The sequence below is a fragment of the Gossypium hirsutum genome, chromosome A11 (assembly GCF_007990345.1).
Source record: "Gossypium hirsutum isolate 1008001.06 chromosome A11, Gossypium_hirsutum_v2.1, whole genome shotgun sequence".
Taxonomy (NCBI): Eukaryota; Viridiplantae; Streptophyta; class Magnoliopsida; order Malvales; family Malvaceae; genus Gossypium; species Gossypium hirsutum.
This window is the reverse complement of record NC_053434.1, coordinates 3,324,765-3,385,025: the sequence shown is the minus strand read 5'-3', so window position 1 is coordinate 3,385,025 and position 60,261 is coordinate 3,324,765. Positions and strand designations below refer to the sequence as shown.

The 60,261-nt window shown below is 33.5% G+C and overlaps 7 protein-coding genes across 21 annotated transcripts; 3 read left to right on the top strand and 4 right to left on the bottom strand.

Annotated features, from left to right (window-relative positions):
* The first annotated feature begins 1,213 nt into the window (after window positions 1-1,213).
* LOC107943381 (uncharacterized ATP-dependent helicase YprA) lies at window positions 1,214-11,511 on the top strand. 8 transcript variants are annotated; one of them, XM_016877128.2, is made up of 27 exons: window positions 1,214-1,435; window positions 1,508-2,212; window positions 3,049-3,160; window positions 3,263-3,360; window positions 4,017-4,175; window positions 4,596-4,664; window positions 4,900-5,022; window positions 5,100-5,249; window positions 5,331-5,462; window positions 5,577-5,656; window positions 5,776-5,870; window positions 5,950-6,017; window positions 6,190-6,291; window positions 6,388-6,446; window positions 6,551-6,658; window positions 6,762-6,837; window positions 7,179-7,315; window positions 7,401-7,560; window positions 7,650-7,829; window positions 7,914-8,030; window positions 8,581-8,736; window positions 9,123-9,290; window positions 9,393-9,502; window positions 9,664-9,787; window positions 10,283-10,378; window positions 10,640-10,702; window positions 10,779-11,511. In XM_016877128.2, the coding sequence occupies exons 1-27, from the start codon at window positions 1,283-1,285 to the stop codon at window positions 10,839-10,841; spliced, it is 3,663 nt and encodes a 1,220-aa protein (XP_016732617.1). In that variant the 5' UTR covers window positions 1,214-1,282; the 3' UTR covers window positions 10,842-11,511. The 8 variants fall into 8 exon arrangements, 7 of the variants coding, with proteins under 7 accessions (XP_016732617.1, XP_016732619.1, XP_016732618.1 ...); XM_016877130.2 differs by lacking the exon at window positions 7,650-7,829; XM_016877129.2 differs by lacking the exon at window positions 7,914-8,030.
* Window positions 11,512-15,034: 3,523 nt separating this feature from the next.
* On the top strand, window positions 15,035-17,261 carry LOC107943377 (isoaspartyl peptidase/L-asparaginase 1). Its single transcript, XM_016877122.2, has 4 exons — window positions 15,035-15,292; window positions 15,660-15,893; window positions 15,980-16,066; window positions 16,599-17,261. Exons 1-4 carry the CDS (start codon window positions 15,131-15,133, stop codon window positions 17,079-17,081), a joined length of 966 nt encoding a protein of 321 aa, XP_016732611.1. The 5' UTR covers window positions 15,035-15,130; the 3' UTR covers window positions 17,082-17,261.
* A 751-nt stretch (window positions 17,262-18,012) lies between these two features.
* Window positions 18,013-22,125, bottom strand: LOC107943380 (hexosyltransferase GAUT11). Its single transcript, XM_016877127.2, has 2 exons — window positions 21,544-22,125; window positions 18,013-19,919 (listed from the first exon to the last, which is right to left on the bottom strand). The coding sequence occupies exons 1-2, from the start codon at window positions 21,694-21,696 to the stop codon at window positions 18,471-18,473; spliced, it is 1,602 nt and encodes a 533-aa protein (XP_016732616.1). The 5' UTR covers window positions 21,697-22,125; the 3' UTR covers window positions 18,013-18,470.
* A 2,167-nt stretch (window positions 22,126-24,292) lies between these two features.
* Window positions 24,293-25,676, bottom strand: LOC107912107 (uncharacterized). Its single transcript, XM_016840164.2, has 3 exons — window positions 25,216-25,676; window positions 24,942-25,024; window positions 24,293-24,728 (listed from the first exon to the last, which is right to left on the bottom strand). The coding sequence occupies exons 1-3, from the start codon at window positions 25,526-25,528 to the stop codon at window positions 24,432-24,434; spliced, it is 693 nt and encodes a 230-aa protein (XP_016695653.2). The 5' UTR covers window positions 25,529-25,676; the 3' UTR covers window positions 24,293-24,431.
* A 7,018-nt stretch (window positions 25,677-32,694) lies between these two features.
* Window positions 32,695-34,812, bottom strand: LOC107912108 (probable UDP-arabinopyranose mutase 2). Its single transcript, XM_016840165.2, has 4 exons — window positions 34,325-34,812; window positions 33,561-33,811; window positions 33,310-33,478; window positions 32,695-33,224 (listed from the first exon to the last, which is right to left on the bottom strand). The coding sequence occupies exons 1-4, from the start codon at window positions 34,649-34,651 to the stop codon at window positions 32,880-32,882; spliced, it is 1,092 nt and encodes a 363-aa protein (XP_016695654.2). The 5' UTR covers window positions 34,652-34,812; the 3' UTR covers window positions 32,695-32,879.
* A 1,965-nt stretch (window positions 34,813-36,777) lies between these two features.
* Window positions 36,778-45,899, bottom strand: LOC121209637 (uncharacterized). Of its 5 annotated transcripts, none has more exons than XM_041080605.1 (10): window positions 45,581-45,870; window positions 43,604-43,853; window positions 40,917-43,456; window positions 40,691-40,800; window positions 38,543-40,447; window positions 38,321-38,369; window positions 37,986-38,233; window positions 37,788-37,886; window positions 37,151-37,355; window positions 36,778-36,979 (listed from the first exon to the last, which is right to left on the bottom strand). In XM_041080605.1, exons 2-10 carry the CDS (start codon window positions 43,794-43,796, stop codon window positions 36,947-36,949), a joined length of 5,382 nt encoding a protein of 1,793 aa, XP_040936539.1. In that variant the 5' UTR covers window positions 43,797-43,853; window positions 45,581-45,870; the 3' UTR covers window positions 36,778-36,946. The 5 variants fall into 5 exon arrangements, with proteins under 5 accessions (XP_040936539.1, XP_040936542.1, XP_040936540.1 ...); XM_041080608.1 differs by having other exon boundaries at window positions 40,691-40,788; XM_041080606.1 differs by having other exon boundaries at window positions 43,604-43,849; window positions 45,581-45,866.
* Window positions 45,900-51,443: 5,544 nt separating this feature from the next.
* On the top strand, window positions 51,444-56,594 carry LOC107943565 (nuclear transport factor 2). Of its 4 annotated transcripts, none has more exons than XM_041080603.1 (10): window positions 51,444-51,662; window positions 52,308-52,499; window positions 52,946-53,243; window positions 53,331-53,557; window positions 53,646-53,823; window positions 54,253-54,374; window positions 54,473-54,535; window positions 55,474-55,537; window positions 56,198-56,416; window positions 56,492-56,594. In XM_041080603.1, exons 2-10 carry the CDS (start codon window positions 52,308-52,310, stop codon window positions 56,494-56,496), a joined length of 1,368 nt encoding a protein of 455 aa, XP_040936537.1. In that variant the 5' UTR covers window positions 51,444-51,662; the 3' UTR covers window positions 56,497-56,594. The 4 variants fall into 4 exon arrangements, with proteins under 4 accessions (XP_040936537.1, XP_040936535.1, XP_040936536.1 ...); XM_041080604.1 differs by having other exon boundaries at window positions 51,468-51,662; window positions 54,476-54,535; XM_041080601.1 differs by having other exon boundaries at window positions 56,198-56,594.
* Window positions 56,595-60,261: the final 3,667 nt, after the last annotated feature.

Here is a 60,261-nt window from a genome sequence, read left to right as displayed (position 1 = left end):
ATTGTTCTCACTATGGTCAAATTTTAAGTTGGTAAATACCAACTATTTAGTTTTTATGTAATATAAATTAATAAAATAAAATTTAATAACTTTAAGTATGGTTTGAATTTGAGTTGTATTAATTGTATTGTTATTAAAGGTTTGCCTTAATTAAAGTCAATATTAATCTATTTAATCGAGATTTTATCTTAATTCTTATTTTTAAAACAATCAAATTTATCAAAATAATACAATTTGATGGCCACACAAACAAAATAAGCAAGCATATGACTAGATAAATAAGTAGTAATGGTAGAAACAATAGAAAATAAAATAAATTTAATTAATTAAAAAACAAGATTGATCATTGTTGTAAGAAATATAGTTAGTTCATGTTAAGTTGTGTGAAAACACATGAGAAGAGATTCAAAATAAATTTCCATTAATAAGGACTAAAATAATAATAATTTAGAGAGAAAAAAGTTATAAAATAAATTCCAAGTTAATTTCATACAATTTTCCTTCTTTTTTTTTTCCCATAAATCATGTATTCCCTTGCTTAGATGCAGAAATTACAAAGGACCAGACCATTTACTGTAAGAATTTTTGAATTAAAGATCTTGCTCTATTGCACAGTACAAAGAGAAAAATAGCAAGTAAATTTAATTTAACTCTAAAAATGATCAAAACTATATAAAATATAATTAATCCAAAAATTATAAAATACAATAAAAACTAACATAATTACCAAAATTATTTTCTAAAATACTATAAAAATTATACTAAAATAACTCTAAATAAAAAAAAGTTATCAATCCTCATATGTATTAGTTTTATAATTTAATGTGAAATATTCATATTACTGTCTATTAATAAATTGATTTCAATTTATATTTAATTCTTAGTCTGATAGTTAATTTTTTTTGTCAATAATAATACACAAACTATTAAATAATAATTTAAGTTTATTTAACCAAAAAAAAAGATTTATTTGAAGAAGAAAACATTACCTTTTTTTCCCTTTAAAAACTTTCTCTATATTTACTTTTTCTTTGAAGAAAACATTACCTCTTAACCCAACTCAATCTAGACCGAGGAGAAAATGTTGTTTTGGAACCGACTAAAGTCAGACCTAGTCCGAACCGGGCCCAACCGGGGGATATTTGTGAAAAAGGAAACTAAAACTCCCCGCCAAATTCCCTAAGCTACCCTTTGTACCTGCCGGGCTTATATCTAAATGTTTCAAATTGATAAAATTGAAAGCGTGCTGAAAAAAACATCGTAGAAATTAATGTAAAAGTCCATGGCGGTGAAGGAAATCGAAGTCCGAACACTGAGTGGTGAATCCACCACCATTACCGTATCTCCAGAAACAACAATTAACGATCTCAAACATCTCTTGAAACTTTCTTTTGCTCCCGCCACTTCGTCTCCCAATTTCCACCTCTTTTTCAAGGTATGAAGTACGAACAAATCAACATTTCTTATTCTCACTGTATTAAGTTCAATCGTTTTTTTTTGTTTGCAGGGCACTAAATTGAACTTGCAATGCAAAGTGAGTAGCCTCGCCTTTCAGTCTGGTGAATTTTTTGTTTTGATTCCATTTACTAAGAAAAACAAGCCTCAAGTCGAAAACCCTAGTTTTTCTAACGACGCAAGCGCTGCCACAAGCTTTTCGGATTCTACTTATTCTCATATGATGCAAGAATTCTCATATTTACGCGACAATTCGAGAAAGTTCAGTGAAGGTAATAATAACAATAGTAATGGTCATGGTGATGATGATGATGATGATGATGATTCCTTTAAGAGTAGAAGAAAACAAGGAGGAAATATTGATAAGGATGAGAGAAATGAGGGGCATCCTTATGATTTATTGTGGAATGTATTGCGGTCTTCAGATAGGGATTTGTTTGAGGAGAAGAATTGTGAGAAGTTTGTCGAGGTTTTACAGTCCATGAATTGTTTGTCCAGTCCATATTCTGGGAAATGTATGCTGTTAAGTGAGGCCATATTCCGGACTAGTGATGATCATGCTTCTTGTTTGTGTCCTACTTGGTTGAGGGGACTTGTGGAGGCTTTTGCTTTATTAAGCATTTTGTGGGCGTTTCTTCAGCTGCAAGCAGAGAGAATGACTACAAGTCGTTTGAAGCAAGTTCTGGGGCATTTAGAACAATTTGGAGTTGGGATTTGTATGGAGGACATAGAGCATCTTTCTGTTCTCTGTCCTAAGGTTTGTTTCTCTCGTAGGTTATATAGACCATCTCTTAGTCAAGTTTCTAGCCGATACAAAGCCCATCCATCAATGTTCCATGTTGGTGACTTAAGATTGAGATACTTTCATGCTAACTTTAGACATGTGTACTGGTTTCCACATGCTTTTCCATTTGGATTAAGCGGATAGGGTGGCTTAAAAAGATGAAGTAGAAGAATTGTGCATGATAATTACTGTATAACTATTGGAAACTTTTATCTAACTGTACATGTTGCATTTTGGGAGGGAATTTTCCCTCTGGCTAAAGTACCTGTGCTGTTAGCTACCAAACCTGGTAGTGCATGGATAGCTAAAGAATACATACTCACATGTATGCAACTGTGTAACCATGGATAAAATTGTTTATTGCATATTATCTTTGAGGGGTCTTTGTATATGGATCCACTTTTGTGTTGTTAGGTATTCTTCCCTAGTATGCTTTTGATGATGCCGTGCATAATTTGTGTAGTTTAACTTTATGTTTGACTTCATTGTTCTTTTTGAAAAGTAAACAAGAAACAGGGGCAAGTACTCATGAAATCTAATGTTAAGTCTCGGAAATTTTATCCTTGTTCTTCTTGTGTGCTTTATGTCACAATTCCTTTTCAACTTAGCTTTCTTTGGATGTTTGTGTGGCTGTACAATTTGTAGTCATATTTCACAATATTGAATTTCTTTAATTCTATTGTCATCCCTTAACTTGTCGTGACAATGCTCTTGAAGCACTTTCGATTTTTATCTGTCAAATAGTGCACGTTTCGAGCTTCTATTTCTTTCATATGCTGGAGTAAAGCATTTCATTGTGCCTATCTCAGGTGGTGTATTTTGTAAATAATGATATGGAGCCTAAAAATTTTAGCGATGCACTTGTTATCACCCATTCTTCAACAAAGGAGGCAGACAAATTTGCCAGCAAGCTTGGAGCTGGTATTACTGAACATAAATACATCTTCCTTTTCTTTTGGTTAATTTTAGATAAGCTTCCAAGCTAGTAAAACATCTTGGACTGTTCAACCTGCTTGTTCACAGGTAAAACATGCAGGTCTCTTTCAAAGATTTTTAACTTAATGAAGAAATGGGAGAGTTCATTCAAAACTAGCTTGTGGGAGACTATCAAGTTGTTAATGGTAGTATTAACTGCTTCCAATCCTGATTTTGTTTCTGTTTATCCAAAGCATAAATAAATATTTCCTTTGTCGATATTCTAGTGGTTCTTAGGAAGCTTGAAATCTACGAGGTAATGTTTATTAAATTGATTTGATGAGCTCTTTTTTCCCTCTCCTTAACTTTCCTGTGTGGCAAGTATTAAATTTGTCAAGCCTTTCCACAATGTCTTTTGTTTCTATTGTAACTCCACCTAACATTAAAGGATGAGTCTGATCCATCATCCATCTATTCTCACAGTTGTTTCTGTAGCTTTCAAATGACAGATAATATGAATGACATGATTTTCTGTTTTGAGGCAAGTTGATTTTACATGTATGTATCCGTTGATTTTTTTTTTTCTTTTTCAACCATAGCATTTTGTGATTGAAAAGTTCACTGTTACCAAATAACATGCGCTTCAGGTTCATTACTAGCAAGGGACAATTTTTACTTTCAATATCCAATGGGGAAAGTATCATTTCTTTCCTCCGGATAATCTTGTAGCACTTTCATATTATTGATTCACCACTTCCAGTTTCTTGACTACCCCTGCATTATGTTTTCAGCTGTAGGCATTTAATACACTTTTTCTTTTTCCTATTATGAATAACTGAATAATTATCTTTGTTTCGTGCAGTCTAAAAAGAATTATGAGAATCTGCTATCATTTTCCTTAGAGGATTTGCTTTTATTTGTAAAGAAAGGTGATTATGTTTTGGAAAGAAATGAAGCAAAACGGGCAAGGAGAAGCAGTTCCTCTGCTTCGAATTCTCATTCAGTCAAACGACGATGTCATGTATGTGCCAGTTCACACTCAGTACATGGTTATGGTGCTTTTTCAAGATATAAATTTTATCTTTGCATAACAAAAAAATGTGAAAAAGGAAAAAAAAAAAGAAAATATAGATAATTTACCCTTGAGCTGAGTGAAATAGTATTTTCATGCCATATTGGGGTTAAATTGTGTCAAATACTTAATTTACATATTAATAACCTTTATTCATGCTGTTTGGCTATCATAGTTTCTCTAGCTCATATGTTATGTAAGCATTTGAAGTTATTATTTGTTGTAGATCATGAATTCTTTACGATAGGCTTAGAACAACATTTGAAGGTCAGTTTTGGGCTGTCTTTGACCTTTCTGTTATTAATATTTTAAAACTGTTTTTGAAGTCTAAGGGACTTGTATCATCATAACACCCTCTTGATTTAGCAGGATACAAGTCAATTGCTACCATCAGAAATGGTTGAGCACCTCAGAAAGAGCATTGGATCAGGTGGACAGGTTATCTCCTACACTCTGTTTGGGTTCTCGGAAAGAAATATTTCTCCAATTGAATTTCATAGCAGCTGGTAGGAAGGCTGCTGTGCAAATATAATGGGTTTATTTTCTCAAAAACAGCTTTGGGATCTTGTACATGCTTATGCCTCAGTGTCAAATCGCCCTAAAATGCTAGCATTTTTATTGTCTCTTATTTGGAAGAATTCTTCTAATTGTCTTTTATATATGACTGATGCAGATGGTGCATGTTGAAAAAATTGGTGCTAGGAAAGGTTCCTATGTGGAGATACCTAATGAACTCTCAGACAAGTCAAAATCTGCCCTTAAAAGCATTGGAATCAATAAGCTTTACAGCCACCAGGTATGGATTGTTTCTACTACTGCTATCCTATTAAAGGTAAGATCTTGCATATGTCTGAACCCTTGCTGCCTTTACAGGCAGAGTCAATATTGGCATCTCTTTCAGGGAAGAATGTTGTTGTAGCAACAATGACATCTAGTGGAAAATCTGTTTGTTATAATCTGCCGGTTTTGGAGGCATTGTCTCATAATTTTTCGTCATGTGCACTTTACTTGTTTCCCACAAAGGTTTGTTGCTACAAGGCTTTTCAATTTTATGAACACGGTCCATGGGCATTATCTCTATTGACAATGTTTTCTCTGATGCAGGCCTTAGCTCAAGATCAACTAAGAGCTTTGTTAACTTTGACAAATGGGTTTGATTGTGGCATAAATATTGGGGTATATGATGGTGATACTTCTCAGAAAGAAAGGACATGGCTTCGAGAAAATGCTAGATTGGTATATTAGCTAAAGTATCAGCTGTCTCAAATGTAGAGTTAGTCTTTTCCATCCCTTGCCCCCAGTTGTCATTTAGCTGTCTTTTATCTAAAGTCCTTGCCATTTTGCATGCAGTTGATCACAAATCCCGATATGTTACACATGGCAATCCTGCCATTACATAGACAATTTAGTCGAATATTATCAAATCTTAGGTGAGATTCATCAGAAAACATTCTTTACACTATATCTTGAGTCAAATTGTGGCCTGTTTAGATGTGATGTTCCTATTTATTACTTTTTCATCACCAAATTCTATCTTCTTGTCGTAAAGTTTTGTAGTGATTGATGAAGCTCATGCTTATAAGGGGGCATTTGGGTGCCATACTGCCCTTATACTAAGAAGACTTCGCAGGCTTTGCTCTCATGGTAATAAAAAAGAAATTTACAGATTCCTATTTATATATATCCTCTTTTTTCCCTTGACTTGGTGAGGTCGATCTTGTAGCGTATGGAAGTGATCCGTCTTTTGTTTTCTGTACGGCAACTTCTTCAAATCCTATTGAGCACTGTATGGTAAGATTCTTAAAGACTAGTCTCTTCATTTGCTTTTATTTCTATTACTGTATGTTCCCGTTATGATGGTTCTTCTTTTGTATTTTGGTGCTTCTGATTAGGTTGGGCCAGCATGATATACAACCTTTATATTTATTCACTGAATTGGAATTTTTTTTTTCTGATGCTTCAGGAACTTGCAAATTTGTCAACGTTGGAGCTGATTGAAAAAGATGGAAGTCCTTCTTCAGAAAAGTTTTTTGTTCTCTGGAATCCTACTTTACCTTTGAGAACCGTGGGTCTTTTTGCTAATATTGTTGTCCTTTCTATTTTGCCATCGCTTTGCTTGGGTAGGTTATGATATATACCTACTAATACTGTTAAATTGCAGGAGCTAGATAAAAGTGAGTTTGGCATAGATGGTAGAAACGCTTCTGATAAGAGTTTGAGGTTTGATGATATAGTCTTCTCTCTTCCTTGAAAAGGATGATGTTTAAGGGTCGTAAGTTGTTATTCATTTGCATATCATAATGATGTTTCACTTTCTTGCTCAGCCCAATCTCAGAAGTTTCACATCTTTTTGCGGAAATGGTTCAGCATGGACTTCGATGTATTGCTTTTTGTAAATCCCGTAAACTTTGTGAGCTAGTTTTATGTTATACGTATGTCTCACTTCATGATTTGATCATATACTAGTTGTTCTTCAAGCTGTTATCCTATGCAAGAAAATGGTGTATAACTGTATTCATATCATATACTATCCAGGCGTGAAATTCTTGAAGAGGTGGCTCCCCACCTTGTCAATTCCATATGTGCCTATCGTGCTGGTTATATTTCTGAGGTCAGTTTAATATTTGTGGTAATTATTGTCAATAAATTTTGACAATGATGTTGATGGCATGCCTAAGTTACACCCTTACTTCTTTGAATTCAGTTTTTGTTTGCTATAAAATTTTCTCAACATGGATTCTTGTCTTAGGGCTAATATTGTTATCCTACTTAAGTCTTGACTTTTCTTTTTGGTTCATTAAATTTCGGTGAGAGTCAATAATTTATTATGAAATAGTTTTCTAGTTTTCATAATTATCTTGTTTAGTGCAAATTTGCATTTTTTGGAAAACAGGAGTTAAAAACTGTGACCTATGATTCTCTTTATTTTAATATCTATTGACTATGGAGCAGGATAGGAGGAGGATAGAGAGTGAATTTTTTGGTGGAAAGCTTTGTGGTATTGCTGCAACAAATGCGCTTGAATTGGGAATTGATGTTGGACATATTGATGTGACTCTGCATCTGGGGTTTCCTGGTAGTATTGCAAGGTATGGTGCAAATTCATCATCATTTGGTTTGTACGAGTATTATTTTCATAATTTTTAATTGGGGGTGTTTCTCTTCTGAATTTAGCCTATGGCAACAGGCTGGTAGGTCTGGCAGAAGAGAAAGGTCGTCTCTTGCTGTGTATGTTGCATTTGAGGGGCCTCTTGATCAATATTTTATGAAATTCCCTCAGAAATTATTCTGTGGTCCAATTGAGTGTTGTCATATTGATGCTCAAAACCAGCAGGTATTTTATTTTCAGCAATTGAGATATCAATTTATGTTAGAGGTTCCAACAAATGTGCAAATCAATGCTGAGATGCTCTATTCATTCAGGTGCTTGAGCAGCATCTGGTTTGTGCAGCTATTGAACATCCATTGAGTTTGCTTTATGATGAAAAATATTTTGGCTCTGGTCTGAGCAAAGCCATAACTGCTCTTAAAAATAGAGGATACTTGACTTCTAATCCTTCAAATGATTCTTTGTCTAAAATATGGAGTTATATGGGCCATGAGGTAAGACACTTATATTTAGGTTTGATAGCTTGTTTACTTCTTACTTTTGATGACTAAATATTTTCTTACATCCTTTCCTTTCAGAAAAGGCCTTCACGTTCAATCAGTATACGAGCAATAGAGGCAGAGAGATATATAGTAATAGATAAACAATTGAATGAAACCCTAGAAGAGATTGAGGAAAGCAGGGCTTTCTTTCAGGTGTAATTTTTTGATGCATGACAAGTTCACACTTATTTATGGACTAAAATATTGAGAGATTTTATTTAAAATACTATATAAAAGAAAATATTCGTAGATTTGTTTTATTTATCCAATGCTTGGTAAAGTAGTAGCTTATGCATACGGAACTTATTCTGATTCTTCAGTAGCTTATGTTGATGATGAATGCAGCTATTCAGAATTGTTGTTAAAGAAGTTGGCCCCTCTTATTTCTCATTTCTTTCCTATCCCTAGGGTTCCTCTATTTTCGGCCTTGTCCTTTGATTTGCTTTTCAAATCTCTGTTTTCCTCTATTTCTCTGTCAAAATTTATTTTCCTACCCTTTTCCATATCACTTCTGGCGTGCTTTTTATCTTTTTTAGAACTTAATTAAAAAATAAAAAAAAGTCTTATTCATCAGACTCTTGTGTATTCTCTTTCGTCATAGTTTATTGGTTGTTCCTAATTACTTCTACATATATATACAGTGAATTTGTTCTTTCTTCACTCCTTTTGTTGAGTTTCTTTTATAATTGTTACTATGACACAGGTATATGAAGGTGCTGTTTACTTGCACCAAGGGAGGACCTATCTGGTGAAGAATTTGGATTTATCGAGAAAAATTGCTTATTGTGAAAAAGCTGTGGTGGACTATTACACAAAGACTCGGGATTATACAGACATACATATTGTTGGTGGTAAAATTGTAAGTCAGACTTCTTTTTCTCAAATTTGTTGAGGTGCTTACCCTTAAACTTTGTGTTTTTGATAAGATGTTTGAAGTTGGTATTGGCACCTCCTTAGTCCTTTCCTAGCCTCATAGTTTTTAAATTTAAAAAATGGCTGTAGGACTAGGTGTACGAGAGAACTTTATTACCTGATTTGACTAACATTGAAATACACTAAAAACTAAATAGCAAAGAAAGGCAATCTTTAATGATTGAAGATAAGTTTCATATCTGACATAAAACTGAAATGAACTGAAACTATATATTTTGCTATCAGATGTCCTCTTTTTCACCTTCTCAACATAACTTTTGTTGGAACTGGTATGCAAAAGCTTCACCTGCCATTCATCTTGGTTTTCCTTAGGCCTATCCAGCCCGGGTCTCAAAAGATCAACTCCCAAAAACAACAGCTCAAGCAAATCCTTGCAGTGTAACAACGACTTGGTTTGGTTTCCGCCGAATACGTAGGGGGAGCAACCAAGTCTTGGACACTGTTGATCTTTCTCTGCCTAGATATTCATATGAATCACAGGTTCTTTTAGGATCAGTATTAACCATTTTTTATTTCAATTTGATTTTTGATAATCGTTTGGTAACTAGTATGCCTTATTTATATCAATTCGCATGCTTGCAGGCAGTTTGGATTAGTGTTCCACAATCCTTAAAAATAATAGTAGAGAAGAAGTACTCATTCCGTGCAGGTCTGCATGCTGCTTGTCATGCGGTTTTACATGTTGTACCATTGTAGGTATTTTATATGTAAGATCTATTCAATATCTCAGCCTTCCATATAAAAATGTTGAGCTCTATTTAACCTTTTTGAGGCTTTCTTACCAATGAACATTAGACATTGGTGCTCTTTTTGATCTTTTTTTACTTTTTCTTTTAATAATTCCCTGTCGTAGATATATGAGATGCAATTTATCCGACTTGGCTCCAGAGTGTCCAAATCCTTATGATAGCCGTTTCTTTCCTGAGAGAATTCTATTGTATGATCAGCATCCTGGAGGGACTGGTGTCTCGAAACAGGTAATGTAATGCTGGAGTCTTACTTGACAGTACTACTGGAAAGCTACGGATCTATATTTTTGCTTGAAGACTTTGAAGGTTGTGAGTGAGTGTTACTTTGAAATGAAATTTGAAATAATTTCATTTTGTTCAAAATCTGCTAAAGTGTTGAGTTATTAGAACGTGACGAAAGATAAATCCTTTAATTTTATCTAAGGTACAGTGGCTTACAGTAAAGCAAGGGCCTCTTCACCTTCTGTCAATAGATTTTAGATCTGGTAGCCATTATAAAATATCACCTTATGGTATATATGCTCCTTGCTGTTTGATGCAATTTTGAACTTAATCATCATAGATTAGTAAATAAGTGGAATAAGGCAATTGCATGTTTTCCATGGAATTGGCAGTTTTTATGCAAGTTTATGGATGCTTGGTTAGTTGAATCATTATCAAGAAAAATTCTATTTTGAGTCAATTTTTTAATATGAAAAGTAAAAACATTCAAATATGCAACAGATCCAACCATATTTCACAGAGCTTTTGCATTCTGCTTTGGAACTTCTCACATGTTGCCACTGCTCCTCAGACACAGGTTGCCCAAATTGTGTTCAGGTTTGCCTTAATTCTCAAGTAGTTTATTTATTTATTTATTCGTGGTTCTCACCACCTATGTTATCCTGATTCTTTATTTTTCCTAAAGCACCTATGTCCGGCACTTGTGTCTGACATATATTCTAATATAGGTATGGAGGTTAAATCTACCAAATATATGGAAAACTTAAGTTAATCATATCCATATCTGGCACTCATCTTGAGTCTGGTAACATAGCAAACACACACACTCTAATAACTTATAGGTCTTGTTGATTTCAGAAACTGGCTTGTCAAGAGTATAATGAGCTAATAAACAAGGATGCAGCCATCATAATTATAAAGGTTATACTCTCTAAACCAATGGAGTTAAACCTGCTGCTTTTAGATAAGACTGACTACTGAACTCTTGTTCGTTCAGGGAGTTTTGGATGCAGAGAAAACATATTTTGAAGGGCACTCCGATTCAACACCCAGTTGTTGAGAACAGAAAACAAAAGATTCAACATTATAAGTAAGCAACATTGGCTGATTTTACATGTTGACTTGCATTGCTTGTTCATACGCTCTGCTAGATTTATGTTGCTCCAGCTTTTCTTTTAGTAAAAACCTATGCTTGACACGCATGGATGTGGGTACTGTGTTATGGTCTTCCAATTACCTTCTAAACACATGAAAATCTTGAAAAATTTTGAAGATAACTGTGCTGGACACATACTTTATCTAGCACGCGTACTCCGAGTCTGAGTAACGATATGGCTAGATCTCCTTCACCTACGTATCCCATAGACTTCCAGTTAATTTTCTTTTGTACACCAGACATTTTTTTTGCTGACGTCATCTAATTACAGTAACACATGTTTTTTGGGTTAATTAAATTTCATAATTCAAAGGAGTGCCGAAACTTTGTTTCGGGTTCAAGCTAGGACCTTGCAGTAGATCTGACAATCCGGGTATTTGCGTCATTCTCATATAACGTTGAATTTATATAAATTGACATGTTAAAATAATTTTTTTGTATGAAGTTTGATATGTTCATCTTATTCGTGTTTGATTTTTTGTTATTTTTCTTTTTTAGTGTTAGTATCGTAAAATAGTGTCATGTTTAAATGGGTGCCATCAACCTTGCTATCCCATCAGTTGAGTTGGTTTCATAGGCGATTTAGCAGGGAGTGTAACTAAACTGGAGCTAGCTCTGATTCATGCTTGGATTTGCTTGCTGAACCAACCGTGTTTAAGTTTAAACCAAAGTTCCCTTTAATTTATCAATATCACCTCTATTTTCAAAGCTCCAATATAAAATAATAGAATAATGCAAAGTTTTTCTTTATACAATATAATTTCGAAGTCACGCAAGTAAATTTGTGGATCGAATTTTGGCCTCAGGTTTTGGTGAACTTTCTTTCTGCCCATGGCTCGAGTTAAACAGTGCAAAGTCTATGGCAGTTTGTATTCTGTTTATTATTATTATTATTATTAAAGCTTCTAAACAATATTAAAATAATAGTTTTTATATTTTATTATTAAACTTATTTTTAATAAACAATAATTTGGACGACTCCAGCGAGAAAATTTACAGGATCAGCATTGGAACGGTCATTTTTGTAGCCTAAATCTATAACATATATATTAAAGTATTTTTTTCACAAAAAAGTATTAATGGTTATTTTATAAATTACTATTGCAAATTTCAAAGATTGAGTTTTATTTTAAACTTTAAAGAATCAACGTGTATTGAAATTTGAGCTCTTTAATTTGATCCTCGGAGTTTAGTGAGGTGTCATGCAAATTTCAGTTACTGTGATAAATTTTTAAACTTTTATTGATTAAGAAAAACAGTATCAAATATAAAATTTAAAAATAGAAACAGGCATGAACTGATTATGTCAGATAAAAAAACTAACCATAGTGTCTTACTCATCACATGTTTAGAAAATGAGAAAACATCATCCATATGCTTTTATATTTACTACTATTTTCTATTAGATTTCAGAGAATGTAATTAATATATTGATAATGAAAATATTTTAATACCGAAAACTTCTGCAGGATTGAACCAAGTGCAGGCTTGGAATTTGGAATTATGTTTAATATATATATATCATAGAAGAAAAATATATGATATGAAGAGATAATACAAATAGGATATTGTGTCATAAATTATTATAGCATCAAATATTGAAATATTACATATAAATATAAAATGTTAAAATGTTAATAAAAAAAACAAAATGCAAACATAATAGAAATATATGAACAAGGCAATTTGTTTATGGTCGACAAATAGTTTGACTCATACAAGTAGATCTGACCATTTGTATATTTATATTGTTTAAAGTGTTATATATTTAGATAAAATTTTGATGTATTAATACTTCATTTTTTTAAGACTTTGGTACAATTATGTATCAACAAGTTGTGTTCAACTTTCCTTTTCCATACTATATTTTAATTGTTTTTATATTATTTAATTACATTGCGTTTAAATTTATTATCTCTATATTCTGATTTCTAACTTGTTGTAAGGTGATTGTTAATTGCACAAGATTAATTAAGTTAATAGAGCACGTAGCGCATTTAAAGAATTTATGATTCCTAGGAAGCTCTTGTTGTAAATAACAAAAAATGACGGGTTCTGATTGGCGTTTAAAACAATATAGAATCTTGATTTGCTGAATTTTTAAGAATTATCTAATTTTAAAAAAAAAATTCTATTTAATTAGAATGCTATATTTTGCTACATAATTATTAAATAATTTTTTTAATTTCAAAAACTTACCAGCAAATTTAATAGAATTCTTTTTAATAATGTTAATAATTAAATTTAAATTTTTAAATTAAAAAGCATTCATCTGATGCTAATTTCTTGAGCTAAAAAGATACAAGAGAGGGAGAGGGCATTTCGTGAAAGAATATTTGTGCTAATTTCTTTTGTTACTTTGACTAGCCTACCCATTGATCTAAGCTGTTTGTACTGGTTTGGGTATGAGTTTATATCTACTTTTTTGAATGTCAGAATGTCAGGTATTAATAAATTTATATAAAAATATAAATAATAAAACAAAAAAATATCCCTAATTGATGCTGTATAGTTTGTGATACCAACTCAATTAGAGATTAATATAATATAGATAATAAATGGATTTCAGTTTAAATTCAAGGCTTATCATAATCCCCGAATTTGATTATGCCTTCGACTCTTAACACACAAAGCATGGAAAAAACTTGTCTTTTTATCACCAGCTTGAAGCCACTGAACCCGAGATTGACATCTCCAGAATTCCTCTTCTCTCTTAAGGTCCTGCTTCAATGATTTCGCCTTTGCATGGTCATACACGGGCTGTCTAGCTAGCTTCTCCATTTCAGCAGCTCAACCCGGCAATTTGTCATTTTTTGCTGCACTTTAAACAAGTCTGAACCACGCACATTAAGCTGCCAAGCTTGTTTGACAACCTCAGCACACTCTTCATCTTTATCCCATCGTGAATCATAAGGGAAAAATGGACGTTTCATACTATCCAAAATAATTTAATAATCAATTGAGCCATTAATTAAATTTAAGCAATCAATTAAGCCATCATCCTTTTAACACTATAAACTTGGTCATGTGGCATGTTAAGATTGTACCATGCGCCAAGATTGTGTCATGTGGTAAAATAAAATAATTTTTGTTATATTTATTTAAAAATTTCTAAAATATTAAAAATAAAAAAAAATTTAAATAGATTTTTTTAAAATTATTAAAAGTGGTCGTCGATATCTTTGAGCTCATTAATAAAGCATTCTGATTGTATACACCGTTCTTTGACGGCTCTATTATCTTAACATTTGATTTAATCCCAGATTCAGACTCTTTCCCACTAGAATATTGCATAACATTATCATCATCCACTGTATTCTCAACTTTTAAACTTAGATTCTTTACTTTGAAACCCTATTGCCTAAAAACCTACCATCAAAAAATGGAGGAAATCAAAAGGCCATACCCTTGAAAGCATGCAAATAGAATTGGGTTTTTTTAAAAAAGAACACACACACACCATTTTTATTCCAACATAAAGCAGATAAAATATCCAAAACTGGACTTCAAGTAGCTTTCGTGACCCTTATTTCTTAGCGGCAGCAACCGACAGACCTTAATAACAATCTTTAAGCTTGGAGATCAAGCATATAGAGAGAGAGGAGAGTAGGTCCGAAATTTTTTATAAAAAGCTTTTTAAAATTTTAAAAATTCTAATTTTTATTTTTAAATAATTTTTCTATTATTTTTTATAATTTTTAAAAAATCTATTTAAAAATAAAAAAATCTATTTTTTATATTTTAAAAACTTTTTAAAAAAATTAAATAAATATAACAAAATTATTTGATTTCATCACGTGACGCAACCTTAACGTGTCACGTGGTAAAGTTACCGACATATTAATATACAAAAATTTAATTAATTACTTAAATTCGAGTGAAAGTTCAATTGACTGAATAACAACTTAATTAATTATCATATTATTTCTAAAAGAATTTTTATATAATAAATCTAAACTCAATCATATGAATATGAATTCATATGTTGTAGAGAATTCTAAAATCTGACCGACCCGCTATTCTTAATATACGATATAATCATACTTTTAATTATTTCTCTTTAAAAAGTTAATTAAATTACGTAAACTCGATAAATAAATACTACCAAAAGGAAGAGAGGAAAAACCTATAAGAGTTGAAAGGGGAGGGGGAGAGTTTTATAGATTTGAAGACAGAGGAGAGGTGGGAAGAAAATGGGGTGGGCTATAGCACTCCATGGAGGCGCCGGTGACATCCCACATTCTCTGCCACCAGATCGCCGCCTCCCTCGTGAAGTTGGTCTCCGCCACTGCCTTGACGTTGGCATCGCCGCTCTCAAAGCCCATAAGCACCCTTTGGATGTTGTTGAACTTGTGGTATTTGCTTATATTACTGTATTAAACTTTTCTCTTTTTCGCTTTACTTGTGTCTTCTTTGAGTGCTTCTACGATCTGGGTTCATGCCAAATAACTACAGCTTCACTTGTTTCTTTCTCATAAATAATTGGTGACAATGGAGTCGCCAAAATGACCAAATGGTTGGTGTTTAGATTATAAGTAAATATGGGGGCATTTTTAATTCTAAAACTCTGCAACTCTGATACAAGGATGTACATAAAAGTAAATGTAAAATGATGTTATTTTGATAACAGTGTTAGTGATGCATGAAAACCGAATAAATCTAAATTTCATATTGTTTTTTTATTTATCCCTTTGTTAATATTGGGCACATGTATATATATAGGTTCGTGAACTGGAAAACTACCCACATTTCAATGCTGGGAAAGGATCAGTGTTAACTTCATCAGGCACGGTTGAGATGGAAGCTTCGATAATGGATGGAAAGAGCAAGAAATGTGGGGCTGTTTCAGGTCTCAGCACCGTTGTTAATGCCGTATCACTGGCAAGGTTAGTCATGGAGAAAACTCCTCATATATATCTGGGATTTCATGGTGCTGAGGCCTTTGCTAGGGAACAGGTAAGTCACATTCATCATTTTTGCTTCTAACTTTTTCGTTTTGACACTCTTTTATGGGTTATTTATTTTTGTATCAAATTGCTCAGGGTGTTGAGACTGCTGACCCCAGCTATTTTATCACTCCAGAAAACATTGAAAGGCTTAAGCAGGCACAAGATGCCAACAGAGTTCAGGTATTTTCATTTTTGATAGATTTGGTATGCTTCAAGATATGCTTATCGGATATAGACCTGTGAAAAACTTCCATTAAATTTAATATACTCATATGATGGTCATATTTAAACCCAAATAAAATAGGTCAAATTCCTGTTAGTTTACTCATCTTTGTAGCCTAGCTTCAATATTGGATTCCTATCTTTTACAAAGTATTGTGTTTAGTATTCCTATCAAGTATGCTTTTGGATATGAATATAAAGATATTATCCTTTAGTGATATTTCAAGTTATGTCAGTTTAATATTTCAAGTTCAAATTTTCAGACTCGGGTTTGAATTTTGAAGTTTATATTATTGGATTTATGAACTAAAAAATATATATATACATATAAATGATACTTTGATCATAAAAATATGAAGATATGAGCATATATATGCTAAAGGAAGACTTTTTTTAAAAAAATTCAACAGACTGGTGCTGAAAACATAGCACTAGTCAACACTTAAATTCTTTGGTTTTTAAGCCTTTTTTACTTTGTTTAAATCTGCAGATTGATTACACCCAACCAGTTCAAAAAGAGGCGAAGGATGCTGCTGCTGCAATTCCTAATGGCGATAGCCAAATTGGCACAGTTGGATGTGTGGCAGTGGACAGCGAAGGAAATCTGGCTTCGGCAACATCCACCGGTGGACTAGTGAACAAAATGGCGGGTCGAATTGGCGATTCTCCAATAATTGGTGCAGGGACTTACGCCAACCATCTCTGTGCAGTTTCAGCAACCGGAAAAGGCGAAGCCATGATCCGTGGCACTGTCGCAAGGGATGTCGCTGCTGTTATGGAGTTCAAAGGTCTTTCGCTCAAAGAAGCAGCGGCTTATGTTATAGACCAAGTTCCACCGGGCAATGCTGGGTTGGTCGCTGTGTCATCGACTGGAGAAATCGCCACGGTGTTCAATACTACCGGAATGTTTCGTGCTTGTGCCAGTGAAGATGGATATTCAGAGGTTGCCATATGGGATTCTCCATTGAAGTAAGCAATTAATAAGCCTTTTAATTGTTTGCGTTTATGTCCCTCAGAAAAACTGGGAAATTGCTCTTAAACAACATTGATGGGTTCATGTAGTTTATAGACAAGATTCGGACATCATTTGGTTGCAAGTGTTGCTAATATTTTTTAGGGTAAATTCCATAAATAGTCACTCATCTTTGGTGAATTTTCTTTTTTATTTTTTTTCACTAAACTATGAAAAGTTACGATTTAGTCATTAATGTTATTGAATTATAACGTTTTGGTCATGCATGTGTTAACAGTAATTGAAAAGTAACGTGACATATTAACTCAATGATTAATATCTAATTTGATCCTTGAACAATAATTAAAACATCTAATTTGGTTCTTTTACAACGTTCAATTATAGTGCCAGATTTTGTGGGGATTTTTGTCACGTAATCATGTGTCTTGAAATGAAAACAATTGTAGTGATGATTAAATTAATAGTGGCCCAAATAACAAAATTTCCTTAATTTTGTAACTTTATCGAAAATTATTATTTTTATATATTTTAATTATTTTAATTTGTATGTAAATATAAAATCGATAATTATACTCATCAAATTACCTATGCTTAATTCAAGGATAATTAAAGAAAAAATAAAAATATAAAAACATATTAAAAAATCATATTTAGTAGAATTGCAAACTTCTATTGTCAGGTTTTTCGGTTTTTTACTAGTTTTTTTCAATTATACCCCATCAATTGAACATTATCAATCGGTCAGTCAAACCATAATGGATGCCAACAAGCCTCGTAAAAAGTTAGTAGTAACCTCGGTCCCATACAGATGGGTTACAAGTTTAAATTTGGAGAAATGCACTTGTTTTGGTACTCCTAATCTGATAAGAATTAATGTGTCGAGGACAATCAAAATATACAACAGAAAAAAGAAATCTTTATACTTTGGACGTCTACTGAACCTTAGCTTCACATTAATAATAAGGAATTGTCTACATCCTTCAGCCGGAACTTATAGGGCTGCTTCACGTTTACAGGGAATAATTCAGCTTACAATAAATATATATATGTAGTCCAAAAGATCAAACAGATTATTACAATAATATGTAAAAAAAGAAAAAAATTTCTTAAGTTTCTTTTTCTTGCTTGAGGGGATCAACAAAACCCCATCAACCAAAAATGAATTTCCCACAAATCTTTCACCTTTTTCAAACTTTCTTGTGCATAAGAAAATCATTCCTTTTCCTTTTCAAGATACTATGATGAACCAAAAAAAAAAAACTAACAAAAAAGATATGTCAAATCTCCTAACAATGTCAAAAAAGAATTTTTGCGATCGGCCTTTTCATGGGTTTATATCATTGGAGGTCGAGCAATTGGAACCAAAAATAGAGCACAGAGCACATTTGTCTAACTTGTGACACATTCGTGGAGATATGGGTGGCTAAGATTTATGTACCTTTCCCATAGAGGCTTATACCTTCCGATGGCCAGTTTTAGCCATGGCTTCATGTTTCCATTGAAGTGAATGACTGCTGCACTCTCGATCAGGCGGTTGTCGATGTTAAGATCGTAACCTAAACCTAACACATGCCATCTCCGATCAAGTGGTTCTGTCAGCCCATAAAATGCTAAAAGGCCAACAGGAAGAGTTCCAAGTTTCCAAAGTGTCTTATCAGAGTTTTGCTCCTGCCAGTAATGGTATCTTGCAGTAACATTCGCTTTCCTCCAGGCAATTAGATCAAAAACATTCATGCCAAATGCCCATCCACATGCTTGCGGATCGAATTTCGAGCTGATGATTGGATTTGAGAAATTCAGATACTTGTAGTAACGATGATATGCCTCGAGACAAGTCTCCACTGCCCCATTTACATTTCCATGCAAATCCAATGAGAAAAGTGGTGTTAGATCTTTCTGCACAACAACATCATCATCAAGGAATACTATCTTCTCAAGTTGCGGATAGATCTCTGGTATGTAAAACCGAAGGTGATTCAACAAGGAAATATATTTAGGGTTCCGCAATTTTGGCTCAATATTAGGATTTTCCCCGAAATAATAGGTCCTTGAACCTACATCCAGTAGCTGCTTTACGATGGGAGCATATGAAACATTCAACCATGAAAATTCCTCGATGTTCTGCACCTCTATCGTGGCCCCCTTGAAGTCATTGCTAAGGAACCAAGCTTGCATAGCACCATAGCTAACCCCATTCGTGATAATGTGGAAAACTATTTGTTTAGAATGATCAGCATTGGAAATTGTAGAATTAACGACAACTGAGGTAGCCAGAACATTGTCTGAAAATATGCAAAAATGATAGAGATTGTTGTCCACGAGTCGAGGAGAGTTTCTCCGCTCGTTTGCAATGTCTTGAAGGGGCGGCCTTTTAAGCCAATCAGCTGAAAGCTTGAGAATGAGGCAGTGAAGACTCTTAGGAAATGCCTCAGCTACCAATTGTCCAAACACTGTACTCTGAACAGTTGCAGCATTGGCTCGCTCTTCAAGAGCTTGGATATGAGATTTCATCGTCACTATCGTAGTTGCAATGTCATAATGAGCATCTTCTGCCTTGTATATTAGAGACGATAGGCGGCTAATTATTGACTCTGCTTCCTCCAGTGTGATAGGCTTCCCTCTCATTGCAGCTTTTGAAAGCAAAAGCTGGCAACTGCGAATCATTGAGCTTAGCTCCCACGCAAGGTGAAAGTTATTGTGCTCTTTTGCAATTACAACATAAGCTTTGGCAAGTGTCATTTGTTCTGCCAACTGCCGGGACCATGATGTAGCACTCAATATTTCTTCAGTCAAGTTTAACTTCTCATGAACAACCCGCTCCATTCTTGAATCGTCCTCCTGGCAAAGCAAATGTCATTAATGAGTAACTCATGCATCAATCAGATCAAAAGATAAAATCAGTTAACCTTCAAATATTTAAAACCCATATTGATTGATGGAGATGAAAGATAAAATCAGACACGCTGAAGACTACATAAAAGCATAACAGATTGCACCCCAAAAGCACAAAGAAAAAATAGAAGACACAGACATTCCATCTCTTTCTTCCTTCTGATCTTAAAAGAGAAATAGAGTCAATTTCAGGCACAAATTTATTTGCCATTACACCAAGTAATTATCATTTTCCATTTTCAGCTCTGTTCCTGAAATAGTATTCCTACCGATCAATCAAATGAAGATACAACCCAGGTACGCCTATTCATGAAAACCAGAATGAAAAAGCAACATAAGTTGTTCAATTTGGGTTGGAGAGTTGCAATAGTCTGACGGTTTATGAAGACACTGGAAAACACAAGTTTCAGTATAAACTGTAGTATTAGCATTACTATTTTTGTTGCCAGCAAAATAACACGAGTAGTGTGATGCTAGATAATTATTATATGGTTACAAACTCAAAAGGTTTCTCTCCACTCAGGTTACAACAAGAATCCTATTTTAAGTTATCATAGAACTTTCATAAACCAAGGTTACAACATCCATGCGTCTATCATCTTATAAATTTTATAACAATACTAGATTTCAGTGAAAAAGCCTTATCATCATAAGATGATTACTTTTTATATTGTTCCAACATTTATTTGTATATTTCCCTCCATAATACAAACATCTAATTATAATTTATTCAACATTGAAAGTATTTGACACAAAATATTTTCGCATCAAAGCTTTTACTTCCTTTTTTTTTTAAATCAAAGATGAGGAATACAAGACAGTTTCTGAACTTTTGCCAGTTGCGAAAATGCGTTCACTACCGACACTGGTAAAATCTGGTCTTAAACCTGAATAGCTCTAAATAAAGGTTGGTTAAGCTGCATATCATAATGTCATTTCAGAACAACAGTCATACTAAAAGTGGGAGGCTTATGCAAGTAACGGTAGTGACTCTCTCGTGCAGAAATATGATGGTGGCAATGAGACAATACTGCAACTGACTAGGGAGGGTTATGCAAGCAGCAATACCTCGTTTCGGATTACAGATTACAAGGACGGAAACACCAAGGTGAAGCTTGAAAAATCAAGGTCATTTACTTCATCAGTGGAGCTAAGGGTCACTGAGAGCATTGCTCTTACAAGCAATGCAGAAGGGCTTTAGGCTGGTTTCCTAGTGACACTTGGTTTACGTTTTAGTTTCATTTCGAGATGTGAATTGATTTATGGGTTTTAACAGATTAGATCATCCATTATTATTGGGATTGTGCTATTCATTATATATATACATACATAACTGAGATTACAGCTAAAGTAACACTAAAATAAAGAACTTCATATTCATCCTTATGCTTTAAATCCTATAACCAAGAATTGAATAATACAATAACAATATAAACCCACATAAACAGAACCAGATAAATAAATAAAAAAAACATATAATTAAAAGATCAAAATTAAAACAAACCAGATAAATAGAAAACATATAATAAAATATCAAAATTAGAGAGATATGGGTTGTTTATGTTCTTACATGAACAGGATGCTCGACCCGATCTTCATTATGATTATGATGAACTACAAATAAAACCAATACAGCAACAACAAACAGCCCAAGCAACGCACAGATCCAATGCGAAAACCTCCTTCGGACCGGGCGCCGGTAATCGGTGGCCCGCCGCCGCATCTTATAAACCAAATACCCTCCACAATTTGACCACCAAATCAAGGTTTTCTCAAATACCCTTTTTCTTCAGATTCGATCATAAAAAAACAATTTCAAAGAAAAAAATTATATACAACCACTCCACTCTTCTTTTCCCACTCTATCTAGCAATAAAAAGAAACAAAAACAACACTGTTAGGATTCTTTTTAGATGCGAATCAAAGGCCTATATGAATAAGAACTGACAGTAATGGGGTCTGGGTTTTCTTTGTTCTGCATGAACAGTTAAAGAACACAAAGGGTAAAGATTTTAACCAGAGAAGAAGGGTTTGTTTTTTTCCCTTTTTTTTCTATTATTTTCGGGTTTGGTTTAATATTTTGGTTTACAGATGTAAAGAGAGGGAAACGACAAGGAAAAGAGAGGGGGAAAGGGATCAAGCACATGAGACCATGTGATAAGCTTATGGTTTTTTTTTTTAAATCCAAATAATCCATATAATTATTATAAAAAATAATTTATATATTTATATCATATTTGTACTAGATATTTAAAAGTTTAAATTATTATTTAATAATATATTTTATTTTATTTATAAAATTTAAGTTTAATGTAATTTACCTTTAATTTATCAATTAGATCTATTTTATTCTTATTTCAAAAAATATATATATTTTAATCTTTGAACTTGAAATTCACCTATTTATAACATTTTAAAACTATACCACATCATCGTTTAATGAAATTTAAGTTAAAAAATCAAAATAAACCTAATTATAAAATTTAAGTATAAAAATAAATTTTATATAAATTTACATTAAAAAAATGTACACTGTCATTTACATATTTTACATATATACTAACCCATTTACATATTTTATATAAATTTTAATTTATATTTCATAAATATTAATATATTTATGCTATATTCTTTTTTTTCTTTTTTTTGCCTGAGATGATAATGAATGCCCATATATACTCACAAATTTTTTTAAAAATTATTTGCTATTTATAAGCCAATGAAAATGGCAGGTAAAATTGGTATTGTATTTATATAATTTCATTTAACGTTTATTTATGTAAATTCTGAAAAAAAATTATTGGACAGATTTTTTATGTTGTATTTATTTATATTTGAATTTTGCATTTATTGTTACTTTTACGTTTAAAATGATGTGCTCCAATTTGGCAATTATATTATTTTACCCCCACAACAGACAAATCCAATCTATCATTAACAGAAAGTTTGGATTCTACTATTTCCGGGTTAATTATATATGGACTATGGAGTAGAAATAAAATTAGCTTTTTTATTTTATTATTTTGGTCTAATTTTTTTATTATTTTAAATTTTAATCAAATTACTTTATTTTGTATGAAAATTGACTATTCTATTTAAAAACATATTATTTCATTGTCAATGTAGATTTAAAAAAATTATAAAAATTTTTAAACGAATTTTTAAAATATTTTTTTTTGCCGTTTAATGAATTACACATTAACTTCTATACAACTTGACATGTCAGTTCTGTTGAAGTGAATTTTGAATTTAAAAAATTTAATTTGAATAGATTTTAAATTTTGAGAATTAAATAATTTAAAAAAGTGACTAAAATAATAAAAAGGACAAACATTAAAAATTAAATTTATTATTATTCCATTATATATAGTAATAACATTTTTCGCATGGTAATCGTTAAATGGGTCGGATCATAATTTCAGCATTAAAAAAAATGTCAAAATCAATGTTTTTATAATTAAATTTAAATAAACTGAGATTTTTATTAGCTCTTGTTGTTGAAACTCATAAAATTATTGAGCGGATATCGGGTTTAATGAAACCATAAATAGCACGGCCATAGGCCATTTGATAAATCTAGTATTAAATACTACGACAAAGACAGTACAATAAAATTATGGCAATTTAATAATTAAAAAAACAGAATCAAAAAATAATTAAAAGAACAAAATTTAAGTTATATTATTCTTAAAATATTTATTACTGAATAAAGAATAAAGAGGGGTTATCATATTTGCAGTCATTTGATATTTGGCAAGATTTTGCTATTAGATTTCGTATTTATATATTTAGTAATTATATTTTAATTTGATCATTTTTAGTTCTTATATTTTTAAATTTTAAAAATTTTAGTTCTGAATAATTGATAACTATTAAATTCATTAAGTTAAGCTTTATCATTTTCAAAAATTGATATAAATATATTATCGCATATATAATGCTATGTCAATTTGTTATTTTCATATATTACTCATAAAAAATTAATTAATAAATTTAATGAAGATTATTTATGCTAAGATTAAAATTTCAAAATTAAAAAAATATAGCGACTAAATTCATAATTTTATACATAATACAAAACTAATAACATAATTTAATCCAACAATTTTAATTGCTACCATTTGGCCTGGACATTTGATATTTTATGTTTATTGCTTATTCATTTTGTAATATAATTTGTAGATGATTTAGCATATTTTTGTTTCCTTTTAATATTATTCTTTAATATGTTTAAAAATTGAAATGGTAGGTGGCCTAGTTGTTCTTTTTTTTTTCAATTTATTTTATCTTTGCATTATTTTTTTTAGAAACTTTTAATTAAATACTAATATGCAACTTAATAATTTATTATTTTTTTAAAAAAATGCTAAAATTAATAAAGCTTCATCCATGGTGGTGAGTAATAATTAAATTTAAAAAAAAAAAAAACAATGACAAAATTGAGACGTTTGAATTAATTCAAGCCAAAAGCCAGAAATTCTTGTGAAGCTTCGTGGTAATCAAGTAGCCACCAAGCTGGCTGCTTTTCCTCCTCACGGCCACCGTCTTGCACGACGAAGGAGCGTTTTCAATGCAGTAATCAACAACTCCGCCGCCACTGCCTCTTCTCTTTCCACCCCATCTCCTTAATAAACGCCAAATCACGCATCTCTTCCTTTGCCCTAACACCAAAATGGACACTTTACCTTGCTCTGCTGCCTCCACAATTACTGGACCCTTCTCCTTTCCTTCAACCTTCGCCACCTCAACGTCAACCTGCAGACAAATGTGTACATGCGCATATCCATTACTTCCTATACAAAATGCATTTCTAATGTAAACTTGGCTTAATAAATTAGGGATAATAATTTAGTAATTTTTTTAAAAGTTTTTTGAGCCAAACTAATTATCAGATCAATCAAGATACCTCAACCTGTTCTTTCTTTTACGTTTTTACCCTTAAAAGTGAAGTGAAATTAAAGTACTTACCCCTGGCTTGTTCATCTGACAAATATTTTTCATGGAGTGAAGCAATTGATGTGCCCTTGCATTACGCTTCTTATTAGACCACTCTGCATAATATCAAAATGAACTCGTCAATTATTTGAAATCCAACACCAACAAACTTAGAAATAAATCAATCAACAAAACTCTAAAATGAAGTAACGAATATGCACAGAGAGATCAGTTTATTCAAAGAAACTAATCATTTTAGAGTTATAGTATCATTTATATATATGTAAACATAATATTTAGGAAAAACCTCTTCTTCTGGGCTTGGCTACATGAAGAAGAACAATGGAATCATGATCTTGAATAGCGTAAGATAATGCCCACTCAAGCGCTGCCTTAGATTCCAGGCTCGAATCAACCACCACCATAACCTTATTCCCGCGCTCATTGCAGATAAGATTATCAGTATCGCCGCGCTCACCTAAGAACTCCGCTGCTTGCTGATCGTTTTCGAAGCAATTCGCGGCTGATTTTTTCCGCCGGAGAGACGGTGAGTGGACGCGAACTCGAGGCAGGGATCGGCCGAGGCTCAATTTTGGTGACCCAGAATGTGATCGACCCATGGTTTTTCACTTTTTTGAGTGGAAATTTAGGTGGGAAAATTGGTATATGCAAGGGCAGCCGACAAGTGGATATATGATTATAATGTGATCGTCCTCGGCACTTGTGTTGACTTTGCAACCGAATCTCCGTTACTCATTTTCTTGTTTGTTTCTTTCGTTTTCTTCGTGGTGGGGCATTTTTAAGGACGTGCCTGCCATCAAGATTGATGGTTATTAGTTGCAAGTCGGACAAGTCATATAAAATCCCTGACTTTATGTTAAAAATCAATCATATATCAATTTCATTAGAAAAATTATAAAAATTTATTTCCATATTAAAAAATAAATTATGTTATTCTAAGATATTTTATTTTATTTATTTAAAATAAATAAATTGATTTGATATTTATACTATTATTTACCTTATGTTTAGATTGAACAAAAATAATAATAATAAATAAATAAAAGAAAGCAATACCATTTCCCTTTTTTGAATAACATTTTTTATTTAAGAGGGTTTGAATATATTTATTTTCCCTTGAATTACTTAATTTTTAATTATCCTAAAAAAAAGCTAGTGAAAAAAAGTGATATTTCATATCAAATATCGATATTGTCCTATTAACCTTTTACGTAAATTATTTTATAGAAAGGGTAAAATATATTATAAAAAATCATTTCCTTATCTTTCTCCAATTTAACCAAACAAAAATAATAAAAAGTCTTTCGCTTTCCTTTTCTTTATTAAACAAAATAAACATAGATTTTTCCTTTTCCTTAACCTTCTCTTCTTTCCTTTCTTTTCCTTTACAAATTATTTATTCACATAGTGTTTCACGAATTAATTAAATATCAATTTAATTAAAAAATATATGAAATATTATTTTATATTTAAAATAAGTTATATCATTTTAAATTATTTTAGCCTTTTATTTTTTAAAATTAATAAATAATTTACCATACAAATTGCATTAATAAAATTTTAACTATATCAATTAATTGACATTTTTTTTGTAATAATTTTTTTTTATTATAAATAATTGGGGAAGAGAAATAAAATTATTTAGGACTGAACCTAAATTTTCATGCCTAAACTATAATAAGAAAATAAGAAAAAGAAACTCAACATACATAACTATGATACCAACAAATATTAGATGTAATAATAAAATACATGACCCTCTGGAAAAAAAAAACCAATTTTAACTTTGGTTTATTTTGCTCGAATTTAAATGTCATGACTTGAAACACTTTTAACAATTTATTACTTTTTGTTTCTACTTGCATCCAAGACCAGTTTCTAAAAACTTCTGTTTGATAATTTTAACAAATTGATTTATTTTATTTAGTAAAATTTACGATTTTTTGGGGGTTGAAAGTAAGCCAAAATATGAAATTTTATTAATTTTTTCTTTGAGAGCTAAGCATTTAACTAATAATTTTATTTACTATTTATTAGTGCTTTGTTCTTGGATGAAATGTACCTATTTGATTTGTACTTGGGTGGTAAGTTAAAAGAATATTTAAATAATCATTAGATTATTGCACAGTTATAATGTGAGTAAAAATATAATTATATAATAAATATATTTATAAATAAATAAATAAATAAAATTTTGATTGAGATGATAAAAATGTCTAAAATTATAATATTTTAGGTTTAAATTTATTTCCCTTATATAAAAGAGTTAAAAGAAATAAAAATACATTCAAATTATCATATTTAGATCAATTGTTAAAATAGTCACTTTTATTTTCTTTAAGTTACATTTTAGTCATTTACGTTAACGTGTTGTAACATTTTAGTCACTGAACCGTTAATTATTATTAATGATGTAACGGTAACTGATATGGCACATTAAATTATCATTTCAAACAAAAATTTTAAGTTAAATTTTACAATTGATTCCTATATTTTTTTTTCGTTTTGATCAATTTATTTTTCTTTATTTCCATTCTCTTCTACTTCTTCCTCTATTTTTCTTCATTCTTCATCTCTTTTAGCGTAAAAAAAATTTAATTGCTCAAAAAAAAAAAGGATTAATTATATAATTTAACCTAAAATTTTTTGTTTGAAATGATAATTTAACATGTCACGTCAGCTCATTATTACACCGTTAACAAAAATTAATGCTCAATAATTAAAATGTTGCAATACAATAACGTAAGTGACTAAAACTTAACATTTTAAATATAAGTGACTAAAGTGTAATTTGAAAAAAATAAAAATGACTATTTTGATAATTTATATGCAAATTGGAATATATATTATACATATATATTAAATGCTAGTACTTTCAAATAAAATAGTAGCTTTACGAAGGAAATAATCTCTCAAATCATACCAAGTAATATAGTAAATGAATAGATCTAATAATCTCTCCATCTAAGTAGATGTAATAGCCCTAATTTGACCCTGGTCGGAAAGAGGTTTCGGGACCACAAAATCAAGTCACAAAATTATATAAATTTTCTTTTCTATGTTTATTATATGTAAAGTTTCATGTGTGAAAATATCGTGTCTTAATTTTGTCATTTGAATGTGGAATTATTAAAAAGGACTTATGTGAGAAACTTGAAAATGTGATAGGTTAATTTGTAGTGGCCAAATATTGTATGGTTTAAAATATGGGGACTTGCATGTTAAATATTCCTTCCTTAAGTTAGTGGACGGCAAGGTTAGTGGATGATGGACATTTTATGCCTTTTATATTAATAAATTAAATGTTAAATGAATAAATAATATGAAATATGAACTTATATTAAAAGAAATGGGTGATAAAAACAAAGTTGGTTCATCTTTTTCTTCCTCCATTGCCATACCTAAAGAAAGAAAAGAAGAAATTGAAGTTAAGGCATTTGGTCACCTTTAAGTGGATTAAGGTATGTTAATGCTCTTTCATTGAAAATCTTTGTATATTTGGAGTGGTCATCAAGTATAGAAGCTAGCTCATGGCAAATGTTTTTGTAAAGTTATGAAGATGACATTCGGTCATGGATGTTTGTATTTCTTTGATGTTGTTTTTGATGTTTAGTGTATTGAGGGTTGATTATAGATGAGTTGAGCTTGGTAAAATTAAATGTTTGTGGCTTAATTGCTTAATGACAATCGGCTATGTTGAAATGCTAAATTAGTGCTAAATTGTAAGTATTTAATTGAGTGTTAGTCGAAATTGAGCTTATGATAGTAATTAGAATTTGTGAAATTTATGCATTTTGTGGTCCAAGTGTGATAAGAACCATACGGTTATGGCATGTAAGCATGAAGATTTGTGGATGTTTTAGAATTGGCCTAAGTGTTTTAGTCATTAATATATATATTGCCGAATGTATGCTTAAGGAATTCGTTAAGTACATTGTTGTTAAATGCTTGTTGTTTTTGTATAATTGTTGCCTAGCTACTAAATGAACTTAGGGTATTATGGATAAGTTTAAGAGTGGCATAATTGAAATGAAGTTTGCTTGTGCCGAATGTGATTTTAGTGCATGAATTAGGAGTTTAATTTCATTCGGTAACTCATACCAAATTGGGAGATAGTATTAAACATTAGTTTTATTTGTTAAATAATTGAAGTGAGCTTTGAATGGTTGTTTTGCTTATAATGGCCGAATGTGAACTTAAGTTTTGAATTACAATTGAAGCTTGTTAGTTAGATGATGTCCTTTGATAGCCCTTTTGATATTCGGTCGTTGTTAAGGAATTTTGAATTTGTTATAAATTTCTATGTTTTAATTAGCAAATTGAATTATTGAAGGTTGAGCTAATTATATATGTATACGTTTTATATGTACATTAATTTCTTAGTCTATGTTATTCGGCTATAATCGTCATGGTAGAATTTTTTTAATTTGTAAATTTGTTAATCATTAGCTCAAGAGCATCAAGGACAAAAGTCGGAAAAAGGGAAGACAAAACTAAGCGAATAGCCGTAGAATTATAGTCGTCGACAACTCTTAAGGTAAGTTTCTAGCATATAAGTTTAGTTATAATGAAGAATGATATGGAATACGGGTAAAGATGGGACTATGAATTGGTGTAATTACCTATAGTAAAATGATAAGGAATAAGTTACTTCTATGAGCCTTAGCCGATTGGTTATTAGAAAAGTGATATTTAAATTATGATTTGTATGTGATAATAAGAAGTACTTATATATGATGATATGTTTTAAACTCAATGGTAAGTTCTTAAGTAATTGAGTTTGATTCCTTTGTAAGTTTTAAGGTTTAAAACGGGATGAATATGAGTTATGTATATACGTTAAGGTCAATGACTTTTCTAAATGACGGCATATATGATATTATGTTTTAAATATGTGAATGAGAACTTTACAGAGTAAATTGTATAAATCTGCTAGGGACAGCAGCAGTAGCGTGTTTTGGAAAAATTACCATAAATTGTGGGAGTTGAGTTAAAGGCTGAATAAATTATGTAATTAAAGCTTGATACGTCTAGTTTCGTATAAAAGAAATCGTGTAAGCAAAGGGGTTGACGGTAATGAAATTTTCAAGGTTGTGTGAGACAGAGTCAGAATGGCTCTGAAATCCCCTGTTCAGTATTTGGAAAATCATCATAAATCGTACAAAAATGATTATAAGATAAAATTATATGATTAGACTCCTTAATGAGTCTAGTTTCAAACAAAATAAACGAAAACATATTTTGAATTCGGTACAATGAGAAATTAAACTCTTAGTGAAGAGTAGTCGAAGTAGTCAAGCAGTAAAATAGGGAAAACTTTAAGAAAAATCTGGTATTGATTGGCCAAACCGAAAATTCTAAAAATTTTGAGGATAGAGGATATACGAGTCTATTTTCATGGAAAATTAACGGCACATAATTTGGAATTTCGTAGCCCCAGTTACAAATAATTTAACGACTGTTGCTCAGGAAAAACAGCTTGTAGAGAATTTGTGGTTATGTTGTAAACATGGATAAAACTTGTTTTAGTTGCTCATAAGCTATTGATTAAACCCATACGTGAATTCTAAATTGTGATATTGTAAAATGATATATGAGTATTAGATGGATCTTTGATATTAAAATTTGTGAAATTGTAAGTTTATAAGTATTCGAATATGAAATAATAGTATGGCATGAAATTGAATTATTCATTGGAAAATGATAGATGTAGATTCAGCCAAGACAAAGTGTATACGTGAAAGTATATGTGGTATGTGAAGTATATTTGGATAATTGTGATGTGAATACATGAAAATTTATATTTTGATTTAGGATTTTATAAGATGAATGTGAACATGCATATATGTGATAAGGCCAAATGGCCAATATGATGAATGTGAACATACATATATGTGATAAGGTAGAATGACCAATGTGATGAACGTGGAAGTGTATATATGTGGCGAAGTCGAATGGCTAATGCGAAATGTGTATGAGATGGATATGAGGTAAAGCCGAATGGCTAATGCGAAACGTGTATGAGATGGATATGAGGTAAAGCCGAATGGCTAATGCGAAACGTGTATGAGATGGATATGAAGTAAAGCCGAATGGCTAATGTGAGATATGTATGAGATGTATATATATATTGTGGCCAAATGACAGACGGCGGAATGTGTGTTTTATTAGATATTTGATGAGGTAAATGAATTACAAAGATGATAGTCGATGTGAATGTTGTAACATGTGAATAAATTTGCATGAAACTCTATGATGTAAACCTGGGATTAAAGACCAGATGACCATATGTGGTGACTATGTCTAGGTTAAGACCTGCTGACTTTGTGTGGAGATTTCATCTGAGCTAAAGGTCTCGCCGATAATCCGAGTAGAGGTTAAAGCTATAAGACTTCGCAATAAGAATTGCTTATAAATATATTCAATGCGAAAGGTTAAACAGGTATGTACTCCAAGTTTATATGTGAGCTTGATCTGAACTAAATCATAAGGTAGTTATGTGATGCATACGTGAGCAATCTATGAGACTATTCCTATGATTATGTGACATCGGATCAGTGTGAGAGGTTATGTGAAATTATACAATATATCTATGTCACATGAGCTCACTTTTATGTGAAAGTTTATCTGCCTATTGTATATGATGAGATGTGCATATTCGGTAAAGGGATGGTATACCCGAAGGAAGAGTGAAATAAAAATACGAACAACTATGTTATAATTTGATTGTTATCTGTTGACACTGCTTAAAACTTACTAAGCATTGTAATGCTTACTCTGTTTACTTTGTTTCCTCTGTTTTATAGATCTCATTTCGAAGCTACAGGCTCGGGGATCGTCAGCAACTAGTCACACTATCACTATCCACTGCTTGTTACTGTTATGTTTTGAATTATTTTATGGCATGTATAGAATAGACCAGTGGCCGAAGAATATTTTGGTTAATGTATATAAGCCATGCGAAAATGACATCTTTTGAATGTGTACTTATAAAAGTTTAAATTGTATCCCTGACTGTCTTTAGTACTTATCTAAAGGAATGTTCAAAAAAATAAAAATAAAAAAATTTACTGTTCTGATATGAGTTTCAAGTCTGTAATGCTCCTTTACCTATTCCGGCGACGGATACGGGATTGGGGTGTTACAGTAGATCTGATCGTGGGTAGGGCCATTTAGACCACCCGGCCCGGCCCAAATTCAGTAAAAAATAAAAAATTATATTTTTTTTTGTTTTTTTAATGTTATTTTCTTATTGTTTTTTACTTATTTTACTATTATTTTATTATTATGTTGTCACTATTTTATTGTTATTGTTTAAATATTGAATAAAACTTATTTTATTGTTAATTTTGTTATTATTTTAAAGGTATTTATTAATTTTGTTATTATTTTAGAAATATTTGCTTGTTGAGTTACATTTATCTCAATGTTATTTAAGTCTACATATTTTTTAAAATTTATTTTTCAATTTGTTAAAAATATTTATTTTAATTTTTTTAATATTTTTGATGTATTATATATATTTAAAAATTATATAAAAATAATATAAAAATTAATACATGTGGGCCAAGTTAGGCCCGAGTTTTAGCATTCTTTATTTGGGTCAAACTTAGACAAAATTTAAGCCCATTTTTCAGGACGGGCCCAAGTCTGAGCTTAGTAAATAGACTTAAATTTTTAGTTGAGCTCAACTCGGCCCATTCCATGAGCACCTCTAATGCTAAGTAATACGGAAAAATAAATAGACCTAATAATCTTCCAATCATGCTAAGTAATATGGTAAATAAATAGATGTAATAATCTCTTAGTCATGCTAAGTAATACGGTAAATAAATAGATCTATATCCCCCCTGCAAAAATAATCATTCCAAGCTTTAATGGAAGAGCTTGAACAAAAATGGATGATCAGCGATACGAGCCAATAGCAGCTAAACTTAACGCGAAGTAAGCTTATTTCGAGGGACCATTAGGCAAATCAGAAGATTTTGAGGCACCTGATGGGTTCAGCTCATCCCATGCTTCAATCCATGTCACCATAGCATCTGCAAGCTTGTTAAAGTAGTCATCGACCTTGCCGAGTTTCGCCTTCACCTGATTGGCGATTTCAATGTAGCATTTTTTAACGCTGGTGCAGTCCTTCGGAAGGGTAACCGATTGGAAGAACGGGATCAACTCTTCTTGCCAGTAGATCCCTTTGTATTCTTTCCTAAGATTCACGAATGGGTTGCTTGCTTTGCTGTGCCAAATGTATGGCAATCCGGTCTTCACTCCCCATCCGAGGTGATCGCATATAACCTGCACGACAACGGACAAACTATTAACAACTGCAGTTTAATAAGCTGGCCATAAGACTATAACGGCAGCGACAAAGATAAGATACCTTGGTGCACCAGCCAGCCCACATATCATCGTATCGTCCAATAGGCTGGCCATCGCCCATAAGTCCAAAGTACATTGCCGGGCCGATCAACTCACGGTCAAATGCGAGATTCATACCACACATGGGAAACAAGGTTCCCTTAGGTATTGTCATAACAGCATCAACGTACCTGATCGGATTCAGACACGGTTTAGTCTTCGAAACAATAACATGCGATCATCATCGGTTATATATATACACATTATCAGTACCTGGTGTTCCTCTCAAGAGGCTTGACAAGCTGAGTTGGTGCGTCATAATCTGGGATGTTGAGCCAGAGACCGTGAGACACGGCGGTGGGAACACCCTCGCGGAGACTAAATGGGTACCCGCGAACAAAATCGGCACCAGCTCGGTATGGATCGTAAAGGGTGTTGAAGAAAAACGGAGTAGAGGGACTCAGAAGGTTCTTTATGTGCTGCTCCAATGCATTAATGTCTTTTCCAGATGGATCTTTAGCAACCTGTAAAAACCAAGCAGCCTCAAACTTTCAGATTCACAAATTCATCGGAACATAGCCGGAGCAATCAATTAGTGGAACAGAATCGAACATTTATAAAATTTAAGCTCTAAGATCTCCGTAATCGAACTCGGATACGAGGGTGTGGGATATGTATGGTAAATTTTTTCTAAATTTTTTCATATATACAGAAGACACAGATCAGTGCATGTTATTTGATGAACAATGCAAAACAGATTCGTAACGGATGGATTCATAATCTACCGGGGGGTGGGGGAAGCAATTGCAGATCCAAGTGCAAGTATCACAAAATTTACATTAAGAAAACAGATATTTTGAATTGAAAATTCAAGCCGCCAAAACACCAAATCAAATTACAAATTAATTCAAGATCTAAACAGAACAAAAAAAATCATCACTAATTTAACCCAGATCTCGAAAACCACCACTAATTTAAAAATGAAATCAACAAAACCAAGGATTAATAAATACATGAGAGATGAATATTGAGCTTACGAAACAATCGTCGTCAATGGTATAGATGTACTTCTTCTTGGAAACCATGTATCCAAAGCACCGACAAGCAGAGTCCTTGAAAGAGATGCAAGAAGCTTTAGGACCCAAAATCCTATTGATATCGTTCCTGTTGTAAAGCTCGTAATCAAAGCCTTCAGGAACTTTGATGGCCTTTGAAGGATCGCCATCTTGAACTATGATGAGATGGTAAGGTTGGAAAAAGGGTCTCCACATCTCCAAGAAATCCAAGTTCCTAATGGTGGGAATCACGATGTCAAGCTCATCTTTCAACAGCGTGGCTGGTGAGATAGTCGCTGGATCCGCCATTGATGAGAGCTTGGAGTTTCAGAGCAAAGCAAAAAAACCAAAACGAAGTAATGCAAAACCGAAATTGGGTGGGGAAAGGGGGGTGGAGGTATTTGTTTAAAAGGGAAAATAGCACGCGGATGGCACGTGCGAAGAAATAAGGTGACTGTTTGTAATAAAACAGCTTTACTAGATTCCCGCGTACACCTGTTTATGGCTGGTAATAAGTGGTCCTCCTGACGTGGTGGGTCCGACTCGATTTGAGTCGAATTTGGGTTAAAGTTTTTTTTATTTTATTTTTTATCTTGAATAGCTTGATTTTAAAAATATATGTATTAAATTTTAAATTAATTTAAAATATTTAAATATTAACATTAATATATAATATATAACACATTATGGTATATTCTTAATATTATGTAACAAATATATTTATAAAAGATTATTTTAAAATTAAATGAAATTTTAATTTAAATGATAAAAAATTAAATAATAATGTTTTAGATTTAAATTTTATAAAAGTAATATTAATTATTTTATAAAACAATTTTTTTTTATAATTATTCAATTGGATTGAGATTCAATTAAAAATTTAAACCAATTTAATAAACATTTTAAATAGTACTAGACTACATTTGGATTTGAGATAAGAAAATTTTTGAAATCCTATTATAATTCGGTAAGTCTCAACCGATTTACCAGTCAAATCAAACTTAGATCAAATCAAGTTTTATAAAATATGTTGTAATTTAAAATTACCTATATTTAAATTTAATTATATTTATAAGTCCACAGAATTTTGAATAATAATTCTCAACTGGACCCGGCTTGACCTCCTATTCATCTTATATTATTAAATGATAGAAGGGCAATGCTAGAAATGACATCAATTGAAGTGATTTAAAAAAACTAATAAATGTTCTTTCAATTTAATAAGAATAAATTTTAAAATGATAACTAAATAGTATTTAGTCAATGTTTGTATTAGTAATTGAAATTTTGATCCGAAATAAGACGGGTTTATCCTCCTATATAATAATTAAAAAAATTAGGATTATTATACTTTTTTACCACTATTTATCATCAGTAAAAGAAAATTCTAACAATAAAATTGGGACGTGCGAGGCCGGCATGGCCGACACGATGACTTGTCTGAAAGGTTTTGTCAACATGGGGGCGACTATTCCAATTTATACTTCAAATTCAAACTCGCCGGTTTAGGTGGCTTTGATATTCGTACTGACGAGTGTATAAGCCAAAAAAGAAGTTAGGCTAAGGAAGAACACGTGGCGCATTGGTAGAGGGAGGTCAACTTTTTTTATTTTCAGATCTAGGCTGGAAAATTCGAAATTGGGAAAAGTGACTGCTTTCAGTCAGTTTGAGGAAGAAATAAATAAAAGAATTAGTCAAACGGAAAGAAGTTGACGAGTGGACTGGATTCTGTTTTGCGCCAAAATTATGGGAGAAAAGGGCGAGCATTGATTTGATTGATAAATCGTATTAGACACGTACAAAACCGCGCCAAGGGGTTTACTCAAAGACTCATTATTTGGTATATTTGATTTGTTAGTATATTCCTATTTGATACATTTTATACATTATTGGAATGTTACTCTATTTCTATTTTAAACGAGTAGTTTGACGAGTAACATTTTAGTATATCTCTATTTTTTATATTTTGTTAGTTTATTTTTATTTAACGAGATACAGAAAGTTCTATTTTGGTTCAAATATACTTCATAATGATTCGAATTCTATCAATATAATCGAACAATAATATGTCAATTTACAGTACGTCAATAATTGTATTTATGACAAGTCAAAAAATAAATTAAATCGACATTTCATGTCTAATATTAAACAAAATCAAATTTCGTTTTTGGACCTTTGAATATTCAAGATTACAAGACTATGCTTTTACATTTCAAATAGCATGAAATTAGGATACATCCAATTTGATAAAATATCATCCCATTCTAGAATGTGAATATGATCGCAAACGGTTATGGCGGAATGAGTGAAATTCAGTCTGATAATGTCAGTTTTTAAGCATGGATCAAAATCCAGGTTGGTTTTGAAGAAGATGATGGTAATTGGTGATGATGCGGCAACAAGGACAATTTTGCAGGTGGGGTGGCAAGCAGCTCTTCCAATGAAGATTGATTTTTTATTCCAATTCTTTCTATACATACATTACATACATACATACACGCATGCATGCATACGTCATACATAAATACATACATACATACAAACATACATACAACCAAGAAATTTCAAAATGTTTAAACCTGATCAGCATGAAGAATCAATGGCCTACAATGTGTGAAGATCTACGTGCTTCTTATCCTACATTTTTGTTTGTGTGGTTCAATTATGAGCAAAAGAACTTGGAGCATAGTAAGAGAAGAATGACGGATAACAATGGCCGTTCACTCTCCTCCAACCCCCCTCCCCCCCAAAACAAAAAACAACAAAAAAATATCAATCAATTAATGATCAAAGTGAAAGACATTGTACCCTATCAGGTAGATTCCTAGGCATTGGTAGTCCGATAACATATCTTTGGGAGAATTTGCGAGGACTCAAATTTGAGGACAATGAGGTCTCAGCCCCGTCAGCTTGCACCCGGCTATGGAACTTGGCAAAACGATTGATGACTGAAACCTTTTCTAGATCCTGACATTCCAGTCTCAAGTCCAAGATTGAGGCTCTCTTGTCCAGACTGCTTAAATACAGAGCAAATATTAGACACAACAACAAAATCATGATTAAGGCAAAACCATAAATGGTTGCTGCATTGACCAAACAAAGCAAAGAAAATGATCCAAAAGTAGACAAATAAATAGAGGTGCAGTCTAGCCTAGACTTGGCAATATTAGTTAGATATGACATAAAACACAATAAGAATGCACAGATTACTAGGTTTAGTCGAGCCCCAAGCAAAATATTACTTCTAAAATAAAGCAAATCAACAAACTAAAATTCTGAATTCAGACATGTTGACACACCCCATGAGACAACAAAATAATTAAACTGAATGGGTGGTCTGTAACGGAAGTACTTAACACAAAATGTTGAACTTCAAGACTCCTAAATATACACTGGATGAGATATTATGCATGAAGATGAATGGTAAAAAGTTTATGCAAGTTACCTCTGTAAATCGTTTTCCAGCTTCTTTGCCCTGATGATGAACTCTTCTGCAGCCTTTAAGATGGATTGATTTCTCTCCTCCCTAAGCTTTTTAGAGAGGCTAAAAGCAAATAGACAAGAAAAAAAATCATCAGTAAGATGGTATGCTCACAAAAAAGAAGATGCTCAAGGATTTCAGAAATAATTAACCAGTTCTTACATGCTTCTGCTTCCAGGAGGAACAGCTGTATTACTTTCAGGTATATATGCCGTGCTGCATGCATCCCCTAACACTGATCTAGAAACAAAATAGGTCAGAGTCTCATAGTTTTTGCTGGCATCTGCAGAAAGAACTACTCTTGGAGGAGCACGAAGTAGTTGCTGCATAAGCCGTGTTGTCAAAACAAGCCTTCTTTTGGATTTAAAAACTGGCGGCCAATCTTCAATCATTTCAGATTCATCCTCAACCTGCAATTAAGATCAATGTCTGTAAGCTGAGAACTCTCGGAGTTTTAAGAAGGAAAAACAAACAATCAGAGCTAACATTGAACACACCTTCTCAATCAACCAATTTGCTGCATGAGCCCATTCCATTTCTGCCACACTGTAATCAATAGAAAATTCCAAAAAAAACAAAAAACAATAGGATAGTGAGAGGAGAGCAATTATTTTTTGCATGTTAGCAAATTATCAATCAGAAAATTTTGAGCACTTTGGACCATCAATATGTATAATGTTAAAAGTAATTGCAACAAACGGGAGATTGACTCCACTCACCTGATGTTCTGAGGCCCTTGAGAACCTTGAGTCACCTCTCTATGCCATGGTAGAAACTCAAACATCATACTTTTGCGCTTCTTTGCTCTCGCAACAACCAAATTCTGATTTGCAATATCAGGTGGCAGTGAGTGAGGGGAGATGTACTCACTTGCTATTGGCATAAAGTTTGAGCTTTCCCGGTTATCCATCAGACTAGCATCAGCAACGGTATTAATCTGCTTACTTGAATGAACAGGCAACCTGTCAGAAGCCCAACCAACAATGGATGCTTTTTCTGTAGCATTCATCATGGCAATTTTCCGAGCATCATATATGGGCAAAATTTTCCCGTTTTTAATTGCCCCACACTGATTAAACCAGGATGGAGCCATCTCAGGACTGATCTGAGAGTGTTCAACCCTGATATTAGAAGCTGAATTATTAGAATTGAAGAAATGTTGGGGATCATTCCGAACAAATGCCAACATATTATTAGCAGATAACTGTGTCTCATGGTTATCTCCAGTGTTTGATAAAGAGCTCAGCATTTTAGAATCTCCAGAAGGAACTGAAGTACGGTTAACCAGGGCATCTCTCATCGTAGTACTGGATCCATAAGATAACTGCTCTGCACCCTGGGAACTTTCCTGCTGAGCATCCAAATCAGAGTCTGGAGGTAGACCTTTAAATTTTTTAACACTCCTTGGATCAACCTCTGTATTTCTCAAGGCCTGCACCTGATGCAACAATGAATCATTCTGACACACAGCACCATCTGGTCTTAAAGAACGGCCAAAAGCTTCAATGTCTCTTTGCATTCTTACAGGATTTTGGATGGCATTATTCTCCGGTAATCCCAGTTGGGCTTTTTCTGGCTGCTCTTCTCCAACAAAGCTTTTTGGTTTAGCAAAGCCTGCAGGGAACTCAGATTGGCCACTATTTCCTGCCCGGGCAATTTGATCATCTAGCTTCTCTGATCCAGGAAGAGTTTTTTCTGAGTTACTATTTGACTGTTGATGAGGATTCAACAAATTTTGTGACGCCTGAGAGAACTGAGTTCCTAATAGATATTCTGGGGCTGAGATACTGGTCCAAACATTGGGCATTTGTGTATAAGCACCATGCTGAGAAGATTCAGCAGTGGCAGAGGGTTGGGAAGCTGGCATAGCCTCCAACACCGGAAACTGCTGACCTGAATCCTGTGCAAGGTTTTGTTTTCCAGTGCTACTACTAGGAAAAGAAGTCTCTGAAGAAGAAAAGTCGTCATCTGGAGCAGTTTTATGTTTGCGAGGTGCTGATTTGCCACCCAATTGACTAGTTCGAGCTCTCTCAGAAGAGTCATCAATCTGCTTTGACTCAGATGCCAACCCAACAAAAGGTGCATTGACAGATTCACTTGGTGTTATCTGTCTACCCGCACCAATAAAATGCTGGCTTTGAAGATGACTTTTTAAATAAGAATAATCAGAGGTAAAACCCGCAGAAACATTGCCCTGGATATTATACTGAGAACCTTTATTGCCGGTTAGACCAGAAACACTTGAAACATTATTCATAATATCTTCTTGGGATGCTCCATGAGTCGAGGACTGACCAGAAGCTGTTGAACCCAACCATGTACGATCCTTCCTTCCTACCTCAGAAGAAACATGAACTGAATTTAAAGAATTAACTCCTTGCAGAGAACTCTGAGATGAAATTACACGATCTGGAATAGTAAACCTTTGAGATGGAGGACCCAGTTTTAAACCAAAACCCTGAGATGCAGAAGGCTTATTATACTCAAATTGGCCTACAGATCCATCAGAATTCTCTGCATCTGGCATTTCAGATGATTGATTGCATTCAGAAGAGCTCAAGTGTGTTGCAGTACCATGTTCCCTTGGCTGATCAACTTTTTGAAGAAGCTCCAACATATTTTTACTGCAAAATTTTGAAAACTCAGGGCACAAGAAAAAGTAAATAGCACAAATGTAATAGAAAGGAAAGCAGAATTGTTGGCTTTACCATATTTCAAATGTCATATGATGATGAATGAGTTTTTACTATCATAGCTTAACAATCCAAAAGACTATATCTTACATATCAGTAACATCCACAATAAGAATTGAGAAAAGCAATATTCAAGTCGAGCTAAAAATTGAGAAGTACAAAACATTCGCCTACCTATTTGAAGCTGTCTTGTTTGGCATAAAACCACCAAAAGATCTCTCACATGAACCAGGATTTGAGCTTCTGGAAGGTACCTCGTCTACTTGAATGCCCTGAAAACAACCCTAATATGCAGAAGAAAGTTAATAAAAGAATGTTTGATCTTCTGAAGGCTACATTAATAAAAGAAAGTTAGGCTATTTCAAACCATTAACATATATGGCCAAACAAAGAAAATAACCTTTTCAGTGTCTGTAGACTCTCCAGCAGCATGACAAGTATATTTTGACTGCCCAAAATATCCTTGGTCATGAACTTTGGATCCTTGGGAAACATTGGGTCTTCCCTGCATTTGTGTGACACTTTTATTTCCATAAGAATGTTCAACCTCCGCATTCAGATCCCCCATAGGATGATACTGAAAGTTACGGGTTCCATAAGGTTTATGACTAACTTGAACAGATGACTTCTGTTTTGCTCCCTGTGGATCATTTGCATCCAACCAGACATTTTCTCTATTGCCACCAGTGGAAGTATGGTGGGATAAGTTACGGCGAAAACTGTCATTTGAATTTTCTTTGACATTGAGGTTCTCCATATTTGCTTCAGACAGTCCCTTGTCCAAGTAATTATTTCCAGAGGAATCAAAAGCTTGAGGACTCTTATCCAGATTTTCCTTAAAATTTGCTGGCACCCTGCTTAATCCAGAATTTACTTTAGAATCAATACTTCTCCAAAGAGTAAGATTATGGCTGTTTGGAAGCTGCTGGCTGCTCTCCTTGGTGACCCTTGTGGTTCTTGAATCTGTTATTGCAGCAACATTATCCTGATCAAAACCTTCCCGATTCACCTCTGGGCTTCCCAAGCTGGAATTCACATTCCGTGATTCAGGATGATCAAGAGCAGAACCATGACCTCTCTCATACATAGAACCTATGTGATCATTATTCTGAGACGACTGCAACGAGCTTTCAGCATCCTGACTTTTTGATATGGCACCACCACTACGTGATGCAGACTCAACAAAGTTCCAACTGTTTGGCTTATTGTGGATTTGACCATGAGGATCATATGCAGCTATGGCTTGGGGACTTGAAATGCTCCTTGCACTTACTTGCACATCAGGACTCTGAGCAACATTTTCTAAGAGTTGAGCACTTTCAGCTACATTCTTTTGTAGAGGACTCTGATATGACCATTTGCTTTGTCCTTCTGTTAGCTGTTGAACAGACCTCTGAGGGGTATCATTATGCATCCTCATCTGTTCATTTGTAGTCTGAACTCCTGATTGTTGAACCCCAGGAACACTACAAAAGTCAAAATTGATATTGGCATCCATAGACATGGGAAAAGGCTTAGAGTTAAAAGTCAGGGCCTTTTGCAAGTTGTAATCAGTCAAAGGGGATAGCTGTTTGCTGACGTCATTGACAGTTGATACAGGCATGTTCCGATTTGGAGGTTCACAATTCTGCATACCCAAACCACTCCACTCTTCCTGTACCCCTATTTTATTACTCGGTGTTTCTGCTACAGCAGACTGCATAAGAGCACTCCAGCTTCCACTTTGCAGAGAAGGAAATCCCCCTAAAGAGTCTGTAGCATCCAATACTGAACCCGAGTTGGTGCTCTTTCCAAAGATATCCCACATACTGTCATCTGAACCAAACAAAATCTTTTCTTCAGTTGGATCCAGCATAGCCACATTCTGGGAGGAGGAAACCTGAACTGCTGCCTTCTCCAGGGATGCTTCTGGAGGACTGCAATGTTCTTGCCTCCGAGAAGACTGTTGCATCACAGCATTTTTTGGCTGGATAACCATTTGCTGCAAGTTTTGTGAATGAATACTATTTAAACCTTGCACAGGCACATCCCCAAATACATTTTTACCCTGATCATGCTGTCTAGAAATCAAAGTTCCATCTTGCAAGCCAACTTGATCTGAAAACATAGCAGACTGATTACCCGGAAAGGGATTACTGCTAGCAGGCACCTGCTGTATTAAAGGTTTATCCATTTGAGAAGAAGAATATTGATATGGATTTCCTGTTGCACCAGTGGTAGAAATCCCATAAAATGACTGATCAACCTGTTGAGGAGCCAATCCCATCAAATGCTTCTGCCCTTGTTCAGGGGAAAACATAAATCCATCAGAGGATCCCTGCATGGCTGGAGAGGCACCATGCTGTAGCCAATTTGCATTTGGCGTCATGTGCTCAGACTGCCAGGTATGATTTGAAACATCACGGACAGGAACACCATTGATTGGAGCTGGAGAAAGACTGTCTGATACCTGATTCGTAGAGCTCAACTGCCTTGCTTCTGGTAGGTGAAACTGTGGCTTTGGAAGTTGTTGTCTCAGTAATTCTTGCATTATAGCATGTTGCTGTAACAGCTGCATGTCAGTCATACCTGATTGCTGCCTGGGCAAGGATTGGATCATGGCAGGATGCTTTCCGCTAATTGGTTGTTGCCCTCCAAAAAAATCATAATTTTTGGGAGATTCAGTAGGTTCTAACCTTGATGAATTTTTTTTATGAAAATCAGGGCCATTTCCTATTGGTGAATCAAGAACTGATAAGCCTCTAGATGACGTATCCACTCCTAAAAAGTTTGTTTCATTCTGCCTTGCTGGGAAAGCCTGATGCCCTTGTATATAGCCATTTGCAGTTGGTGATTGGTTTTGCAATTGACTTCTGGCAAAGTCAGGCCTCAGACCTGATTGACTGAAGTAAAGCCCATGCTGCAGGCTTGAAGACTGACCACCATGTCCTCTGTCAGACTCTGCTAATGCCAAAGGAAAATATAATAATGTCAAATTAAAAAGTAGTTTAGAAGCATGTAACAACAATGGCTTAATATCTCGGTACAATAATTGTTGTACCAGAGCAAGTAGAGACTGAAAAACAATCAAGATGCCTTAATTATTACCTAATTGATGAACACTTAAATTCTTCAAACTGGAAACAAGAGGCCCACCAACTTGTCTCTGGCTTCCAACCCAGAGACTGTTACTTAAGCCAGGCCAGGTACCATCGATAACCTGTGATTGATGCTGGCCCTGGGAGAAACTCTCTTGGCCAAGGAAATTATGGATCCTGTCTCCAACTTCGTTCCCAGGCATAGATAATCCAGCCAAAACTATTCGGCAGCTAAATTTTTGTGAGAAGAAAATTACTACCTACAAAAAAAAAGAATTAAGTTAAAGTTTTCACGTGCCTGAAATTCCATTATAGGGCACACAATCATATGAATCCTTCATTAAATCAAATTGTAATTAGAAACATAACTCGTCTATACATTTAAAATTCACTCCAGATGCCATATTTCAAAAGATATTAGCTATTGAATAGTAGATGATCTTCCAACTCCTCAAGTCAAGCTAGGAACTCAAGTATTTAGCTAAAACAGCTATGCTTCAACCTTAGGTACAAGCAATAAGAGATTCTGTGAAGCCTCCCATCAAAATACAACATTTTGGGTATTGAATGAAGAATACAAGTCCATTGAACAAACATTAATCAAATTCCATCTAGGCTCAACACAGAGATATAGAAGGGAGCGGACAATGAAGACCCAGTAAACACTTACCAAGGAAAGAAGAGACAGATGTATTTCCAGTATGGAGCAAGAAGAACCAAGTACAAAAACCTCACCCAACCAAGGTGAATAATCACTCATTGTCCACAAAATAGCCACCAAAGTGGAAAACCACACAAACATTTCCGTATAAAACCTTCACTTTTTTTGCAATCAATCTAACTCCTAATACAATATTAACTCATGAAGCTTGACATCCTCCTCCAGCTAGCTACTATAGTATAGACTTCACAAATAATTTTACTTCCATTCAGACTTTAATTAGCCCACATTCCCTTGCATTCTTAAAGCTTCTTAAATTGGTATCTCAACCCAACCAAGGAAGCAGAATGAGGAAAGACAACATCCTGTATGTAAATTGTTAGTAAGCACATTCCTGAATACCCTAAACAAGGGTGAGGAGCGTTCTGATGCTAAATATACTGAAAAGTGCTTACTCTGAATTCATCATAAGTGGCAAGTTGTTCACAACCTAATAATTAAGTTTCTTATTTCTTCACTCCAACAATCTAATGCCACTTTTTTGTTTGTTTTCTTATTTATGTTGCATTCTTGTTAATGGACATGAAAAAAGTAAAGAGTAAAAATACAAGCTTCAAAAGTTCATATAGGTCAAATTAATGAAGGTAGAGCTCACTAGATCACAAAATTCAGATGTACATAAAATAAGCACGGTCTGGCAAACCAAATAAATAAAGATACGGACAGCAGAAAGCTAGTACTAAAACCAAGTAAGCATCAGCGAATGGGAAAAAGAAAACAAAAATGAACATTAAAAGCATCAAAGACTACCCTAGCAAGCTCAATGAACTCCAAATACCATAAAAAGGAAAAGGACATTCAAAAAGCAACCAAAGCAGCCACTAAATGTGAAATACTAACATAAATCCACTACTAATGAGAAATATCGGAAACTAAATTAAATATAAACGCGAATAAATCAGAATAAAAATTGCATACCCTTTCACAGAGCAGGAAGAAAAGAACTATCATAACTTCAGCTCATTTTAAGCTTTGCAACTGCTCAAAATAACATTTCCCCAGCATAACCCATTTTCAATACAATCAAACAAACACGAAAACTCAAAATTACGTAAAAGAAACTCAAATTTCTAACCAATACAACAAAAGATCGAACAAAAAGCAAGTAATTCCCACCACAACTAAACAACAACATAAATAATATTAACTGCCCAGCCCTAGAATACCAGAGCCCCAACACTAACGCAAATGCAGCAGCTCGATATGTGTTGAACAAACAAAGGCATTATAGTTTCAGGAGAAAGAAAGAAAGAGATGTGGACTTACAGTAAAGTAGTGAAGAACTAAGCTCGAAAAAAATCGATCTTGAAGAGTGTCAAAAAAATTCTGGAAAATTTTAAATAAAAAAAAAGTTAGGGTTTGAAAGCGAAAGAGATTTTTTTTTCTATCTTTTTAGCTGGGAGAGAGAGATAAAGTGATTTAATTAATGCGAAGCTTTCAACGATCAGAGAGAGGAGCAAAATGAGGTTTGGACCCGAAGGTGAGGTTTGGAGTCGAAGCTTAATAAGGATAGAATTACAGAATTATGCAAATGTTCGGGCAACCGAATTAATCAGTACCCATTTAATCAAATGGGAAAGTATGAAACTTATCTAAAGCTACAACAAAACCCCTCTATTATACCTTGAACGCATAATGACATTTTAAACCCTCAACTTAGGTTAAAAAAATCAATATAGCGCTTTTTTCTCTTTTCGTTTTATTTTGCTTTCATACTTTTAATTTTTGTCAAATTGATCAAATACAAATGAAAAATTGATGTGACATTCAAGCGCTAAGGTGGTATCTTCTATAATTGTTCATGTGTGTTTATTATTGATAATATATTATTTTGCCTTGTATATTACACTAACAAATAATTGCAGAAGTTGAAAGTCTAAAATGTCATTATATCTATCTTGAATTGCATTTTAGTTTTTTTACTAAAAATATGGTAAACTAACCCTTATATGGTAAATGAGTGAGCAAAGTAATCCCTCTGTTAAAATTTGGTATTTATATAAGATATAATAATAAATTTAGTTTTTAATCTTTACACATTTATTCAATTTAACCCCTATTCTTAACAATACTGACCCAATAGAGGAGTAGGGGTCAAATTGAATAAATTTGTAAAGGTTGAAGGTTAGATTTGCTATTATACCTTATATAAACACCAATTTTTAATGGAATGGTTGTTTTTCTCTCTCCTCTAACATATAAGGACTAATTAGTACATTTTTCAATAAAATGACTAAAATGCAATTTAAGGTCCAATATAAGGAGTTTTTTTGTTACTTTTACCTGAAACCTACCAATGTTGGTAAAAGTGTCATAGAGGTTATTGTATTAGGAATCTATTACATTTTCCTCCATCTACTCAAAAAGGGACAAATTAATCTTTATATATTAAATCAAAACTAAAAAAATAATTTATTCATTGATCTAACCTATATGGATTAATTTGCTTATTTTTTAAGAGTAGAAAATGTAATATTTCTCTTAATCTAAGGCTTAGTGTTTGATATTTGAAAATATTCAACTACCCTCAAATATATATTAAATAGAATATATATATTAAATGAAAACTGAAAAATATTTGTACTCTCTCTCTCAATGAGTATCACGTTTTTTATGATTTTTTAAAAAATTTAATATAGATTGTTTTAGATATTTTAATTAATGGCTTAAATTAACATTTGACCATTGATTTAGTATATTTTCTTAATTTGATATTTATGATTTTTTTCTCATCTTAATATTTAAAATTTTTTTCTTTTGAATAAAACAAAGGTTAAAAATATCGGGAGTAGTCCCTGTACAGCTACTATCCAAAACCAGAATATGCTCCATTGCAACGGCTTCTCATTGTCGATCCAAGCTAGATCGGAATCTCCGAGCCACAGCTATGCTCTGTCGCGCATTCCCCTCGTTCATTAGAAGCCTCACAGCAGCAGCGTTGTTCGATTCCACTACGATATTCCGGTACCCATGCTTCCACAGCAAGTCCAAACCATCCAGGATCTGCCATAACTCCGCTTCTAATACCGAGCAGCGTCCCAGCCCAGGCTTCTTGTATATCCCCACAGCCACTTCCCATTCTTATCCCGAACCAACCCTCCAGCAACAGCTGCAGCCTGCACGGTCGGATGATCTCCATGCTCCATCAGTGTTAAGCTTCACGGAATTATCCGCTGGAGGTTCCCATCCTGTTGAGATCCTTCTACACGTGCCATAAGAGACACGAACCAAAGCATTCCTTTTAACAGATTTCGCCCAACTTACACAACCCGTTATAATGCTGACAGCATTACTATGTATACCAGCAAATAAAAATTGGTTCCTTTCCTTCAGTATTTCCATACAACAATCCCAAATAGGGTTCCCCAGTCCATATCTTCAAAGTCTATTCTCCATGTGTTAGAAAGATTGTTGAACAACCACTGCACTAACGAACTAGATAAAAACTCATTAATCATCAACCTTCGAGGAAGAATTTGGGACCAGATCGTGCGAGCTAAAGGACAATCTGGCAAAACGTGCAAAGCGTCTCCTAACACGTGTCCGCAACAGCCACAGGAGGGGTCATTAGAGAACCCTCTACGACATCCCTCGCTGTTCGTCAAAATGCGGCCATTCAAAACTAACCAAAAAAATAAACGGATTCGTTGGAAGCCCTTATATTTCCACGCCAAAGACCAAACCTTACTACTTTTTTCCCAAGAACCTTCAACCAGTTAGAACAGGCTGATCGGACCGTGCGCATGCCGTCCGTATTCCATTTCTAGACCAAACGATCAGGAACCGCATCAGGGGTGGGTGGTGGAATGGCTGCAACAAGCTCCAGGTCTTCCTTGCACAAAATCCGTTTCCAACAATCCCAGTTCCAATCCCCTGAAGCAGTCACAAGCTCCTTGAGAGTCAAATCAACGTCACCAGCTGGATCATTAGGGACCCCTTCAACCCGCGTTCACTAATCCAACAATCCGTAGATGCTTTAATGCTTTCCCCATTCCCAACCGACCAGTATAAATTCTCCTTCGAGCGGGGCCAAACTTGAGCTAAGAATCGCCACAAAGAAATAGTTTGTGCGATGAATACTATCCAGATAGGTACTGTCAAAGTTATATTTAGCCTTAAGTACTCTAGTCCACAATGCATCAGTATTTGAGACAAAATGATAAGCTAATTTCATCAAAAATGAAGAATTTTGCACCATTAAAAATCTCAAATCAAGACCACCGTTCTCTAGTGGTTGACAACACTTTGACCATTTAACAAGAACTGGTTTGAGCCCCATATAAAGCTTTGTGCAACTTTCTCAATTTCTTTACAAATGCCACGCGGAATTGTCATTGTTTGCATGAAAAAATTAGGGATAGCCATCAAGACAGACTTTATTAGAGTGGCTCGACAAGGAAAGGAGAGTTTAGTATAGCCTCTAAAGAATTAAGTTGCTGCTTGACTTTCTCCCAAAGATTCTGTAAGACACCAAAGAATATAATGAAAGTAACTTAAAATGAAAAGAGCAATAAGAGAATTGAAAAGTCACCAAAAAAAAAAAAGTGCCCACCAATACTAATATATTCTTTAAGACAATAATATTTGAATACAGCGGGATTATTACAAATGAGGAAAAGATCTTTATTTATATTTATAGTTGAACTCTTCAAAATCAATAATATAGATTTGAGTTAGTTAACAATCGAAATTAGAATTTATCTACGATTAAGAATATTAAGAGATTTAAATTCTATACAATTTTATTGAATTTACATTACTTATTTTGATAACTCTAATTTTATTAGAGTGTTACACTGAGCCACTGATACTTCAATTGGATGAATTTCTCTATAATTTTCACGAATCGGGTCAATTCATGAGGTCAAACGAGCCTCATCTCATAAGTTGACATCTATAAACATTTTTGCATAATAGTTACAAGCTTTGATTTGCTATTCATGACACATTGAGCAACTAGAATGAGATAAATTGGGTACAACCTGCAACTTAGTACTATCAATAACTTGAGTCGAACCACTACTTTGACCAAAGACCATAGCAGTAAGATTCTTTTGTTGGCTACAATATTGCTCTAATATTTAATTTTACCTTTACTGTTACTTTACACTTCTGTAAGTAAATGTAATATCGCCTGTCAAAAATCATTCTTAACAAAAAAAAAAGAATATCTATTTTCAATGTCCACGAGACGGAAGGAAGGAAACGACTTCCATAGAGCATAAGCCCGATTGGAAAGCGCACTAATGCTAATACGCTGTCCCAATAGCTTAATAATAATCGTGCTTGCCATACTGTCTTTGATAAGCTTGTGGATTCTGTCCGGAAACTGGATCGCCGGAAGCTCGTTGACAACCGATTTGGTTACGTCTCCCTCGTGAACTTCAACATCGTCTTCATCTACATTAAAAAGCGATATTTGTACGCTTCGAATCTTTCTCTGCACTGTGTCCGATCGGTATATCTTTAAAGTATGGTCTGGAACCCTTTGAAAAGTCGACCACTACGCCGCAGCCGTCATGTTCGTTTGCCCTGAATCTTACTTTTTTGATTACCCAATCAGCCTCTGAGCTATCACCGGCCGGTCGCCTCCATCATAGCTTCCTTCAAAATAGATACTTATCTAAAATGTAGAAAAAGGACCGTAATCTAAAATTTGTTCTTAAAAAAACATCTTAACACTTCACTCACGGGCATTAATACCTAAACTTTATCCAGTCAACTATTTTAATTTTTTTTTTTTTGTAACAATGCTAGGTTAGATACATCTTATTAAAGAATCATTTGAAAAATAATAAAAACATGAGAACAAAATTATATGGAAATGCTAAGAAACTAAAAAAGTATAAAAATATAAATACAAAAAGCAAAATTAAATATAAAATTTAGATTTCACCAAAATATATATATAAATTTTAGAAAAATACAAAAACCTGACTCAAAATTAAATAAAAAAGGGTTTCTGGAAACGTTAACCTTCATCTTTTCTTTATTTTTATTGAGTTTGTCAGTGTATTCTCGATGATTAAGACTTTTTTATTTTTTTTTGGTGAAAAAAATATTATTTTGAGTAGAAATTTAAAAAAAAATGGTTGTCTCATGCGGTAAGTTAATTTTATTTTATTATTATAAATTTTACATAAAAAATATAAAAAAACTATTGCATTTGTTATTATGTAAAAGAATGATTTTTTTAATAATTTATATTCGGAATTTCAATTAACTTGTTAAATGAATTTAATTAAATATTTTTTAAATACTAATTTTATTGTAGGTTCTTATTATATTTGTTTTCTTTTGTAAAATGCTTAGAATTATTCATATTCATTCATCATCCCTTAAATAAGATAATAATGTGTTTCAGCGCACTTGAATCCACTCCTACATTGGTAACATTTTAATATGAATTTAAATTGAATCCGTATTGATAATGACTTTATTAGGTTAGACCTGTTCATGAGTTAGGTTTCTCATCCAAGTTAGTAGCTTAAAATTTAAAAGAGTTTGGATAAAAATTTTGAGCTCCGAAAACAAGATTAGACAAAAAAATTTAACCCATTTAAAATATGGGTCAAGTTTGGGCTCAAACATTTAAGACCCAAACTTGCCTCGGCTCGATTTAACCCATTTTTTATGTTTATAATATATTATATAATTTATAACATATAAAAACTAAATCTATAATATTAAGATGTATACATATAAAATTTTTATAAAAGAGGACATATTAAATTTAAAATAATCTAAATATATATTAAATAAAATGAACAGGTTTAAAATGAGTTTGAGTTAGTTATTTATAAATATGAACGAGTTCGAATAAAATATTAGGTCCATCTTTCGGGCCGAGTCAGACTTAAACGAGTATAAAATATGTTAATATTATGGACCGGGCTTGAGTTAAGGTTTTTTAGTTTTGTACCAGCTCTTTTTACTATTCAAAAATAAAAAAATTATAATTAAATTTAAATAAGATATTTATTATTAATTTTTTAAAACCATGGGATGAATTAGTTGATGAGCTGAGCTCGGAACCGGCCTGAATTTTTTTTCTAGAATTGGGCTTAGATCCGACGATGAACACCTTTATCTAAGACTTATCTGACCAGCCGGGTTTGGGCTTTGGACGAAATATAAAAAAAAAACAAACGATTTTCACATTTTTAATATCAGTATCTTCTCTTTGGCGTTGCTTGCTAAGTAGCTATTGTCCTTCGCATTTCTCAATTCGTACGCAACGCATCCCGTTTTTCAGTTTGGGGCTTCGCTCACTCACTCTCTGCTTTATTGAAAGCTCACAAATCTTTCTTGCGCTCACTCTCTTAAGCTCAAATTACCCACGAATCTGGTACTTTTGATCTTGCTTTCCCCATATCTTTGATTCCAATCGATCTCTATTTGATCGTTATAGCTACAGTATTTTATTGATATGCTAATCGCTTGCAAAATCTTGCTCTTTTTTTTCCTGTTGAATTTTGTTGTTAAATATGCTTCATACTATTTATTTCTGTTAAAAGGGTTCTTTCTGGGTTTTCTTTTATTTATTAAATTGTCTTAGTTGTTTGTAGATTGAAAGAACTATGTCTATGCCTTTTATATTTATAAAGAGTTTGTTTGCAGTGATGGGTATTTATTGTTAGTTGTTTATTGATTGAAAATTGATAGTATAGTGTCTAATGTTAGCACAAAGATTTCTTAGACTGTAAATTAGCTTTATGGTGGAAAAATGGTTTGTTTCTTAACATCTTTATGTCTTCTTGTTCTGCTTTATTCTGGTCAAAGTTGTCTAGGCGATTGAATATCCGCACTTTGCTTGTTGAGCTTTCGGCATTTGGGTTTATGCAAACATTTCATTGATCTCTACTCTCATGTTTAGTGTAATTTCTAAATATTACTTGCAATGAGTACTTTTCTTTCATGCTTCATTTTCTGTTGTCACGAAATGATAATTAGTTGAAGTTTCGTTTATCGGTTACTTGAATATCATGTGCAGATGGCCATGCAGGAAGGAAGTCCTGCTGACACTCATACTCCCAGTGCTCAAGTCGTTGGAAATGCTTTTGTGGAGCAGTATTACCATATTCTTCACCAATCACCGAATCTGGTGCACAGATTTTATCAAGATTTAAGTTGTTTAAGTCGGCCAGATATGTTCGGCAACATGACTACAGTAACAACAATGCAAGTAAGTTTAGCCAGGAGTAATTTCCCATTTTAAGGGGGCAGGAGTCATTATCATATTGTAATTAAGAATTCAAAAATTTATAGCCTTTGTGTGGGAGATGCTGTTGCTAGACTAAGTTGATAACCAGTTTTTGAGAATAATTTCTGAAAATTTGTAATTCTATTGAAAAATCTACTTCGAAAAGTATGGATGTTTAGCTTTCCTAGGTGAAGCTTTTAATGGCTTCTTTGGTGGATATGCTAAAATTTAGGAATGGATATTTTTAAATTTTTGTTTTTTGGTGGATATGCTAAAATTTAGGAATGGATATTTTTAAATTTTTGTTTGTGGAGATATATTTGATACAGTAATATTAAATTTTATAAATTGAATAGACGTTCTTTAAATTATATCTTAGCTTTAACGTGGTTTTATTGACTAGTGCACTGGTATTTGCTTTGGAGCAGGCAATTAATCAGAAGGTACTATCGCTGAATTACCAGGACTATACAGCCGAGATAAAAACTGCAGATGCTCAGGACTCTTTTGAGAAAGGGGTCATTGTAGTGGTAACTGGATGCTTAACAGGGAAAGATAATATTAGAAGGAAGTTCACTCAAACCTTCTTTCTAGCTCCACAAGACAAAGGCTACTTTGTCTTAAATGATATTTTCAGGTACATTGAAGACGACGAGTTGCAGAACACTATTCCAGTTAATGGCGTCAGCGAACAGGCTTCAACATCTATCTTGACATCTGAACCAGGTTTGACCTGATTCTTTTCTTTTTAGGCATTGCGGTCGTACTTTCGACACGCTTAAATTATGGACTTGATTTAAATTTTGCTTCCAGAGCCCTCTAATGACCACCCTGTGGAGGACCCATTAACTTATCCTGAGGACGAAGATATTAATAATGGTGCTGAAGTTTGTGACCCCTCAGATGAGGAGGAAGGTTCAGTAATTGAAGAAGAGGTTGTTGAGCCTCAAAAAGTTGTCAATCAGAATGAGAGTGTTGTGGTTGATGATTCAACTCCTGCAGTTCTAGAAGATGCTCCAAAGAAATCCTATGCATCAATTGTGAGTTAACGTTAATTCCTTTTATCTTTCTGTTGATATTTTAGCGGTTCCTTTGATGTTTGATTGAACTCACTGAATTACATATTAGGTCAAAGTGATGAAAAGTAATGCACCACCTACTCTGGTCAATGTTACTACCAGATATGCAAGGGTGGTACCTGCAGAGCAACGATCAAATGTTTCTGCAAAACCTGCTCCTGTAGCACCAATAGTAGCAGTACCTAATAGTGATAATGCACCTGAAAGTAGCAATGAAAATGAGGAAGGTAATTGTTAATTTCATTTATGGCTAATAGAAGAATAAGTGTTCTCTATGTCACTCCAACTCTTCATTTTTCATGAGGTAACCATATCCAACGCATATCGAGACATAGGATATAGGGGTATAACCTTCTAAATATCTTCCAAATACATGGAAACACTCGGAAAGAAATGAACATACCTGTGCTGGACACATGCCAATATTTGACACAAACACTTGAGTCCGAGTAACATACGCTGTTCTCTTTGTTTGACGAAGCTAGATCCTTATCTTTTCAATTTTAATCAATTATCCGATAAGGGAGTAAAGAAGATGTACTTGATTTTGACATGGTTAATTTTATGTCATATATATTTTCTTTCCTCTTGATATGCTTAATGCGGATTCTTTGTTGTTTTAAAATATAACCTCACGTGCTTTCTTCTTACCAAAGCTGAAGGACACTCCATATATGTACGGAATTTACCTTATAATGCAACACCTGCACAACTTGAAGAGGCATTCAAAAAATTTGGACCTATTAAGCGCAATGGCATCCAAGTCAGAAGTAACAAGGTTAGCTAATATATTAATTTGGCCTTCTGCAACCTATTTGACATTTCTAGTTCAAATTCTCAGTTCTTACTGTTACATGTATTTCTTGCTTCCTGCAGCAGGGGTTCACTTTTGGTTTTGTTGAATTTGAGACTCCGAGTTCAGTGCAGAGTGCACTTGAGGTATTGTCTCACACCTTTTATCACTACCGTTATAAATGTGATGCCATATGATCACCACCATAAGTCACTCTTCCATTCAATCTTACACAACAAATGTTTTCATAGTTATAGTCTACCAAATATATGCCTAATGTCAGACAAGTTCTGTTAAGTTATTGAAGCACAAAAGTCGACTGAAACAGAAATGTACTCATTTATCGGGTTAAGCTTTCATCAAGTGCAGGAGTATGTTAAACCTCATCCTTTCCCTAAGCAATTAAAATGAATAAACAAGAAACAAGAAATAGAACCCAAATTTTAGATCAATGTCTTCTAAGTGGCCAGAATGATTGAATGGATTACCTGGGCTTTTTGGCTCACTTGAAAAGTGTTTCATTAGATGATTTCATCTAGAACTTTCTTCAAAAAACTCTTCCTTTTGTGTAGGTACTCACATCAGCTGGTCTAAAAGAACAAATCCTCCTTTATTTGGCATCTTATGTTGCTCCAACCCTTCATGATTTGTTACCTACCCAACATGGGTAGAAGAATATGATGCTCCTAGAATTCTTTATATACATGCAAATTGTGAAAAAAAATTACACATACCTGTGTCAGACACACCTGAGTCCAAGTAACTTAGCTGTGATCTCTTTCATTTCCTTTGTTACCTTTTTAGACAGTATATAGCCATGAAACAGGGACCTTGTATGTTTCTTGTACATGTACATCTGATATTCTCCCTGACATTATATTCATCTTGTAGTTTGTAACTTATTTACAGCCTTGTCGAATTAAGCTGGAAAAGTTGAACGCTTAACCCAATTAAATGTTAAACTTGGTGTTTTATGGATGTTATAAAATTTACACATTAATGGCTTCTAAGATCCTAAATCGAAGATTTAACTAAATATCATCCCTTATGTTCCCTTTTATGTTTGTGCTGAATGGCATTTCAGGCTTCACCGATCACAATTGGGGATCGGCAAGCTGCTGTGGAAGAAAAGAGGACAAGTACTCGAGGTAATTCAAAATTTATTTGGGAAAAATGCTTTTGACACTGATATTTCATAAAAATTCCCATTTTTACTAATAATATTGTTTTTCATGAATTGGACTTTTTAGTTCATCTAATGATAATACTGAGATTAGGAACATATGTTCTCAATTCAAATTCGTCATTGTGATGCAATATGTTCCGCATTTGTATAATATATCTATACTATTATTTAAGTTTGTGATTGAGTTGGTGCCATGATTCAACTCGACACCAACTTAGTCAAGGAAATTACTAAAATAACCATATTTTAAATAAATTATATCATTATAAGGGCACTTTTTGTCTTTCACCCACATTGTTTGTATATACTGATAACTTGATACCAACTCAAGAAAAATGACAATACTAGTTTATGATACACAATTAAGTGCATTTAATATTCTTGATCTGATGTATTTACCTATTTAAATTTCATTTACTCACAATTTAAACTATCATTTGTATTCTAATTTTGTACATATTGCATGTGTTATTATTATGTCCAAACCTTACATTTCATTATTTATTGTATGTTGTTTTTAAATGCTCACATTTGTTCTAAATACGTGATTTCCATATGCATATGTGTGTAATTGAATTTCTGGTAATATATAATGTACTTGAGAAACTGCTGCTTTTTGCAGTTGGTAGCAGTGGGAGAGCAAGGTATACATCAGGTAAAGGTGGGTTTCGGAGTGACAGTTTCCGTGGTCGAGGGAACTTCAGCGGTGGCCGAGGAGGAGGCTATGGCAGGAATGAATTCAGAAACCAGGGTGAATTTTCAGGACGATCAAAAGGTCCGGATGGACGGAATGGAGACAGTTATCAGCGGGCTAATCAGAACGGAAGGGGTGGCCGTCAAGGTGTGGCCCCTAAACCGTAATTCTATTTGTTTTCAGACATTAGCTGAGAAAGTGACCAGGTGATTTTTTTGACAGTATAAACTAAAGGTAATGATGGAGCTAAAGATTCGTGGTTTTTAATCTTCGTGAAGTTCCAACTGTTGTGAATGAATAAAACTATTTTGGATTCTTTGGTCAATTTTCTTTTTTGGTATTTTTGATGAGATGCTCTCAAATCTTCCCCTATTACATTTATTTACATGAAAGCATCAATCGATAGCTTATGCATGAAGGGGGTGTAATCTAGCTATAAGAAGCTCAAACTCAAATTGAAATTCTTGGCTCAAAGCTAGGTTCGAGAACAATCTGGTTCCACGTTCAAAGTTTGAACTTTATTTGAGGTAAGATTGAAAATTGATTCAAGCTCAATTATTTGTGTTCAAACTTGATTTCCAAGACTAGTTGTCATTCTTTTAAGATAAATGCATCTTAAATGTTTTTCAATTTAATGGATAATGTAATAACAACAATAGGGAGAAAAATTGATAAATGATAGTGAAAATAGAAGCCCTCATAAACTTGTACAGCTAACATGGAATCCATGGTGCTTGTTCATTCATTGCAATGCAGTAGTAGTTCTGTCAAGAACCCGAAGAGCAACAAGAGAAGCATCCGAACCATTTTCTTGGACCTCCGCTTTTGGGTGCATTAGGTGCCGGAGACTTTGGGGTTTCCTTAGGGCTTTCTGAGGCTTCTTTAGGGCTCTCTGCTTCTACCTTAGGGCTCTCAGGCGGTGTCTGTTGTTAACTAGCTGTTTCTGATGGTATCTCAGGGATTGTTTCAGGGGTGGACGGCAGTGATGGTTGGTTTTTGTTCTTTGTACATGGCGCCTCTGTTCCATTTTTATCTGCTTCCCCTGTCAATCTTCATTACAAAGAAAAAAAAAGTAAAATCAGTATGTTATTGCCTTGCCTGTGATACTAAAGCATTCAGTTTGAATATATGCAATTTCCGAAATGTTGCAATAAAAAAAAAACACATTTTCTTGATGAAAGCTTACATAGGGAAGGCAAAGGATTTGAGACTTGCGTCCGAATTTCGGGACACACTAGTGGAATGAGGTAGGTCTTGAGGAACATTGTCCTTATGTTGAGATTCTTTCTCCATTGTTTCAGCCGCATTTGCTTCGATAACTCCATTGCTGCCCTCCTTTGAGTCACTTCGTTGCTCAGTAATTTATGCTGTTATCTGATTATTATCCGGAGTTTCTGGTGGTGTGAGATTGTGACTGTAATTATGCTCGCCCGATTTCGACATCCAATTCAGTTGCTCCCTTGTGTAACTCATGTTCCCCATTTGAATACTAAACAATGATTCACTGGAACACATGCTCCAGTCCGTAGGACCTGCAGTGGTTGTTCTAGCGAAGACATATGATGGAAGCCTATTTGATGATTCTTCAGCAGGTTGTTCCATAGCTGCCGCTGTTTGAGGATTTGGTGTGGCTGAATCAGATTGTTCGCTTTTCGGCATAGAGTTAACTGGATTACATTCAACCAATCCAACCACTTGATGATCACGGATGAAGATGAAGATAATGAAAGAGGGGAGAATTTAACTTTTCGTCTAATGAAACACGACGGTTTTTACTCGGAGTAGCAACTCGGTCGTATTTAAATCACCGCTGATGTCACGAACTCCGTTCACATTTCAGGATTCTGATTTCATGTGCTATACCATTCCAAGACCCAGAAATTAATGCTGTAAATAACACGCCAAATCAGAGTTCCAATTTTTTAAGAAGCAAAAACAACAATTGAATGGAACTTAAAACCAGATAGATTCTAACAAATAAAAACTAAAATTGCTTGTTTGTTAATTAATTTCGCACCAAATTAGATGATTAATCGTTATTAACCAAAAAAAACCATCAAATAATGAATTTCCCATTTACATTATCCTAACAGAAAATCAAAATCACACCAAGAAATAAGCATATACCAAAAAAAAAAAACTTACATTAAAAATAAGAAAATAAAACTAAGGAAAACAACGAACTTTCAATGAATCCCAAATCAAAATCTCTAATTAATCATCCAGTAGCAGAGTAACAATGAAACTAAAAAAAAAACCGAAACAGAAAAAAGAATTTTCGAAAAACAAGAAAACTAGAATATATGAGAGAGAAAATGATGGAAAATTTTGGAAATTTTGGATGAGAGGGAAAATTTGAAGGGCCTGGCTTTGGTATAGGCAGTTTTGTTTCTCTGTTTTAACTATAGTAATAAACGGACTTTATCCGCCTGCTTTCAACTAACGGAAAATTAATATCGATACAAAATACAAGTTTAATTAATCAGCCAATTTAATATCAGTTCTTCCCGGGATGAAATTCTCCGGGTGGCACGTTGTTACTCTTTAGCCGTTAAAAATGTTCCTAAGTAAAAAGTCAGCATAGTCATCAGTTAGTATCCGTTCTCCCGAGATTGATTAGTGAAATAAACTAGAACCTGGTAATTTTTGCGAGCTTGATAAAAAAAAAAACTGGAGCAAGGTTCAAATTTGATCTCTAATTTTGAGTGCACAAATGGCTCAAAATCAAAGAGAATAAATTATAAGAATCCTAACCCCTAACTCCATGACCAAAATTATAAAGAATTTATATTTAAATTTATACTATGTATTTCTTAGCAGCGTGGGATTAGTAATGTAGCAAGCTACTAAAATTCATTGGAATGTTTGTTGGTTGCTTATTGGTTTACTCCTTTGCCTGAATAGACTACTTGGGTGTTATTAGTTGCGTGGCTTTGTATGATCTTGCTGCAGTTTTGTTGCCTGTTAGGCCCTTAAGGCTTCTTCAGTTTACGAGGCCAGTCCTGTTACTTGTCGTGATTACGGTTCAAAGGAGGATTTAGAAAGAAAAGAGAAATGTTGGGCAGGATTCGGTTGATAGTTCAAATCTGAATGGCAACGTTTTATCTGGTTCGAACTCTACTCTAGTTACTGTTTAAAGCAGCCATAATGGCATGAGAATTGCTATAGTGGAAGATAGGCGGGTTTCAGAGAGGAATGTCGAGCTTCCGGCACCGTTAGTTGATCACCAAATGACTGGCCGAGACATCTCGGCCGAAAGTTCAGGCGAATCCAGGGGCTGGCAGGGCCCCAGCCCTTAAAATAAAAATTGTTATTTAGATTCCTTAAAAAATTTAAAAATTTTAAATTAATAAAAATAAAATTATACTTTAACCCTCTAAAATTATAAAATTTTAATTTAATCTTTTAAAAATTATAAAAATATACACTATTAAAAATTAAAATTTTATTCGGTTTCTTAAAAAACTTTTCTGCGTTTACCGCTGTCTAGGGGTTGAGTTTCTTGCGGTGTTATCGAGCTTGGATCGGGGGACCTAATCTTCTATACTGCGCTAGTTCCTAGTTGGTAGGGCAGCAATGCATGATGTTCATGACAGTGTATGCATGTTATCGTGCCATTGTAGCTGGTGCTTAGGATCAACTTCTTATGAATCATGATTAATTTCTTCCTGAAGCTCTAGTGCTTGCCTTTAGGATCAACTTCTTTTAATTTTAAATTTAGTGTAAAATGTTACAAATGAAACTTTATCGAAGTTGCAAAGAAGGTATCTGTCTACTCTGTAAATTTAGCTTTTTTAATCTTTTGTTTAAATTCAAACCAAGTGACATACGGGTAATAAAATAATTAAAATTTGCTTTTTATTAATATTTATATAATTTCATAAATTAAATTCAAACAAAAGAAAAAGTAAATTACACCCAAGGTCACTAAGTTATTAGTGACTTCACATTTTGGTCACCTAAAATTGAAAAATTACAAAATAGTTATTGAA

Excerpts from the sequence above, each read along its gene's own strand:
- LOC107943381 (XM_016877128.2), top strand. The coding sequence starts at position 1,283 with ATGGCGGTGAAGGAAATCGAAGTCCGAACACTGAGTGGTGAATCCACC. Across the intron at positions 5,463-5,576 it reads TTCGAGAAAATGCTAGATTG|TTGATCACAAATCCCGATAT; the intron begins GTATATTAGCTA and ends TTTTGCATGCAG. Across the intron at positions 5,871-5,949 it reads TCGCAGGCTTTGCTCTCATG|CGTATGGAAGTGATCCGTCT; the intron begins GTAATAAAAAAG and ends TCGATCTTGTAG.
- LOC107943377 (XM_016877122.2), top strand. The coding sequence starts at position 15,131 with ATGGGGTGGGCTATAGCACTCCATGGAGGCGCCGGTGACATCCCACAT. Across the intron at positions 15,293-15,659 it reads TGGATGTTGTTGAACTTGTG|GTTCGTGAACTGGAAAACTA; the intron begins GTATTTGCTTAT and ends GTATATATATAG. Across the intron at positions 15,894-15,979 it reads AGGCCTTTGCTAGGGAACAG|GGTGTTGAGACTGCTGACCC; the intron begins GTAAGTCACATT and ends CAAATTGCTCAG.
- LOC107943380 (XM_016877127.2), bottom strand. The coding sequence starts at position 21,696 with ATGCGGCGGCGGGCCACCGATTACCGGCGCCCGGTCCGAAGGAGGTTT. Across the intron at positions 19,920-21,543 it reads GGGTCGAGCATCCTGTTCAT|GAGGACGATTCAAGAATGGA; the intron begins GTAAGAACATAA and ends TTGCTTTGCCAG.
- LOC107912107 (XM_016840164.2), bottom strand. The coding sequence starts at position 25,528 with ATGGGTCGATCACATTCTGGGTCACCAAAATTGAGCCTCGGCCGATCC. Across the intron at positions 25,025-25,215 it reads AGCCAAGCCCAGAAGAAGAG|AGTGGTCTAATAAGAAGCGT; the intron begins GTTTTTCCTAAA and ends GATATTATGCAG. Across the intron at positions 24,729-24,941 it reads GTCAGATGAACAAGCCAGGG|GTTGACGTTGAGGTGGCGAA; the intron begins GTAAGTACTTTA and ends ATTTGTCTGCAG.
- LOC107912108 (XM_016840165.2), bottom strand. The coding sequence starts at position 34,651 with ATGGCGGATCCAGCGACTATCTCACCAGCCACGCTGTTGAAAGATGAG. Across the intron at positions 33,479-33,560 it reads CCTCTTGAGAGGAACACCAG|GTACGTTGATGCTGTTATGA; the intron begins GTACTGATAATG and ends GAATCCGATCAG. Across the intron at positions 33,225-33,309 it reads GGGCTGGCTGGTGCACCAAG|GTTATATGCGATCACCTCGG; the intron begins GTATCTTATCTT and ends GTTGTCGTGCAG.
- LOC121209637 (XM_041080605.1), bottom strand. The coding sequence starts at position 43,796 with ATGCCTGGGAACGAAGTTGGAGACAGGATCCATAATTTCCTTGGCCAA. Across the intron at positions 43,457-43,603 it reads TTTAAGTGTTCATCAATTAG|AGTCTGACAGAGGACATGGT; the intron begins GTAATAATTAAG and ends TGGCATTAGCAG. Across the intron at positions 38,370-38,542 it reads CAAGGGCCTCAGAACATCAG|TGTGGCAGAAATGGAATGGG; the intron begins GTGAGTGGAGTC and ends TATTGATTACAG.
- LOC107943565 (XM_041080601.1), top strand. The coding sequence starts at position 52,308 with ATGGCCATGCAGGAAGGAAGTCCTGCTGACACTCATACTCCCAGTGCT. Across the intron at positions 53,824-54,252 it reads TAGCAATGAAAATGAGGAAG|CTGAAGGACACTCCATATAT; the intron begins GTAATTGTTAAT and ends TTCTTACCAAAG. Across the intron at positions 54,536-55,473 it reads CAGTGCAGAGTGCACTTGAG|GCTTCACCGATCACAATTGG; the intron begins GTATTGTCTCAC and ends ATGGCATTTCAG.